The following is a 70548-nucleotide window of genomic DNA, read 5'->3' as shown; positions in this document are numbered from 1 at the left end:
AAGAGGAAGAAAAAGAGAGGAAGGAGGAAGGAAGGAGGGAAAGGAGGAAGAAAGAAAGAGAAAAGAAAGAAAGAAAGAGAAAAGAAAGAAAGAAAGAAAGAAAAAAGAAAGAAAGGAAGGAAGGAAGAAGGAAGGAAGGAAGGAGGGAGAGAGGAAAAACAGGATGTATGAAATATCACAATCCGCTCTTGAGAGGGCCAGCTTGGGGAGGGGTGGGGCTTTGTTAATTCCATTCACTGATGTCTCTCCAGAGCCTAGTACTGAGCTATGCAAAGCAGGGCCCACAGTAGATGCTACCTGTGTATTTACTGAATGATGGATGAATAAACGGAGGTCACTGCTCCTTAATCTTCAGAGGCTTCCTTTGGTCAACAAGTCCTGCAAACCTGGCCCTGCCACCACCCCGAGCTTCTCTGATTGCCCTCAGCTCCTGAACTTTCCATACTCCTTTCTGCCTCAGGACCTTTGTATGCCATTCTCTGCCTTTAACACCACTTCTCTGTTTTTCTCTTTTCTCCTTTAGTTAATTTCTATTTGTTCACCCCAGTGCCCTGGCTTTAGTCAGACTCTTTCATTGAAGGCACTTACTGTCTTTTTCCCTTTAAGGACCTTAGGGGCTTGATCGCTTTGTCATTTTATACTGATGGTGAGCATGTCACATTCATACCTGTCTCCCTCTGGACTGTGAGTCCATAGGAGGCTGAGACCATGCCTGCTTTAACGCATTATCATATTCCTGGTGCCTGGCACATAGTAGGTGCTCAGTTAAAGTCTGTTGAAATAAATTGTCATTTGCAGCAGTCCTAACCTTAGCTCTTCCCCTCTGGGAGCCTCAATTTCCCCAATGGCAAAGGCTTGCTAGAACCCAGTTTGCATGGTTCCTGGGAAGTCACTTCATGCTTAGCCCAGGGGTGGTCTGGATGTGTAGTTAGGGCTGTGTGAGACCCTCCCCTCCCAAGGGGAGGAAGGGCTGGAAGGGATCCTTCCGGTTCTTTCCTTCAGGGGGTGTTGTGAATGCAGGTACTGGGTTGTCTGGGGCCATGCAGGGCTGTGTGTTCCTGCCACCCCTCCAACTCCACTGGGTTTGCCGCCCTCCTCCAACCTGCACCCATCCCCCCCACCTGCCTCTTCTCTGCATCTTCCTGCCTCTTGGCCAGTGAGTGTATCTAGGTCATGTATGACCTTTTTCTTCCATGCAAACTAGAGTGAGGACCAGTTCTCCCATCCCAGCCTGCCAAACAGGAAACCAGGAGCCATCTGGGGCTCTTCCCTGTTGGCATGCTGTTCCACTGCCTAGAATGCCTTCCCTGCTTCTCCTGCAACACTCTACTGGGGTGTCACCTCCTCGAGGAAGCCGGCCCTGACTCCCTTCCTCTCCACGGTCTCCTCTCAGCTCCTGTAGGCCTAGAACTTCCCTCATGCAGGCTTTCAGCATCTGCCCCTGTGTTTATCGCCCCAGAGTGAGCAGGGCTGGCCTGGTGCACAGTAGGGCTCATGAAGCCTTTGTTGGGTGAGGAAGAACTTCACTCCTCTCAAGTCCTGGGTGCTGTGACCACACAGCCTCACAGGACAATGGGAGGCAGCGAAGAGGCCAGGCTCAGAGTCAGACAGAACTTTCTGGCCTCAGTCTTCTTGTCTATAAAATGGGTGCTGTGAGTATTCAAGAAGAGAAAGATCCGTAAAGATCAAGATACAGGGCCCATTGTCCTGCTCACCTTTGAATTTCCACGGGTTTCACTGTGCCTGGCACATAGTAGGTGCTCAGTAAATAGTTTTTATAATTGAGGCAACAATTTTATGAAAATTACTGCCTAGCACATAGTAGGTGCTCAAGACATTTATTGCATGAATTAGTCAATATCTATAAAGCACTTAGCCTGGCATATAGCCAGTGCTTAATAAATGACTATGGTTAATATTACTGCGTGTGTGTGTGTGTGTGTGTGTGTGTGTGTGTGTTTATTTTATTTTATTTTTTTCTGAGATAGAGTCTTCCTCTGTTGCCCAGGCTGGAGTGCAGTGGTACAATCTCAGCTCACTATAACCTCTGCCTCCTGGGTTCAAGCGATTCTTGTGCCTCAGCTTCCTGAGTAGCTGGGATTACAGGCACCTGCCACCACGCCTGGCTAATTTTTGTATTTTTAGCAGAGATAAGGTTTCACCATGTAGGCCAGGCTGGTCTTGAACTCCTGACCTCAAGTGATCTGCCCACCTTAGCCTCCCAAATAACTGGGATTACAGGCGTGCACCACGGCACTGTGCCAAATATTACTGTTATTATTATTATTATTATTATTTTGAGACAGAGTCTTGCTCTGTCGCCCAGGCTGGAGTGCAGTGGCACGATCTCGGCTCACTGTAACCTCCGCCTCCTGGGTTCACGCCATTCTCCTATCTCAGCCTCCCGAGTAGCTGGGACTACAGGCACCCACCACCATGCCCAGCTAATTTTTTATATTTTTAGTAGAGACAGGGTTTCACCGTGTTAGCCTGGCTGGTCTCAATCTCCTGATCTCGTGATCTACCCGCCTTGGCCTCACAAAGTGCTGGGATTACAGGCGCGAGCCACCACGCCTGGCCTACTGTTATTATTAAAGGAAATGGAGGCCCTGAGAGGAGAAGTGACCTGCCCAAGCTCACATAGCTGGGGCTTGAAATCAGGGTGAATCCAAATCTGGTACCACTGGACTCCATCTGCATCTTGATCATTTCTGGAAAATACTGAGTACTTACTATATGTCAGGCACTGAGCCTGGCACCTTGGGAGCACAAAGAAAAATGAGACACAGCCCCTGCCCCGGTGAGCTTGTAGTCCAGTTTTGGCGATAAACAGATAAGCATGAGGTTAGACTACAAGGAGAAGCTTGCAGCGCATTGTAAGTCAGCAGCACGAAGGGGCCTGGGTGCAGAGAGGAGAGGATGTCACCCTGCGCGAGGTCATCAGGCTTCTGAGGCTCCGTGACTCCTGAGCACAGTGTTTTTAAGAATTAGTGGGCCTTAGGCTGGGCGCGGTGGCTCATGCCTGTAATCCCAGCACTTTGGGAGGCCGAGGTGGGTGGATCACGAAGTCAGGAGTTCGAGACCAGCATGGCCAACATGGTGAAACCCTGTCTCTACTAAAGATACAAAAACTTAGCCGGGCATGGTGATGGACACCTGTAATCCCAGCTACTCGGGAAGCTGAGACAGGAGAATCGCGTGAACCCGGAAAGTGGAGGTTGCAGTGAGCCGAGATAGTGCCATTGCACTCCAGCCTGGGCGACAGGGTGAGGCTCCATCTCAAAAAAAAAAAAAAAAAAAGAAAAAAAAAAGAATTAGTGGATCTTGGGCGGTGTATAGTGGCTCACGCTTATAATCCCAGCACTTTGGGAGGCCAAGGCAGGCAGATCACTTGAGGTCAGGAGTTCGAGACCAGTGTGGTCAACATGGCAAAACCCCATCTCTACTAAAAATACAAAAATTAGCTCGATGTGGTGGCAGGTGCCTGTAATCCCAGCTACTCGGGAGGCTAAGGCGGGAGACTCACTTGAGCCCGGGCAGCAGAGGGTGCAGTGAGCCAAGATTGCACCAGTGCCCTCCAGCCTGGACAACAGAGCGAGACTCCATCTCAAAAAAAAAAAAAAAAAAAAATAGGGGGTCTTGATTCAAAGTTGGAAATATATTTTTCACAAATGCAGTAATTCACACACAATGAAACAAAAGTTTCACTAGATAATTCTTACTTGTAATATAAGGTGTACTTACTTGTATAGCTTAAGTTTTGTTTTTATTGTGGTATTATTATATACATAACATAAAATGTATCACTTTACCCATCTTTAAGTGCTCAGTACAGTAGCATTAAGTAAATCCACATTGTTGTGTAGCCATTACTGCTATTCATCCACAGAACTTTTTCATCATCCCAAACAGAAACTGCACCCATGAAACACTAACTCCCTATTCCGCGTTACCCCGTCCCCTGGTAAACTTTAATTCTACTTTCTGTGTCTACGAGTCTTCTTCTAGTTACTTCATGTTAGTGGAATCACCCACTGTCTTTTTGTGTCTGGATTCATTCTTTCTTTCTTTCTTTCTTTTTTTTTTGACAGAGTTTCACTCTTGTTGCCTAGGCTGGAGTGCAATGGTGCAATCTCGGCTCACCGCAACCTCTGCTTCCTGTGTTCAAGCGATTCTCCTGACTCAGCCTCCTGAGTAGCTGGGATTACAGGTGCGCACCACCACGCCCAGCTAATTTTGTATTTTTAGTAGAGACGGGGGTTTCTCCATGTTGGTCAGGCTGGTCTCGAACTCCTAACCTTAGGTGATCCACCCGCCTCAGCCTCCCAAAGTGCTAGGATTACAGGCATGAGCCACAGTGCCCAGCCTGGATTATTTCATTTGGCATAATGTCTTCAATGTTCATCCATATTGTAACATGAGTCAGAATTTCATTTCTTTCTTTTTTTCTTTTTTCTTTTTTTTTTTTTTTGAGACAGGGTATTGCTCTGTTACCCAGGCTGGAGTTCAGTGATATGATCATAGCTACTGCAGCCTCAACTCCCTGGGCTTGAGACATCCTCCCACCTCAGCCTCCTGAGTAGCTGGGACCGCAGGCATGTGCTACCATGTCTGGCTATATTTTTTAATTCTTTTGTAGAGATAGAGTCTCCCTATGTTGCCCAGGCTGCTCTCAAATATCTGGGCTTAAGCGATCCTCCTGCCTCAGCCTCCCAAAGTGCTGGGATTACAGGCATGAGCCAACTGTGCCTGTCTAGAATTTCATTTCCTTTTGTGGCTGATGAGTATTCCATTATAGGTATATACCACACTCCCTAAATGGGTTTTAAATCTATAAATTGGTCACAATCTGCAGTTTGAAAAGTACCAAGTAGGGCCTTGCAGGATGAATAGGAGTAATTAAGACTGGACTGCAAGGGCCCTTCACTCCTTCATTCGGAAAATGAATGAAATGCAAACAGAAGTGGCCAAAACCAGGAAGAACCCTGCTGGTTGGGTGCTCCTGATGGAGTGGGGTGGACTGAGATTCATTAAGGATCCCAGAAGATAACACTGGATGTTGCGATACCCAGACCTTGGGGGTAAGAGAGCATTCCAGTGCCGGGATTATCTGGTAGGAGTGGCCGGGGGCAGTGGGGGTCATTTCCCTGAGGATGTGGCAGCTGAGCTAAGGTATGGCTGTGCCTTCACTGAGCAAAAAGCCCTCCAGCCATGGGCACAACCCCTGCCAGGGCCTGTGATGGGAGAAGGTGAGAAGGGCACAGTAGGGGCCAGTGCAGCTCTGGTGGAGGGACTGGGGCAGGCATGGCAAGGTCACCCGGGCTGGGCATACAGGGCCTTGCACACTGCAGTGAGGAATTTGATCTTTATTCTCAAAAGATAGATCCACTGAATGTTCTAAGGAAATGAGTGAAGGGCTGTCTGTGACCTGACTTTATCAGGTTTGGAGCCCAGCTGCTGCCCAGGTTGGGAGAGTGGTGGCCAGGGCCAGGAAAGGAGGGATAAAATGGGGAGAGATTTCAACAGGACCTGGGAGTGGGCTGAGTCAGCGTGGACACTTTGTGCGTGTGTGTGCGCATGTGGACACGTGTGCATATGTGTGCACGTACGTGTGTGTGCACACCCAGCAAGCATTCAAGTTAGGGGAGCGTCCCCAGGCCTCCCTCTCTCCACCTGAGCCAAGAAGGGGCAGCGGACACGCTGATGACCAGAGTGACTCCACGCCTGGTGGTACTCCCCTCCTCCAGGCCTGACCTCTGGAGCATCATTGGGTCCCGGTGCCTCCTGCTCCTGCTCTCTCCCAGCTCCCTGTGATTTAAGAGGCATTTTCCTTTTGGGTGATATAGATTCCAAAATGCCGCATCCATCTCCTGGGCTTGGTGAGACCGGCCTGTCTGAGTTATAGCAGATTGCTTTCTGCGCAGGGAAGGGGGGCGGAGGGCACTGGTTTGCTCTTAATGCTCTCTGGGCTCGGAACATTTGAGCAAACATTCCTGGCCACTTCGGAAGTTTGGAAACCCAGATGAGCTCATTGGAGCCAGAGGTGGGGGCAGCTGGCGCCTGCAGCCTGCCTGGAGCTCACCAGGTGGCTGGGTGGCAAATGTCGGAGGCTGGCGGCTAAGCCTCAGATGGGGTGGAGGTGGCCAAGAGAGGGTGGGGCCTGCACAGCTGGGGCCTGGCCCAGAGAACCCGGGGTGAGTCCTCTCTCTACTCAGCGCTCCTCCTCCTTGCCGGCAGTGCCTCGGCGTGACAAGGCCTCCGGACCGGACCGGAGCCAGGAGTCTCAGGGCTGTGCAGCCAGGGTCTGAGGGGAGACGAAAGAGAGCAGGCACCTCATCAATTCAGGGCTGCCCCGCAGGGAGCCACCCGCCCTGCAGGGGCCTGGCTCCATGTAGTAGCTGCCGTTTATTGAGTGTTAACTACGTGCTAAGTGCTCTGTGCTTGTTCACCCCCCTGACAACTCTAGAGAAGATTATCCTCCTCATTTGACAAATGGGGAAACTGAGGCTCAAGGAGGTAAAGGGACTACATGCAGTCGAGCCTGAGGCTGACCCTGTTCACCTCCAGACTGCGCTGCCTTCCTGCTATGCACACAACAACGATTAAAGGAAGAGCTGGTAACACTGTCACAGGGTGAACGGTGATGATTTGTGAACGTTTCCAAGAATCTGATCAAATAAGCACATTACTCACTGCCTCTGGGCTCTGTTTCCTAGTTGGGTGGGAAGGGCCATTCAAAGCCCATCAGCCCCGTTGTGTTCCACTTTACAATCCCTTAGTGTGACTGATGGTGGGGGTGGGCGGTGGGGTGTCTGAGGGTTCCCTGGGGGTTCCGTTTGTTTCCTTCCTGAGCCCTTTGGGCAATAAATGTGGGATCTTGTTTTGGAGGAACTCTCCCCAAGCTCCTTCTCAAAGTGGTGTCCTGCCTCTAGTTTCCCGTCCATAAAATGGGCACACATCTATTCCTGCAGTACAATTGGTGTGAGAATTAGAAATAATCTATGGAAAGGAGTCCATCTTATGGTGAGCGCTCAGAGATGGGAGGCTGCTTTCCTCCTATCCTGGATCTCTGGAGGATGTCGGCAAGGCACTCCCCATTTCTTACACTGGAGCACACTTCCAGGGAGCCTTAGAGAGGAGGTGCCTCTACTCGCCTCCCAGGGATGGCGTGTGACTGCTGTGCTTAACCTACACCATTTCATTCCGTCCTCACATATGTCCTTTGCTGTAGGTACTGCTGGAAACGGATTTTACAGATGAGGAAACTGAGGCACAGAGAAGGGAATGGTCCACTCAAGGTCACAGATCTCAGATCTGTGTGATGCTCTAAGCCACCCCAGCACACCCCTCTGTAAGGAAAGTGAAGAGGAATGGAACACTGTAGAGCAAACAGGGACGCACCTGCCACATGCCAGCTGCTGCCGCTACTGACACATGGAGGATCTTGGCTTCAGACTCCAGCTGCACACAGGGCTCCTTCCTGGAAGATAAGCTCAGCCTGGGTCTTGGCATTGGGGGTGGTTCCTTCCAGCACTTGCTCCTTACCTCAGTGGAGATGGGGCGTGCAGCCATGGGTGTCCAAGAGGGTGGGGGACAGGAGACACAGGTGCCAATCGACAGTGTGATTTGAAAGGTGTCAGCTAATGACTGGTCCGTCCAAAGTTTTCCCATCATAGGTGCTTGTTTTGTTCTGTTTATGAGGCTGGCTCTCTGGCTAGGTTCTCGGTGGTAATGAGCCCACATTGCCGATGGCTGCAGGGAGGGAAAACGAAGAGGTGGGGAGGGAGAGGCTTGTGAGCATGCTAAATAGGTTTGTTGAATAATTATAAACCCTGCTGAACTTTTGCATTTTCTGACTAATTGTGTGGTATGTGATGCTTTATGCGTGATGGCTGTTTTTTTTTTTCCCCTCCTTTTTTGCTGAATAGGGACTTTTTCAAGGGGAGGCTAACTGGGCCCTGGAGTCGCTGGGGCCTCAGTTCCAGCCTGCGGGGCTGGTTGGAGTTATTTTGGGAGCAGGGCCTGGGTTCAGCATACTTTGCTTAGAGAATGGAAAATAGAAGCTCATAGCTGGATGCCGTCTGGGGAAGAGAAACCCACGTAGATGGAGACATTGGCAGGATGGCTCTAGGACCGTACGGATCTGAGTATGAAACCAGGCCCTGCCATGCAGTCACGATGTGGCTTTGAACACGTCGTTCTTGTACCAATCAGAGCGTCCATTCCAGAGGATAATGGAGATGCTTATTTCCTAGGGTTGCTTTCTGGATGCAGTGAGGTCTAAGAGAGTATCTGTGTTCAGAAAAAGGGAGGTTCATAGCACCATTGCAATTCATGCCTTCAAGCAAGGGTCTCATTTCTGATCCTCCATGTCACAAGCGAAGCGTGTTGCTGTGCGGTTGAGATACTGGCTCTGGCTCTGAGCTAGACTCATGAAAATGGAGCGTTCTCCGGGAAGGTTGGGTTGTCCAGGAGATCTGGAGGCTAGCGGCAAACTATGGAGCCTCAGCCCCATGCGTCTGGTACCTGGGAAGTTGAAATGCCCTATGGTGGCCACAGCTCTTCTCCTGTGCAGGTAGCCCTGCCAGGCCAAGTGCGCTGGGGATACTTCTTGTTTCAGGTATCTTTTGAGGGGAAATTCAGTGGCTCCCCTTACTGAAACCTTGTGATCAGACCCCAGAGACCTCAGGGGAGCAACGAAGTAAAACAATAGAGAAAGCAGGGACCCCTCTTTAGGGCTGGGACTCTCCAGGGGCTTAGACCCAGGGCCAAGCAGCAGAACTGTGGGCAAGGTGTCCTCTTTCCAAATGGTAGCCCTGGGTTTGAGAAAGGGAGAATCTTTGTGACTGATAGGTGGGCTAATGGTGAAGTTGTGCCGGGCCTGGTTTGAGTTCTGGCTCTGACTCTTACTTGCCATGTGACCTAGAGCAAGCTCCTTCACCTCTCTGTGCCTCAGTTTTCATCTTTATAAAGTGGGAAAAAGAATAGAACCTACCTCACAGGGTAGCTATGTAATATACTAACACTATAAAATATATTGTACATATGTAATTTATATAAGTTATATAGTGGGGACTGGGTGCTTTCTCACACTTTTGCCTCCCTCACACGTTTGGAGACAGGTCAGGAGGTGGTGATACTGGGCTTTGAACCTAGGAGATCTGACTCTTATTTAGAAATGCCCCTAAACCCACCCCAACTGAGAAATGGGCAGGAGGTCCTGCTCCGCAGAGACCAGCATCTGTAATCACTGAACCAAGAGGGGACTCTTGTCTGTGCACGGGCCTGAGATGGGAGAAGCAGCAGGCACGGTCCCGCTCTGTGCTGGCTGCTTGGGTAAAGACCTGAGACTTCCCCTCTCCCAAGCCTTGTTTCCAAGGAAACCAGATAAAGATGGCTCCTGGGGCCACATTGAAGGCAAAGAAAAGGGAGACCCTCAGGTCTCCACAGATCTTTTAAAACTCACCTTGGACAATGTCTCTTGGTCTTGCTTTAAACCTTTCCATAGCTCCTCAGAACAATGTCCAAACTTTCCTACCCGGCCTTGAGGTGCTCCTGATCCTGCCCCTTCCTCATCCTGCTCTAAACTCACTTCTGCTTGAACCTTCCTGCACCCCATCTAACATGATTACTCCTCTTGGAAAGTCCTGTGACCCTATTTGGTTGTCAAACTCCTATTCTACCTTCAAAACCCAACATTGGGAATCCTTCTCTATTTTCCCTCCTTCCTGTCGGTTATTTTATCCCTTACAGGTATGTAATGTAGTCCTTTCACATCAAATAGTAGGTTTCCTTTGATCTGGCTTGAAGGCTGGGACTGTGTCTTCTACATTTTTTCTTGAGTTCCTAGACCAAGCCCTGGCATATTATAAGCATTTTGTATGTACGTAATGAACAGATCGAGGAGAGACCCCAAAAGACAGACATTGTGTGTAGTAGCAAGATGGACGAGGTGCTGTTGCTTAGCAAACAGCAGACTATAGCTCCATGAGGGTCTCATGTCTTCTGACTCTAGTCATCTGCCCTCTCCTCTGTCCTGGTCATAGCTGGGGCTTCCTGGGATTGTGGTTCTGTTCTGCATCTCCCCGCATCCAAACACAGAAGAAATAATAATGGTCATAAGAGGGGCTGCCATTTAATGAATGTCTGTCCTGTGCCATACTCTGTTCCACTCTGAAAGCATTGTCTCCAATCCCTATGCTATATATCAACTGGCCTTGATGTCTCTTTCCAACAGGGGAAACTGAGGTTCAGAGAAAAAAGAATTTTGCTTAAGGTCTTCATAAGTGGTGAAGACAAGACTTGAATCTGGGTCTGTAATGCCCAAATCCTTGACCTTTCCACCACTGGCCCACTGGAGGGTCCTGTTCTGTCGACCCCAGGTGTCCGGAGAAGTAGCTTCCCCTCCAGTCCTTCTAGGAACACTGCCTGCAAGAAGGACTTGAGCTTCTGTGGCCCCGGTGAGTTTCCAAGCTCCAAAGGATATGGGGGTTAGAGGAAGAAGGCTAAGGATATTGCTCTGTGTGTGTGTGTGTGTGTGTGTGTGTGTGTTTGTACTAGTTTCTCATGTTTGTGTGGGCGAGGGAGACACTGAGAATAATATGAATCATAATTTTGACAACATTTGGTAATAATCACAGTGGTTGTAAAGGTTGCTAACACTTCTTGGCACTTACCATGTCCCCTGCACTGTGCTAAGTGTTTTACCTGACCTATCACATTCAGGTAGAGCAGGCCGTGTTAAGAGACAGGCTTCAGTGTCAGGGAGATCAGAATCTCAGCTCTGCCATTGTTTGACTTTGGGAAAATCCCTTGACTGGTGTGAGCCTCTGTCTCCTCATCTGTAGAATGGGTTCTGAGTCCCCACTTCATGGCGTTGCTGTGAGGATGACCATGGGTATAATGCACAAAGCACCAGCCTGACACGGAAGGAGCCTTCCATGTCCTGAAGCCAGTGGGCAGACTCATCCACTATGGGGAGGTGTGTGTGTGTGTGTGTGTGTGTGTGTGTGTGTGCTGACATCCCCACACTATGGAGGGGTGTGTGTGTGTGCTGACATAGCCACACGCTATGGAGGTGTATATGTGTGTGCGTGTGTGTGCTGACATCCGCACACTATGGAGGTGTATGTGTGTGAGTGTGTTGACATCTACACACTATGGAGGTGTATGTGTGAGTGTGTAAGTACATGGATGCTGACGTCCACACACTATGGAGAGGTGTGTGTGTGTGTGTGTGTGAGTACGTGTATTCTGATATTGCTTTGTGTGTGCATGTGAGTGCATGCGTTTGCTGACACAGCCACACACTATGGAGGTAAGTGTGTACATGTGTCTGTGCTGGTGTTGGGGGCCTACGGGGCAGGCACGAAGGCTATGTGCCTCCCGGGTGACGGGTATTGGGTGTGGGTTGCTTTGTGTTTCTATAGAGTGAGAGTTCACTGGTGGGCTGCAGGCTGAGGCTCCTGGGCTAGCTGAGCTGTGCCAGGCTCTCCATATCAGTGGTGAGTGTTCTGGGCAGCTCCCTGGGGGCCATCCCAGGCAGTTCCCCACTTGTCACCAGCTTAAAACATCCCTCTCCAGCTCTGGGGCCCCATCCAGCTGTGTCTCCTCCTTCCCTTGCCCAGAGGGCCTCCTCTGGCCGTTGCCAGCACACTCAGCGTCCCCGGAGAGGGACCTGGGGAGGGAGGATGGAGAAAGCCCTGGCGGGTGGAGGGCCCTGAGGCTCCTGCTGCTCCCGGCTCTGTGCCTGCGGGGACTTTGAATTCGTCTGAGCGCTAGGGGGCAATGTGTCTGTTCCAAAGAAACACTGCGGGACCTTGCGGGCGAAAGCACACACAGGCACACGCAGGGGCGCCCACACTGTGGAGGCGCACACGCCGGCGCATACACGGGCACAGATGGGCACAGGCTGTGAGGCACACGCCCTCACACTCGCAGAAAAAACAGATACACTAGAGCAGAGATACAGGCATGCAAAGGGTGAGGCAGCGGCACACACACAGGTACAAACGCAGTGGCTCACACACACAGAAATGCGGGTTAGGGGACAGACAGAGAACATGCACCAAGACCCCCAAAGATCCATGCACACACACCCACGCAGGCACGGACAGAAACACACGCAGATGCCCCGCCACCCGCATACAAGCAAAAGCACAAAATGCAGACGTGTGCCACACACCAGCACAACATTTGCAGTGTTAAAGAAAGGTGACCCAGACACACATCCTGAACAGAAACTCCACCAGGCCCAAACACTCCCCTTCTTTCAGCCACTCACACACCTTGTGGAGCTAACTCTTGGAAACAGCCCCAGAAAAATACTCCCACACACCCCCTCCCCGTCCCTGGAGCACACGGAATTATTCCACAGGAAACCTGCCCAGGTGTGCTGGAGACCCCCGCCCAGCCCTGTGTGAAGTCATGCCTCAGCTCTGCACATGCCCCCATCCAGGTCTCCCCAGACGACAGGCCTGTGAGCCATTCTTCCCACCCTCCTGGCCCACCCCCAGGCTCCAGACAGGTCCCCACTTTTCCTATTTCCTCCAGACACAGAAACACAGGCAGCTTTTAGGTGCTGCAGGAGACACCCATAGTCGAGAGCAGACTGAGTATGTGACCCAGTATCTTGGACTATGCCCAGGCCTTTGCCCATGTGGGGGCCTCTTCCTCACAACCAGGTTTTCCTATGGCCTCCCCCTTTTTGTCCAGGAGGTTCAAGATCCCCCCCGCTCTGTCTCGGGAGCCCCAGAGCCCCAGGGTCCTAGGCCCCGGGGGGAGGGTGTCACTGGAGGCCTACCTAAGCCTTTATTTCTTTGTGCCTAAATCAGCAAAGCCTCAGTCTTTTCTCTGGCTCTCAGTTCCCTGTCACTTTGCTAAGTAATAATTTCCATGTCCAATTCCATTTCTTTTCTAGTTCTGAAACCTCTAAGCTATCAGCAAGAGGATAGTTCACATGAAAACTAATTACACAAAATCAATATTTAATCACAGACCAACAACCTGATCCTGCAGAAAAATCCTTTAAAAACTCCACCGCCCTGTACAAATACTTCTTCCCCATGCTTATTTATGGACCCCATTTTTGATGGGGGTAATTTTCATTTTTAATTTCAAAAAAGAAAAAAAATATATGTCTGTAAACTTCCACAACAGGAAGGCCCCGGGAAAGGTCTTGGATCTGAGCTTGCTCTGGCTGAGTTTTAAAGTTGTTGGTTATTCCTGTTTGTTTATTTTTAATTAAAAAATTTTTTGGGTGGGCAATTTCTTAGAATTCTGCCGCTACCCCAAAGTTGAGCCCATTTCCGCCCACCCCCGGCATGTCGGTTCTGGGGTGGTTCTGGCATACTTAGCACTGCCTTCCTAGCCGCAACTCCGGGGAGCAATGAATCTGCGCGTACGACATGGTAACTTTTTAACTCCTGCCCGCGACGGTGGAGTGCTTAATCTAAGGTTTTTAAATAAAAAGGGCTCAGGGGTTGGTTTTATTATAACGTTTATTTCATTTCAGATTTCATGCGTAATTTAGCAAACGCTAGACAGACTCGGGCGATAAACACTTTCTTTTGTGGGGGGAAAAGGCATTTTTATACACCATGCTTAATTTTATTTAGATTTAATAGCGATATCAGGGGCACTTCAAAGAAAGTTCTTTTTTCGCCCTTCTCCTAAGAATGCGAATCTGCTAGCAAAATCGCCTCGTGATATTTTATGGCAAGGAAAATTAAAGGCCTTCTCCCCCCTCCTTCCCTACACACACGTTAGGGAAGAACACACACACACACACACGCATGCACACACACACACACACGCACGCAGGCGCGCGCACACGCACACGCACACAGGCGCACAGAATAAACACCTCTATCCTCCATCACCTCTAACTTCCAACTTCTAATTGCAAGATAGATTTCAGCCTCTGTGGGGATCAGGAAGATCTAAACATTTTAACTAAGATTATTGGGATAAATATTTCATAAAGAGCAGGGCAGATATTAAATTACTCCTATTGATTTTAGTATCACAGCCCAATTCCATTCCTCGGCCTCTTCAGTTTAATTGATCTCTTAAGGAGGCCAACTTCGCACCCGCAGAGGGCCTGGGCCTTGGACCGGGTGGCCCAGGGCAAGGTGTGCGGCCCGGCGGGTGCGCCCTCTTCGTGCGTGTCTTCTCGGGGTTCCCAGCCGCCTCGCAAGTCGCTCCGGTTACTGGGCTCAACCGATGTGCTCCCCTATAAAGTGGCTGAGTGACTGTGACTCCTTGGAGCCCACGCCAGCCGGTGAGAACCGGGAACCCCAGGCAGTGGGGAAGGGGAACAATTGTGAGCGCCCTAGTGACGGAGGAGTGAGCAAGCGCCCAGGTCTCTCGAGAAGAACCCTAACTTCGAGGTTCCCCGTCTGCTTTACCCTCCAAGAAAATCCCAGAGCCGGCTAACTTGGGCGCCGCTAGCGGAGAATGGAGTGTTCACCCCGGAGCCGAAGTGCAGTAGACACTTAGCGACTTTCCGTGGCGAGTCCAGGGTCTTTGCCTGGCGACCTCATTGTCTGAGCGCCCCGTACCGCTCACCGCCCACCTCCCCGCCCCCTGCCCACCCGGTGGGTCTCGCTCCAGTTGGGGGTGGGGAGTTGGGAACAGTGTGAATGGGAAGGGGGTGAACAAAGCCAAGCTCCCGCCATTCTCCTCCGCCTGCACCCTCTCCAGCTCGATGCTCCCGGAGGCCAGGGCGCGCCCCCAGCGCACTGATGCCGGACCCCGAGGAGAGGCGGGCGCGGGGGACCCCAGAGCTGGGGTAGTGCGGGTTCGTGGCGGGGGCCTCGGCGGCCAGGACCCCGGACCACCTTAAGAGCGAGCCCCGCCCCGGGCCCGGAGCTTGGGCGGCGCTGATTGGTGCAAATGTAATGGCTGAAATTGATTGCTGAAATGCAAAACTTGTTGCTGCTTCTCCCGGCGCTGGGCGAGAGGCAGACACAGAGAGGGGAGCCGAGACCCTCGGAACGCCCCACGCAGAGCCCCCCCGCTAGTCGGGAGAGGGGTGCGCAGACCCCCCAGAGCTGCCCCCGCGCCCCCCTCCCCCCATTCCAGGCTCTGAGAGCGCAGCGGGAACGCCTTAGCTTGCTCGCCCGGCTTGGCCCCCCGACCCGCGTACGCCCCCCTCCCTCAGGTCCGAGAGGGACTCGCGAAGCACCTCAGCACGGAGGCAGGGAACCGGAGGCTTGGAGCGACCCAACCCCTCGTCTCGCTGCCCTCCCGCGCCTGCAACGGTGCGCGGAGACTCCAGCGAACTCAGACACCCAACGGCGGAGGACAGAAGCGGCAGGCGGCGGACGTGGCCGCGAAGCTGCGCGCGGGGCGCAGCGCACCAGCTGCCGAGCAGAGGAGCCGCGCCTTTCCCCCGACCCTCGGCTCCAGCCCTTGGCGTCTGCCGCCTCCCAGCCCCTCTGCGTCCTCGGCTCGGGGCCGGCACCGGCGATGCCGAGCGGAGCCTCCAGTCCTCCGACCCGCTGAAGAAGCAGCAGCCGCTCGCCTGGAGCCTACTGGGATTGTGCGAGCGGATCGTGCTCGGTGGAGGCTCGGGCTGCAGGGCGCGGGGACTCCGGGGGGCGGGGGGAGGGACCGCTCTGTCGGTGCCCGGCGCTAGCCGCGGCTTTGAAGGGTCTCCCTCCCCTGCCCTTAGCAGCTCTGCCACGGACTCCGGGAGGCTGCGGGCGGCGTCCTGGGGGCTCCCCAACAGACCCAATCGGACTTGAGAAGGTGATCGCTCTGCTCTCCCAACCCCCTTCCCTCCCCATTCCCCCCACTTAACTTTTTGTCTCCGTTCATCCGCGGCTTCGTCCCCTCCCCGCAGACCCACCCGCGGCTGTGACAACCGCCCGGGGCATGGGCCCACCAACACGGCTCCTAGAGGCCCCGCGGCCTCGCAAGATGTGAGAGGCCCTCCCCGGGCAGAATCGGAGCTTCGGGAGAGGAGCTGATACCCCGCCCCTCCTCCCCCCCGTCCCTCACATCAGGCGGGGTGGAGGTGCGCGCTGAGCCCCCGCGGTGCTGAGCGTCCCGGAGCGCCCAATCCTGGGCTGGAACGAGTAACTGGCCGGAGGCGCGCCGCGGAGAGCAGGCTGTCATGCCCTATTGATCCCCCTCTGCCCCCCGCCAAGTATGTTTGGGCTGGACCAATTCGAGCCCCAGATCAACAGCAGGAACGCTGGCCAGGGCGAGAGGAACTTTAACGAGACCGGACTGAGCATGAACACCCACTTTAAGGCCCCGGCTTTCCACACTGGGGGGCCCCCTGGCCCTGTGGATCCTGCCATGAGCGCGCTGGGCGAGCCCCCGATCTTGGGCATGAACATGGAGCCCTACGGCTTCCACGCGCGCGGCCACTCGGAGTTGCACGCAGGGGGGCTGCAGGCGCAGCCTGTGCACGGCTTCTTTGGCGGCCAGCAGCCTCACCACGGCCACCCGGGAAGTCACCATCCCCACCAGCATCACCCCCACTTTGGGAGCAACTTCGGTGGCCCGGACCCCGGGGCCTCGTGCCTGCACGGGGGTCGCCTGCTCGGCTACGGCGGCGCAGCCGGAGGCCTGGGCAGCCAGCCGCCCTTCGCCGAGGGCTATGAGCACATGGCGGAGAGCCAGGGGCCTGAGAGCTTCGGCCCGCAGCGACCGGGGAACCTCCCGGACTTCCACAGTTCGGGTGCCTCCGGCCACGCCGTGCCGGCCCCATGCCTGCCGCTGGACCAGAGCCCTAACCGAGCCGCCTCCTTCCACGGCCTGCCGTCCTCCAGCGGCTCCGATTCCCACAGTCTGGAGCCCCGGAGGGTGACGAACCAAGGAGCCGTCGACTCGCTGGAATACAATTACCCGGGCGAGGCGCCCTCGGGACATTTTGACATGTTTTCGCCCTCTGACTCCGAAGGGCAGCTGCCTCATTATGCAGCGGGTCGCCAGGTTCCCGGGGGCGCTTTCCCGGGCGCCTCGGCCATGCCTAGAGCTGCGGGCATGGTGGGCTTGTCCAAAATGCACGCTCAGCCACCGCAGCAGCAGCCACAGCAGCAGCAGCAGCAGCAGCCGCCCCAGCAGCAGCAGCAACAGCATGGTGTGTTCTTTGAGAGGTTCGGTGGGGCCAGAAAGATGCCTGTAGGTCTGGAGCCCTCAGTGGGCTCCAGGCACCCGTTAATGCAGCCTCCCCAGCAGGCCCCGCCACCCCCTCAGCAGCAGCCCCCTCAGCAGCCGCCACAGCAGCAGCCGCCGCCGCCACCCGGGCTTCTAGTCCGACAAAATTCGTGCCCGCCTGCGCTCCCTCGGCCCCAGCAGGGCGAGGCGGGCACGCCCAGCGGCGGCCTGCAGGACGGAGGCCCCATGCTGCCCAGCCAGCACGCGCAATTCGAGTATCCCATCCACCGGCTGGAGAACCGGAGCATGCACCCTTATTCCGAGCCTGTTTTCAGCATGCAGCATCCTCCTCCGCAGCAGGCGCCCAACCAGCGGCTGCAGCATTTCGACGCGCCCCCCTACATGAACGTGGCCAAGAGGCCGCGCTTCGACTTCCCGGGCAGCGCGGGAGTGGACCGCTGCGCTTCGTGGAACGGCAGCATGCACAACGGCGCTCTGGATAACCACCTCTCCCCCTCCGCCTACCCAGGCCTACCCGGCGAGTTCACACCGCCTGTGCCCGACAGCTTCCCTTCGGGGCCGCCCCTGCAGCATCCGGCCCCGGACCACCAGTCCCTGCAGCAGCAGCAGCAGCAGCAGCAACAGCAGCAACAGCAGCAGCAGCAGCAACAGCAACAGCAACAGCAGCAGCAGCAGCGCCAAAACGCGGCCCTCATGATTAAGCAGATGGCGTCGCGGAATCAGCAGCAGCGGCTGCGCCAGCCCAACCTGGCTCAGCTAGGCCACCCCGGGGACGTGGGCCAGGGCGGCCTGGTGCATGGCGGCCCGGTGGGCGGCTTGGCTCAGCCCAACTTTGAGCGCGAAGGCGGCAGCACGGGCGCCGGGCGTCTGGGCACCTTCGAGCAGCAGGCGCCGCACTTGGCGCAAGAGAGCGCGTGGTTCTCAGGTCCGCACCCGCCGCCCGGAGACCTGCTGCCCCGTAGGATGGGCGGCTCGGGCCTGCCCGCTGACTGTGGCCCCCACGACCCCAGCCTGGCGCCCCCTCCTCCTCCCGGTGGCTCGGGGGTGCTGTTCCGGGGCCCTCTGCAGGAGCCGATGAGGATGCCCGGAGAGGGCCACGTGCCCGCGCTGCCCTCACCGGGCCTGCAGTTCGGGGGCAGTCTGGGCGGCCTGGGTCAGCTGCAGTCGCCCGGGGCGGGCGTGGGGCTCCCCAGCGCTGCTTCGGAGCGCCGGCCCCCGCCGCCGGACTTCGCTACGTCTGCGCTCGGGGGCCAGCCGGGCTTTCCGTTTGGTGCAGCGAGCCGGCAGGCCACGCCGCACAGCGGTCCAGGCGTGAACTCGCCCCCTAGCGCGGGAGGGGGCGGTGGCAGCTCCGCTGGCGGCGGTGGCGGGGGTGCCTACCCGCCGCAGCCTGATTTCCAGCCCAGCCAGCGCACCTCGGCCAGTAAACTGGGCGCACTCTCGCTGGGCTCCTTCAACAAGCCCAGCTCCAAGGACAACCTGTTCGGCCAGAGCTGCCTGGCTGCGCTCTCCACCGCTTGCCAGAACATGATCGCTAGCCTCGGGGCCCCCAACCTCAACGTGACCTTCAACAAGAAGAACCCGCCCGAGGGCAAGAGGAAACTGAGCCAGAACGAGACCGACGGCGCGGCAGTGGCCGGCAACCCGGGCTCGGATTACTTCCCAGGAGGGACTGCTCCTGGGGCCCCAGGACCCGGAGGCCCATCCGGGACCAGTAGCAGCGGCTCCAAAGCCTCGGGGCCGCCCAACCCGCCAGCCCAGGGGGACGGCACCAGCCTCTCCCCCAACTACACCCTGGAATCCACGTCGGGGAATGACGGCAAGCCGGTCCCCGGGGGCGGCGGCCGGGGACGGGGTCGCAGAAAAAGGGACAGTGGTCACGTGAGCCCTGGCACCTTCTTTGACAAGTACTCGGCGGCTCCGGATAGCGGGGGCGCACCTGGGGTGAGCCCAGGGCAGCAGCAAGCGTCAGGCGCAGCCGTCGGGGGAAGCTCCGCCGGCGAGACGCGCGGGGCACCGACGCCCCACGAAAAGGCGCTTACGTCGCCATCCTGGGGGAAGGGGGCTGAGTTGCTCCTGGGGGATCAGCCAGACCTCATTGGGTCCCTGGACGGCGGGGCCAAGTCGGACAGTAGTTCGCCACACGTGGGTGAGTTCGCCTCGGACGAGGTGAGCACGAGCTACGCCAATGAGGACGAGGTGTCGTCCAGCTCTGACAACCCCCAGGCACTAGTTAAAGCGAGCAGGAGTCCCCTGGTGACTGGCTCGCCCAAACTCCCTCCCCGTGGGGTAGGCGCCGGGGAACACGGACCGAAGGCGCCCCCGCCTGCCCTCGGCCTGGGCATCATGTCTAACTCTACCTCGACCCCTGACAGCTACGGCGGCGGTGGGGGCCCGGGCCATCCAGGCACGCCGGGCCTGGAGCAGGTCCGCACCCCGACGAGCAGCAGCGGCGCCCCGCCACCCGACGAGATCCACCCCCTGGAGATCCTTCAGGCGCAGATCCAGCTACAGAGGCAGCAGTTCAGCATCTCCGAGGACCAGCCTCTGGGGCTGAAGGGTGGCAAGAAGGGTGAGTGCGCCGTCGGGGCCTCAGGGGCTCAGAATGGCGACAGCGAGCTTGGCAGCTGCTGCTCCGAGGCGGTCAAGAGCGCCATGAGCACCATTGACCTGGACTCGCTGATGGCAGAGCACAGCGCTGCCTGGTACATGCCCGCTGACAAGGCCCTGGTGGACAGCGCGGACGACGACAAGACGTTGGCGCCCTGGGAGAAGGCCAAACCCCAGAACCCCAACAGCAAAGAAGGTATATGCGCACCCGTTTTCCTCTCACTTCCCGGGTGACCCGCCCCATCCCCAGGGCAGGACTTAGCCTTCGCCCCTTGGGGTCCTTCGAGGTTTGGAGGGCACAGACCCTCCTAATCCCCAACTAGGAGCTGGTTATCCCACCTTTGCTTACACCAACGGCTGTGAGGACAGACCCCCCCCCCCCCCACACACTGCCCCCCAGCCCCCCACATGCTGCCAGGTAGATTCTAGTGCCACAGGGTGACAAAAACTTAGATGGCAGCCCTTTGGGAATCTTGTAGAGTACCCCGCCCAGCCTCCCCCACACCCCGGGTTTTAGCTGAGTTGCCCCTTCCCTTTCACACTAAGACCCCTCCCCACACTCAGCACTGAGGCTGGTTCCACTTTTTAGCAGCTGTGTGCCGCCTTCCCTGGCAGGACACCTGGGAAGTTGTGTTAGTGCCTCCCACCTTTTCCTAGTTAGTCAGCCTCTAGCTCTAGTTCTGTTAGGTGCCAGCATCTTTAGAAAAAAAAAGTTACCAGCCCTGGTGTCGGCAGCATCACTCAGAGGCAACGCCTAATTTGACATTTGTTCCTAATGAATAGCTATTTTATCTCTTCTTAGCTATCAGTTTCATTGAAAAACTGGAGACCTGTGGGGGTTGCAGGAGGCAGGGAACCTTTTCAGGGTGCATCTCCTTGACATTTGGTGGGGCTGGGGAGGGGGAATGCTGGGGTGGGGTCAGCTTGGACATCATTTGTGTATGGGGATACGGATATATACTCTTAAGACACAAAGGATCCGTGTTTGTCAATATCTTGCTTGGCTTTGGTGACAGATGTCCTGTCCCAGCTTTCGTTTGCATTCTAAGCACCCCCTCCCCACCAGGCCTGGAGGCCTTTAAGGTGGGAGGGGTGGGGTTAGTAAATGGGCTGCCATTCCAGTTAAAGTAATAACAGTTCTTTTTAACCTAAGGATGACTGGGTTGCTGTAGATATTTATTTTATCTGAATGGAGCTTTAAAATGTCTGTATATAAAGTGTGTGTGTGTATATATATATAGGTGTATATATAGATATGTGTGTCTCTATATGTATCTATCTATATCTAATGGCTTCTTAAAATCAGGTAACATCATTTTTTTCTTTCTATCTCTTTCTTTTAAACTATAGTTGAATTCCCTTGGTTTCCCTATCACCATGGAACCAGTGGCTGGCATTTTAACCTTGTTTTTAGAAATGTGTCCCCCCTCAATGCGATTCTTGCCCTCTTTTACAGTTCTTTCCTCCTCTGCCTTCGTTTCCCTCATCCTCCCCACATCCTGCCATGTCTTGACCCTGGATTTAAGGTGAGGGTAGGTTTTAGGAGAATGGCATGGGGGCTGGGGGAGGCAAGAGGAGAGGAAGCGGGAGTGGGCTGGGAGTTGGGTGGTTCAGAACTTGGGGCTTTCAAGGCGCTCATCCCGGGTAGCTTTCCCGCTTAGGTTTTCTAATTCATGAATGCAGCCTCTCTGCTTTTTCTCTTTGTTCCACGGTTACTGCCCAGCCCAGGACGCCCGGGACGCACTCTCTCATTTGAAGCTGGGTGTTTAGCATGCACAGCAGATGCTGCGGCCAGCATCAGCATTCTCCAGGCTTCTCCCAGGCAAGGCCATAAATTGGTTAGTTTGGGACCCTCAGCTTCTTCTCCCTTTTTTTCCCCCCTTTTTAAAATCGAGTTGGACACAACATCCTGCTTGCTCCCCTGACCCCTTTATTTTCTTGTACACAACATCTCGATCTGGCCCGATCGATAGCTGGTTAGCACAAATCTCAGGCCCTGTCACTTCTACCTGGCCTGGCCTGGCCACCCCTCCCCCTTCCCCTTCTCATCCTCCCCCCTACTCCTAGTAATTAAGAACATATTGGCCAAAATGAGGTGAGAAAAGTTAAAAAAAACCAAAAACCCTGATTTAAAGAATCCATTTAAACAAAAACAGTAGCACTTCATCTTCAAGTCTTTTAAAGGGCCTTCATAGACTAGGTGGACAGGTATAGGGTCATTTTAATGAGATTTTTAGAAGATGTCTCTCCCCATCCCCTTTCCAGTCCTTCCTTTAGAGATGAAGATGCAGGCTGTGAATGAAGAAATGTCACCAAAGAAATGTTTTGTTTGTGTCATCATCACAGTCAGATGAATGAAAATATTTTTTAGAAACAGATGCTAGTCACTTTAGGGTTGATTTCTCCTGTAAGCTAAAGGAAGCCCTCCCCTGCACGTGGGACAACAGGGACTTCCATTAGGGACCAGCAGGGCTGACTGTCTTATAAGCACCAGCAGGGACACCCACTTGACCTCCTTTGTTTTCTACTCTGTGGTGTGGGAAGGACAGTTTCCTCGATAAAGCAGCGAATTGAGGTCAGTCGAAGCTTCTGTAGCCTCGGGGTTGCTAGTTAAGGCTTTATAAGGTATCTGCATCTGAATCCTGCTCCCTCACTGGTAGTAAATAAGGATGATTAAACTTTTCATTATGATAACACCCTGTAGTTCCATCTGCACACATTGTATAAATAGGTACACAGAGCTTTCTACAGGCCCCTGAGTCCCCTGGCTGAAAATCAGAGTGAAGTGTGCCACTTCGAAATAGAGACAGAAAAAAAAATCATAGCAAAATGTTCTGCTTTTCCTTTAAAAACATGCTCATGGTCCCGTTAGCCTTGAGCAGTGGTGTCCAATGGCTTTGAATAGACCTTCTCTAGGTACCAGCCCCAGCATTTTTTTTTTCTACCCCCCTTGCAGGCAAAGCCCATTTTTGTAATGATATTTTATTTTGTCACGCTGTAAAACATGCCAGTACTAATGTGATTAAATATTAACACCGTTTCTGAAGTTCTTCACTCCAATGACAAAATACTAGTCGGTATTTAACAAAATGATCCGTGCTCGGATTGGAGGGAACGAATAAGTCTTCAGAACTGCACAAGGCGTGTAGCCACTGAGACGTGCCCAGATTGTCTTATGGGTTTGAGATGTCCTTTGGAGGGGAGGGAACTTGACTGGCAAGTTGTCGTTCTTGCAAAGTCTAGGCCAACATCACATGGGATGATGAGTTTTTAAACCAGGAAATCTAGCTGGTCTCTCCAAATCATGCTTCTCTTGACTTCTTAATCAACCCACCCAACAACTTTTATATAATGCAACTTCACCTCTGAGCATGAGGCTCTATTTGTACAGTTGTGGTGGGGAAAGGGTGAGATTGTGGAAAGGGAAAAAAAAAACAAAAAAACCCAGCCTGAGTTTGGGCCTATTCAAACATCAATTAAATTGGTGAGAATTGTATGAATTTAAAAAGAGTTTGCAAAATCATCCGCCTATCTTTGTAATAGGTGTGTGGCTACGGAAGAATTTCAACACAGAGAGAAGGAGAGATAATGATAGACTATAGATAATGTGTATTAAGTTGGAAAAAGTATGTTTTCTCCCCTCCTGCCCCTTACAATTTTCAAAAGTTGAATTAACCGTATTCTGTAATACGTTTATCCTTGCCAAACCTCCTTTCTCCTGCTAGCTCTATCTTGAAACCCAGGGCAGTCTTGAAGTACTCTTTCACATACATTGAAATGGGAGCAGTCTCGGTACACGTTCTGCAAGCAATCCTGCCCTTTTTGGAAGTATGATATTTTTACAGTGATGCCAGAGAAATTTTTGGAATTTCATGCTTCTCCCAGTGTTGCAGTCAGAACACAGTAACAGCACTGAGCAATCCTAGGCAGGCAAGATTTGAACATGGAATTTCTTTAGACATGGGGCAGACTTGGGGCAGGGGGTAGGTAGGTCCTAGCCTCAGAGCAAAGCACTGTTTTCCTGAGAGAATTTTTAAGGCTCATTCGAACTTGTTTGGGGGAAGGCAAAGAGCTTTGCAATCCTGTTTCCCTGTGAAATTACCCAGCATGAGTTGTATGCCTTCATGTGACTTTTGCGCCTCCGGAAGATGTAACCCAAAACTTCGCAGGTGTTAATAAGGGATAATGTAAACAGATAGGGCCCCCTTTGTGCAGCTGACGTTGGGGCCTGCCTGCTCCCTGGATATCCCAGGACATCAAACTACTGTTCTTTGGTGCTTGTTTAATATTTCATGGCTGTAATAAACCTGTCTACGTTGCCCGCCTCCCAACATAAAACCCCAACCTAACACACATCTGCAATCATACATTTCTACTAAATATTAATAAAGGACAAGGATGTTTTAAGGGGCTGAAGGCTGGGAGTGTTGAACTTGTCATGGTTTTCTACCACTGGGTTTTCTGGCTGTTTTGATTTTAAATAGCCATTGCTTTCTAATATGCAAAATATATTTATATATTCTCATATATGTATATGCAATTTTTATAGATTGAAGGGCTTTCCTCAAGTATAGCTTTCTTTAATATAAATTTATTTAGATTTCTTGTGAGGTCCCTTCAGACCGGAAATAAGGAACTGTTGAAATGTACTTCTAGTTTATTGAGGTTTCTAGGAAAGGAGTGAGAGTTAGTTAATCTAATTTCTCTTTCTAGCAATGAAATTCTATGATTCCTGATATGATTTTGTTTGCCTGACAGAGGTATTTAAATTTCCACAAAGAATCTTAATAGGTTTGGAAAATGCGGCTACTCTTGCCAAGAAGTTACTTGATACCCTGTGCTGATATAAAATATACATTTTTAATAAATAGTCCTCCAGGACCAGGTGAAATTAGAGGAGGAAAATTCTTCCCACTGTGGAAGGGCCAACTTGAGTGGGTCACTGGGATTTCACAGGATCTTCTAAACTCACTCCATGCTGGAAAATGTAGCAGAATCACTTGTGACCCGTTTCTCTCCACTTGAATGACAATGACGTCGGATTGTGTTCTTTGCCCAGGGAGTGATCAGCTTTGCCGAAAGCATTTAGGAGAGATAAACACTCTTGGTAAGGAATACTGTATTTACCTCTGTTTGGTTATTTTTAGAGATTAAAAGGCTGTAGCTTTATATAATAGGATCAAATGTCTGGGGAGTGTGTGGGAGCAAGCAGGCCTCCCAAGCACACCGCAACATAAAAACACCAAATCCTCTCATGCCAGAGGGGTCCTCTGTTTGTCGGAGGGGGTGGGGGGCTGCAACCAGTGAGTTCACCTTCTGTCCTTTTCTCATTACCCGCTGCTTGTTCCACCCAGTTCTCTGGTCTGGAGGGGCCAGGATCGCCCAACCTCATCATTTTGACTCAAGTCAGGATTTTGACTTGCCGGCGATGTGTTTGTTTTAGGATGGTGTCTATATTTAGGCGCGTCTTGGGTGGACAGATTTGAGTGTGGGATTTGATCGCTCTTGGTGGAGATGTTGATGTATACATGAGTGCGTGATTGAGAAGAGGGACATTTGGAGGAAATTTTTCAAGCCTCCTCGCCTTCTCACACACACTGGAGCCAAATGAAGTGGTCTGGGGGCCAGCTTGAAAGAGCACAGCTGAGGTGGGTGGAAGCTCTGGGTCTGTATCTCAGGGGAGCAAAGCAGGGCCCCATGCAGTTCAGTGTGTGAAGAAGCCCCCCCTCTCCCCCTCGCCCCATCCCAGCATCCGCATATATACATATGCATGGCCGAGTGTATTTCCATCCAATCTGGAGTCACTCCTCCAGTTTACCCTTAATCTGCTTTCTGAAGGCGAGCAGGGAAAGCAGCTCACCCTTCAGTCTCAATGGCCTTAGCTGACAGGTTCTGATTCTGTAAAGGACTGAATGAGCATGAGTCCTAAAAATAGAGGGAGGATTTTGAAGATCCTAATTACGAAATCTCAGCCTCCCAGGCCTCCTGGGCTGTGGGTGACTTTGATCTGGAGTATTTCAGTAGCAGACGCACGTCGCCCCTCGCTGGGTTTTGTGCGTGAGCGTGCGTGGAGGTGTCTCTCTGGCTGAGTTCAGCTAACACCAGTTTCCTGCCAGGAGAGGAATCTTTGAATCAGTGCTCCCTCCCCTTCTTTACTCGCCCCCCCACCTACCCCCACCAGTTGTGGGAAGCGGACGCTGCTTCTCATTTATGGAAATTCCTAGCCTTTATTGTAATCTTTTTGTACCAACGACGTGGCAGAGACGACACTGGGCTTTCAAATTAGTCATGGTCCTGCCTGCAGGGACCCTCTGTGTCCTGATGCAGAACAGCTCAGCCACAGTCCCCAGCTCAGAGCCACCCAGGGCCCCGAGAAACTGTGAACAGGACTCAAAAGGAGAGATGGTTCTGGGATCCTGGCACGTTATGCCTGATGGGTCACCCCACACAAAGTGGCCCTGGTCATTTCCTGCCATCTTCCGATGACAGAACAGCACGCAGCCTCACCTGGGTGATCAGCTGCTTTGCAGAGCATGGGTGAGATGATTGATACCCCGCAAGTATGCACTTCAGGGGGCAAAACCTCCAAACTTATTTTGTGACCAGGATTGAGAAGCAGAATTAAGTTTCATTTACTTGCGTGGGGAGGGACTTTTGAAAGGCATCATGTTCTCGGGATGTAATTATTATAGGATGCTGAGACCCGCTTTGTGTGCCGGCCTGCATTTTAATCAGCAGCCTCTGAGGTTTGAGCAGCCAGTAAAGTGTCTGCTCCCAACCCGGTGTTTGCCCAAAAGGGCATGGAGGGGAGAAACGGCCATGGGTTTCTCACAGTCTTGAAATCCAAGGGGTTGAAACTGGGTTCCCAATAGCTTCCAGTTTGGGCCTGACAAGACCATATTGGACTGGCACCCTAGGTACCTCCTGAGTGAGGACTTGTCATAGCCATAGCATCCCAAATTGTCATTCTCTCTCGGCTGAGAAAGCTGGTGGGATTTCATAATCACCACTTCCTTGTGAAGCCGGAGCAGAGAGAACTTTACAGTGATTGCATGCGTATCTTTTCACGATTTACGCATCATCGTAGGGACCCAAATGCCCTTTAAACATAAGGCAATTGAATCTAGCAGTTTGGAGGTCTTAGAGCATTCATAATAACATGCTGGGTCTCTGTGAATGTCCCAGAAGGAACATCTTCCATGGAATGGACTTGTCCAAAAAGGGAGAAAAAATTCCCCAAGAAACATTCCCATATAAACTCACATTGTTGAGGGAAATCACGTTTTTGTGTTCTCATCTTGAAAGCTCAAGTCCGGCGAACTCACCTTGCCCTACTTCCCCTGGAGTTTGTAGGATCAACTATGTGACCAGAAGCTTCCATCTTATTCCCATCTTTGATCTCTCTGTTGAAAATCTTGGATTCCCCCAAAATGTTTGCTCCTAGGATTCTGCTCCTTCCGTCTATCTCGGTTTCTTGGGCTGCAGTCTGACTTACCTATGCTGGTATTTGGTTTGGGAGACGCAAGGTGTGTTGGGAAATAGTTTAGGGAAACAGGGAGACCCCTTGGCGAAGGCATATTTGGGACCCATTGCTATAGAAGATCTTTGGAAAGTTGGGAACTTCAAAGATACCCACAAGAGAACCAGGTCTTGTTTTTATCTTGCATGCCTCAAAAACAGTCTCCATAGTTACTCAGAAGTATATGGCCATGGTCATGTCTTTGGAGGAAATGTGGACTAACTTTGGTGCTGAGGCACCCTTGCAGCTTTGTTTTTCCTGCTCGCTCTTCCAGCAGCCTGACTCATGAGAACTAAATGGCCCGTTGATGCATTCAATTGTGAGGATTTAAAAGTAGTTTTTTTCTTCTCAGTGCTGAGAAGAATTTAAAGAGTTTTGGGCATGATGGTTTTGTTTGATCTCAACACTTGGGATAAAAATTTCCCTGGAGTGACACCGTCTTGTGGGGGGGGTCTTTCTGATGCCACTCGTTTTGCGTGGTATGACTAGGAGAAATCTCTCTGCGTCAAAGTTGAGGGCCCCAGTGTGCCTGGTCTGGTTTTCTTGGTCGTATTTGGGAACTCCTGGAATGTGAGATGATAGTTAATAAGTGAACCCCTCCACGCATGCGCATGTGCGTACACACGCGCACGCACACACACACGTGCGCGCGCGCGCACACACACACACACATAGCTTCTTGCTCATCCAGTCATTCAGGGCAGGATGAGGTGTCAAAAAAAAAAAAAAAAGATATGACCCTTTTCAGTTACTGTGAAGCAGTGTTTTCAGATGCCCTTGGATCTTGGAACACAAGCATTGTTGAGTGATTGGCAGCGACCACCAGGAGTAAAATACTTCTGAGGGACCATCTTATGATCAGAGAAGGGGTGGGGAAGTCGGCAGAAAACCTAGCCTGCTTTGAAATCCCCAAAGCTCAGTCTTCCAGAGAAAGCAGGGGTTGGTTGAGAATTTGCTGAGAAGTTAGTGGGTTCTTCCTGGTCCCTGTGTGCTGTTTGAAAAACGTCTTTGCAAGTTTTAGGGCCCTGATCCTGATGTGGACACTGTAGGTCCTCATTTCCGAACAAATCAGAAGGCAGAGAGAGAAGCACCTCCAGTGAGGAAGACTAGATGGAAATTGGGGTGCGATGTATTTTCTCAGGATAGGGGCATGGCAAAGAGATGGATGGGGCAGGGAGAAATGCATCGACATGAGTTGAAGTGTCATTTACTGACTCTTGGGGTTCGCGAGTGGAAAATAATTTATAAATGTGGAAGTCATTTATAACAACATCACCTGGGCTAGGCTGAGGGTGTATAAATTACTTGGCGGCTGGTGTCGGCCGTCACAAAGGACAGAAGGTTCTTGCCCAAGCTTTCCCTGTGGGGCCCAGGGCTCCCACATCGCTGCACATGCGTGGGGGAAATAGATCCGGAGGACCCAGCCTGAGACTGGATGACCGCATTGTGGGTCTGTTAGCAGTCAGGACCCGTTTCTGTTGAGTTAGTGGCCGAGGCAGGCTCGAGGGGGCTGAAGACCCACATGGGCCCTGGGTAGGTCAAGACCCAGACGTGCCTGTGGCCAATTCCTGCAGAGGAGCTGGTCCCTTGAGGCCCAGATCTTTCCATAAAAGAGGGATGATGGGGGTGGGAAAAGGGAGTGACCTTTCCCCTGGTGATCCTGTAAGGTGGCCACTAAGGCTTCCCTCCTAGCAAGATCCTCAGGGATGATGTTGGCTTTCATAGACCTTGTAGGCAGGTCCCAATGCCTTGAAATGCAAGCGTGCCCCGTGATGCCCTCCCACACAATATATATATTTTTCCTTTCTCTGAATGGTAGGCAAAAAGGGGACCAAAGTAAGTGACAAATCCAGCAAGAAGAAGATTTCCCTGACTTGAGATAAGCCAAGTGTGGAAAGGAGCTGGAGAAATTGAGTCTCCTCTTTCCTCCCTCCAGGAGACCCCAGGTCCAGCCTTCAGAAGCCCTTAATGCTTTTGCAGCGAGACCTAATTGACCAAAAACAAATTGGCCATTTTCATCCCCTGCAATGTAACCTTTGGCGATTGTTTAGTATTTGAGGGAAGGGAGGCTGCGGATCAAAATTTGGCTTTTTAGAACAGGAGCAATTTCACGATCCTTATGCCATGACTATTTCTAAATTGTCTGGGCAGAAAGCTTTGAATGCCTTTTGCCGGGCTTTGCTTGCATGCACACACGCACGTGCACACGCACACATACCACACAGGCCTGAGAAGTCTTAATAAGAAATGAAAAAATAATTTTTTCCCCCTAGAAGAAGCTCTAAACAAAGTTTTGGCCTCGTTCAGTTTGAAGTAGATGCGTATTGATCTCCGTGCGGTCAATTTTTGCCGAATTTTTAATCTTGTTAGGCCTCCGGGAAAGGCATGATTAATTTACTTGTACATTTCACTATTTTGGGTCAGTTTAGTTAATAAGCATTTATTTTGTGCTCAGCGCCTGTGAAGCATTTTGCTGGGATTAGAAGTGTGTGTGTATGTGTGTGTGTGCGCGCGCGCGCGCGTGCACACACATTAATGGGGCCCTGATTGCCTGGCATAGAATAATGGCCACCAGTAGTCTAGGTTCCCACCACCTCCTCAGGACAGGAAGAGGAGGTGAGTGGCGCCTTTCACCATCACTCGTCCAGGAGGAGGGAGAAAAAGCCCAGTCGTTAAGCAAACCCAGCCTCCCCAGAGCCTTGGAGACAGCCAAAGAACACGGGCCTCCTTCTGGTGCCTTGGTTCTCGGACCTTGAGCGTTTCTGAGCATTAATTCTTAATTTACTGGGAGTTGAGCACTCGTGTGGGCCAGAGGTCTCTGCACATGGGTGGACAGTTGGGAATCTTCAGCCTCTTTGCAGCACCATTTATGCTGCTTCCTTGACACGTGGTGGTGGTGGTGGTAGGAGGATGTGTGTCTGTGTGTTTAACTTTTAAGAAATGCATCGTTTGACTTCCAAAGAAGGAAGAAAAAGTATGCATAAGTCTCGGAAGCTGAGAAAAGGAAAAACAAAGCAAAACAGCCCTCAGCTTTGGCCTTTCCTAACACTGAGTCTCTAAAGGGGAGCATGTGTCATTTTGATGGTGTGAGCACTTCAGCCCCGCTTCTTTGGGGGCCCCCCTCTTCCTCTCTGGGCTCCCCACAGCCTTCCTGTCTCTCTGCCTTCAGATGATGGGCTAAAATTCCACTCAAAAAACAACCGTCAAAACGCCAGGGTTCGGCCATAACAGTTTTTGAGAAATGGTGTTTTCGGCACCCCCCACCATTTGCTTAATTCCTTGCTCATCTCGTCGGTTCTCACCAAGGCCTTGCCTTTGCAGAGTGAGGGCCAGACGGAGTCTTTTCGGCCCTGAGCCAGCCTGAAATGAACCGAAGGCGCTGAGGAAACAGGCATTTGGAGAGATGAGGATACAATTTCTTTTTTTATGTGGGCCCGTTAAAGTCTAATGGACATTGGTGTCTGGCCTTAAATTTGGAGAGGGTCTTTATCTAACCCTTAAAACCAGAGTCATTTCCGGTAATTACGACACCCCAGGCAAGACCACTAAATCTTCCAGAGGCTTGTCTGGATGGCCGTGGTGGGGCTGGGAGGGGCCATGGGGGGCACACCTGTTACCTGTATCAGCTATAATTATGACATTTCTAGACTCCTGGTTTTAAAGGAAGGATTTATGAGCTAGGTAACGCCGGAAGAGAGCAGCCAGAGGCGTTCTGGCTCATGGCAGCGAAATTGCAAGAGCCCCCACGCTCGGTGCCCATCACGGCCCCTGCATTTCCTTAATGAACTAATTTAGTTCCCCAACATTTGGTATTAAGTAAGTAGTTATTTTGGGAATCGAAGAGAGAAAGAGCTGGAGGACTTTAAAGAAACTTTTTGGAAAAAAGAAAAAGTATTGCATTTTGAAGTTTGAGACGTCTTGGCGTCCAGGCGTAAGATGTGGGGGAGGACTCCTTTGGTGCGACGTGGCCGGACGTGGAGAAGCGGCCGGCCCCATCGCTGCCTGTGTTTTTGCTTCTCGACAGAGGGGGTTTTTCCGTTGTTAGGAACGGGGGAGGCCACAACACCCAGACTCCGAGCAGTTTGTTTGGAAGTATTGTTTAGATTATTCTCGCTTTTCAAATTGAGAGAAACTTGGTTTAATGGGAAAATAGCAGTATTACTATCTTGGTGTATTTGCTTTAGCGTTTAAAAATAGTTTGTTTTCATATCCCAGATTTCATCCTTTCCTTGTTTGCTTGTTTGATGGAAACCCGTGTGTGTGTGTGTGTGTGTGTGTGTGTGTGTGTGTGTGTGTGTGTGTGTAACAGATGCCAGCACACACATCTATATAGATGCAGGCGGTCAAATAGTTGCAATCGTCCAACCACAAAACGATTGCAATTTTACATCTGGCTAAAGGGACTCAGACCATTTGTTTTTAACTTAAACCATCTTGTCCCTTCCTCCGGCATCAGCACACCACTCCCCAACTCCCCAACTCCCCCCGACCCACAACCCAGCAATATTTATTTCTTCCTTAAAAAAAGGAATGCCGGCCTGTTCGCTAAGGTCCCTGTTGGAATAGATTTTCAGAGGTTATGTATTAAATGTGTTTGAGGGCGATTTCAGCCCTCAGCCTGGTTGTCCCAGTACTAATGGTAGCAGGGCCTATTACAGAGAGGCAAAGAATATTGTAAATGGCTTATGCAGAAACACCATTTAGATAAAAATGCAATTTTCCCCTCTGCATAGAGTGCTAAGAATTAATAGCACATTCTTTCTAAATGGGTATTTTTATATTATATTTTCCCCCTAATGAAATTCTTTTCCCAAACAAGAGCATGTTTCATTTTAAACTTTAGAGTAAAATTGATCTGTTTTTAAGCCTGCAAAAACTGGTGTCCTAGTTCTCAGCAGGCCCCTACCTTCCCTCCTCTGCGTCTGAGATTTTTGACATTAGATTGTGCAGCGAACGGTAATGGCGGTTGTGTTTTTTGACAGTCCATCCACATTGAGGCCGAAATAGAGAGAAAAGCTGGGTTTGCCCACAGTTTGGGTGGATATGGGGGTGTTTGGCGGTTTCAACAAACAGAGAAACTGGTCCTGAAATCTGAGCTGTGTGCACTCAGCCCTGGCCTGGCCTGGGAGGGGGCTCAGTTCCCTGCTCCCTGGGAATGCCTGTGATCCCTTAGGTGCATCCCCTGCTCCTGGCTTCTGTATGACTGCAGGGGAGACCCAGGGGCCCCAGTCCTGCTCCCCTTTATGACTTCTGGGAAAGGGGCTGCTTCCAGCTCCCGAGTACCCTCTGAGGGGCAGTTCTCAGGGGCCGGCTCTCTGCCAAGGCCTCTGTGGCCATTTTGGGAGCAATGGAAATTCAGAACTTCTTAGAAGGCTGACTTCAGGCAGACCAGCAGGAGCCTGCGGCGGCATCATCGTGGAAAGTCTTTGAGAGCTTGTTGCACTGGCCGCCATGGGCCAGTGTCTGCTGACCCAGTTTTCCCTGCCTGGGTGTGTGTATGTGGAGATATTCGGGCTCGCCTTGGCAGCTAAGGCGTCCAGACTTGACAGTGGTAGACCCTGTGACATTGTAGTAGGTGAACATCTAAAACACATGCTTGTGGTTTCTCACTATCAATATGGCACTAACGTGAAAGTTTAGGTATAATTCTAGAATGGGAAAGACCTTCTCCTGTTTTTTGTGCCCCTCCCCTACAACATTTTCCAGTTGAGGTAACGAAAGCCCAGAGAGGGCAGGCAACTTGGCCAAGGTCACACAGCACAGGCACAGAACCAGGACAGGACTATAGTTGACCGTTGGCCTTGGGCTTCCCTTCCTGCCCCTCAATGCCCTCACCTGAGAGCTAGGATTTGATTTTATCTGGCTAAGCCTTGTGCAGACCAGAACTGGGTCTTCTTAAACTAGAGGTTTCCAAGACTTTTTAAAAAGCACCACAACAGGTCCGGGCACGGTGTCTCAGGCCTGTAATCCCAGCACTTTGGGAAGCTGAGGCGAGTGGATCACCTGAGGTCAGGAGCTCGAGACCAGCCTGGCCAACATGGTGAAACCCCGTCTCTACTAAAAATACAAAAATGGGTGGGGTGTGGTGGGTGTCTGTAATCCCAGCTACTCAGGAGGCTGAGGCAGGAGAATTGCTTGAACCCGGGAGGTGGAGGTTGCAGTGAGCCAAGATCACACCACTGCACTCCAGCCTGGGCAACAGAGCAAGACTCTGTCTCAAGAAAAAAAAAAAAAAAGCACCACGACGTACATCCCCTGGTTAGTGGTTGGTGATGGCAGCCCTTGTTCCCTTCCTCTTGTGGAGGTGGACATTGTGCAGGAGAGAATTCTTGACCTTGGGGAAGCCACAGTAGCACCATAGCCTGTCAGATGGTTGCTGTGGGTTTCAGGCCTGGCGTTTTGATTCTTCTGAGCTGGGCCACCTCAGACAAGCCACTTCACTGCTCCCAGCTTTCTTTCCTCATAGATAAAATTGAAAAAAGGAAAAAAAAAAGTGTGTACCTCACAGAAATATTGTGAGGACCAAATAGTATGTTTTAGCTGGCATTATAATTATGCGACTAAGGGCACAGGCTTTGAAGCCAGACAACCTGGGTTCAAACCCCAGCAATTCCAGTTCCTAGCTGTGTGTCCTTGGGCAGGTTACTTAATCTTTCTGTTCCTTCATTTCCTTATCGGTGAAAGAGAATAATAGTAGTTCCCACCTCATGGAGCTAGAAGGATTCAGCGAGTTAATATATATATGAGTTGATACTCAGAAGCCTGCTTAACACAGAGAAAGTACTATATGCCAGCATCAGATTTTACTGAGCACCGACTATATACCAGGTGGTTCATATATAGGGCGTCAGTCAGTGAACCTAGGAAGTGCATGGTGGCATTGTCGCTATTGTTTGTCTCATCTTAGGGATGAGGAAATGAAAGGCACAGATTGGCTAGCAAGTGGTGCAGGCTGGAGGGGAAACGATGCCAGGCTGTACTTCAGGCACTTAGCCCTGGGCCTGGCACTGGGGACTTGCTCAATAAATGTCACAATGTCATAGGGTGGGGCCAGGCTGGAACCCACTGCCCCTGCATCAGCAATTTCAGGCCTCACTACTGGGCCGGTGTGGGGCCGGGGAAAGGAGGGGAGGGGAGAATTATATGTGCAGACCTTCTTCTTGTTCGGGGCAATCAGACCCTGTGGTCTGGTCACAGCCTGCCACCATCAGGCACGGGTTCCTAGCAGTGGGATGGTAGCTCCAAGGTATTTTTTTTTTACCACCTGACAGCTCTCCCTGTGTCCCCCAAGGAACAGTTCCCTGATATGTGTGAGTAATGGTCAGCCTTCTTGTGGAGGGAATCCATGAGATGAGCCAGTCCCCGGCTCCTGATCATTTTGCCAGGAGCCCGAGTCAACCATAAACAGTCTGGGAGCCAGCGATAGAAAAATTAAACCCCTGCGTCTGGCACCTCAGGTGGGGCCTCAGGAACCTGGCAGGCTCGGGCTAAACAGAGACAGCAAGAGCAAGAGAGAGAGAGAAAGAGAGCTCGAGAGTGAATGAGCGTCCCTGCCCCAGGAGACAGCGGGAGGGTTTAGGAGGCAGACAAGCCTGGGTTTGAATCCTGGCCCTGCCACTTGTGTGCTGTGTGACTCTAGGCAGGGGATTCACCTCTCTGAGCCGCAGTTTCCTCACCTGTTACACGGGTATAGTTCTTGGGACCCTCTCAGGAGATTGCTGTGGGGCCTGAGCATCTGGACAGGTTGGTGAGAGCATGGGCTTTGGTGTCAGCCAGAAGGTAGCTATTCTCTGTTCCCACGTGGGACTGTTGGACATGTCCAGTTCCTTTCTGGGCCTCAGTGTCCCTGGCTACAAACTGGGAAGAGTAACACCCTTCCCACAGGGTAGTGGGAATGCTCTTCACCCAGGGGCAATGTTGCCCCCCAGGGCATACTTGGCAATGTCTAGAGACATCTTTGGTTGTCATGGCTGCAGGGAGGAAGAATGCTATGGGTCCCTGATGGGTGGAGGCCAGGGATGCTGCTCAATATCCTACAATGCGCAGGACAGGCCTCACTACTCTCCTTTCCAGGCCCAAATGTGAATAGTGCCAAGATTGAGAAACTGAACTACAGTGAGTGATTGAGGTTAGGTTCAAAATAATACTCAGGGCTGGGCATGGTAGCTCATGCTTGTAATCCCAGCATTTTGGGAGGCCAAGGCTGGTGGATCACTTGAGCCCAGGAGTTCAAGACCAGCCTGGGCAACAGAGTGAGACCCTGTCTCTACAAAAACCACAAAAAATTAGCTGGCCATGGTGGCGCACACCTGTAGTTCCAGCTACCTGGGAGGCTGAGGTGGGAGGATCATCTGAGCTGTGATCATGCCACTGCACTCCTGCCTGGGCGACAAAGTGAGACCTTGTCTCAAAGAAAAAAAATACTCAAAACTTGCTAGGCAGTATAGTCTATATTCAAGAGGGCTGGCATAGTTATTCATTCAACAAACACTCCCAAGCACTTAACCACATGGCGATGCTGTTCTAGGTGGTGGGATGCAGTGGGGAGAAAGACAACTGCCTTGCCCTCATGGAGCTTACATTCTAGGGGAGGGGCCAGAATGACAGACAACAAAGAAGAATGCAGAGAATTAGAAGAGGGGATGTGCGTGAGAGTTCCTAGTCTGGGCCACCAGGAAGGTCTCTGAGAGGCAGTGACGGTGAAGCAGAATCCCTGAGTGATGACGAGGAGCCAGCCACTAGTGTTCTGGTGACTCTACTTTTAAACACCTGGCTCTCTGGGGTAGGGGGAGAGAAAAATAAATGCTCTGATATGCAGCATCTGCTGATTCCCGTGGTGTAAATACTCCTAATTTCAAGCCACCAAAGTGATGTCAGCTGTCAGCCGGATTGCAAAATTCCTGAATATTTAACAATGGGCTCCGGCACCCTGGAGCCAGCTGTATCAAGCTCTGCAGGAAGTGGGTTGGGCAAGGGGACAGTGAGGTCCTAAGGCAGGACGGAGTGGGCCTATTTTAGGAACAAGGCATTGCTGGTGAGAGGGGAGAGACAGTTCAGGCAGGCAGGGGCCCGACTGCTCAGGGCTTGTAGGCACGGTCAGATCAGCAGTTTGGAGTCCATTCTAAAGTGCGGCTGGGAGCCAGGGGAGGGTGTGGAGCACAGACAGGCTGGGATCTGATGGCACGTAGTAGATGTGCATTTAACGGTGCTTCATCTGACCCCAAGGTATCCGAGAAAATGTCTGTTTCCCTTCCCTATGTTCTGGCCCTTTCTGAGATGGCAGAAAGTTTTCTTCTGGTTTGGAGCCCCCCGGCCATAGGCTAGGGCAAGTTAGGCTGTCCCCTAGGACAGGGTGCTGGGGTCCTAAGGTAAGGGTTCAGCCTGCCACAGGTGGGAGGGCATGGGGCATGTCAGTGGCTCCCTGAGCTGGGCAGGCCACGATTTATGTCCTGGTCCAGGGAGACTCTGTTTCCTCCTTCCCCCAGGCATTGTTCTCCAGGCCTTGCAGAGGTCACCCTGACAGGAAGGCACAGGCCCAGCTGGGGCCAGCCCGAGGAGGCGTGGAGGCCTGGGCCCCTGGGTGACCCAGGCCTGACATTCAGTTTCTGGCAGCTTTTCTTTTGCATTCCTCCCCAACTCCCTGAGTGGCAAAGGAATCCTAACAAGCTACAATTATTAAACACCCATCATGCCAAGCCCCATTTTACAGATGAGAAAACTGAGTCCCAGAGAGGCCAAGTGACCTGCCCAGGGGTGCAGTGTGGATTCATAGCCAGGCCTTTCTGAGCCCGTGCTCAGAACCACTTATGGGCACGGAGATGAGGAGCTGTATTTCCTACCAACAGATGCTGGAGATAAAAACCAACTCTGGGTCTTGCCTTCTCACGGCCATCACCAGGTCATGCCGTTGGCTGTTTAGGTCTTCCCGTTTGTTCCCCACAGGTAACGGGACAGTGGTTCGAACCCCTAGCCTGGGGGCCAGGATGTGACTGGGGCAAGGCCGTGCTGCCTCACTGATCCTCAGTCAGCTATTCTATCCAGTGGCTCAATTCTGGCATCGCCTGGGACCCCAGTGAGGAGGAAGCGCCTGCCGGTATAGCTGGTACCTGCTGAGTGCCAGGGAGCACAGGCGCTTTTTTGCAGGAGTGCATCCTGTCCTGGTCCCAGGCCTAGGGGGTGAGGGCCCCATCCAGAGACAGCATTCATCAAGGTCACCCTGGCACCCTGCTGCCTTTGGCCCCTGAGGTGTAGGAGGGGTGATGAGGATTTCCTGCAGAGGGACCGGGATGGACCCGGATGGGGCTGGTTCAGGGTCAGGGATCTTCACCCCCATCTCTGCAGGGGTGGGTAGGGAAGGAAGGGATCCCTCTGTATGGGAATTCCTTGTCCCAGCCCCGCCCACCTCATTTCTTCCTCCCCGACCCTTGGGAACACTGGTCTTAGCCAGCTTCTGCTTTCGTAGGTTGCATTTGCCTGGGCCGCTGTGGTCTGGGCCTCAGCCACTGTCCTACCCGAGTGAGGCTTGTTACAGACGTCAGGGCCCACCTGACTGTGGTGGGCTACACGAGGATGCTCCCATTTCCTCCATTAGTCACCTGACGGCTTGGCATTGGAGTCAGATTTTACATCCCAGACCTCGGGGAGAAGGACAGTACAGGAAGCCAGGCCTGTGGCCTTCCACTGGACTGATCTCCTTACTGCCCCAGGCCTCAGTTTCCTCATCTGTCTTTTGGGTTAAATGGGGTCGTGGTGAGGATTAAGACAGATAATGAAAAGCACTCCGCCCAGCGTCTGGCACATCGCAGACGTCACTAAGCCTTGGCATAAATACAGATGCTTCTCCTCCTGCACAGGAAGCATCGGGAACCTGTGAGTGGAGGGGGATGACACGTTGCATGAAGTGGAGAGGAGTGGGCGTCCCTCTGTAGGATGGCTCATTCTCCAGTGGGCAGTGAGAGATTTGCCTGCAGAATTTAGGAGGGTGGTCTTGGGTGCCGTTCAGGAAAGAGAAAGTGGCCGCGGCAGCTGGCAGAAATTCCCTCAACGGCTAGATGTGTTACAACGCCAACCAGTGAGAAAATGAATCTGAGACAAAAATTGTGCATTTTCTGGAACTCCTTAGAGTTTTAAATACCCTGGCCCCATATACCCACTTCTTAGATTCCCTGTTTGTGTAGGGCTGGAAAAATCAGTCCCTTGTTAGTGTTGGGAAACTTTCCTCAAAATCACGGCAACAATGCTAATAATATTTAAGAGCACATTAATCACACCTTCTACTCTGCATATATATGGTGACGAGTTCTCCACGGGCAGTTACCAGACAAACCATGTGTAGCCCTTAAAAGCTGTGCCTGGTGGGTAGGAATCCCTGGTAGCTGTTCCCACTGCTTTGTCATCAGCCTGGGTCACTGACTCAGGATAAAAAAGATGTACCCTATAGAATTTTTCTTTTCTTTTTTTTTTTGGAGATGCAGTCTCACTTGTGTTGCCCAGGCTGGAGTGCAGTGGCACGATCTCGGCTCATTGCATCCTCCGCCTTCTGGGTTCAAGAGGTTCTCTTGCCTCAGCCTCCCTGGTGGCTAGGATTACAGGCATGCGCCACCACACCCGGCTAATTTTTTTTCGTGTGTGTGTATTTTTAGTAGAGACACGGTTTCACCATGTTGGCCAGGCTGGTCTTGAACTCCTGACCTCAAGTGATCTGCCTGCCTTGGCCTTCCAAAGTGCTGGGATTACAGGCATGAGCCACAGTGCCGGGCTGGATTTTTATTTTCTCTCTCTCTCTCTTTTTTTTTTTTTTTTTTTTTTTTTTAGAAACAAGGTCTAGCTCTGTCACTTAGTCACTTAGGCTGGAGTGCAGTGGCACCATCATAGCTCACTGCAGCCTCCAACTCCTGGGCTCAAGTGATCCTCCCACCTCAGCCTCCAGAGTATCTAGGACTACAGGTGTGTGCCACCATACCTGGCTAATGTTTTATGTTTTCATAGAGACGGGGTCTTGCTGTGTTGCCCAGGCTGCTCTTGAACTCCTGGTCTCAAACGATCCTCCCTCCTCAGCCTCCCAAAGTGCTGGGATTACAGACGTGAGCTGCTGTGCCCAGCCGGAACTTTTCTTCTTGCTTGCGTTTCTCTCCAAATCCACGCTATGGTGAGCAAGGCCATTTGACCAGAGGTTTCATCTCGATTTTGACTTCGGAAGAAATCTCTTGTGATTGTCTGCCTCAAGTGTTCATTTACGGTTTAATCAAACAAAGGTGGGGCGGTAAAGGGATTGTAGGGAGCAAAATCCTATTTGTAGAGAGTGGGGAATACCCATGCCCTCCCTTGCGTTTTAAGGACCAAGGCAAAAACTTTTTGCCTGCTAGTTCCTGGGGGACAGAAAAATCTCTCAGGCTTTGGTTCCCCAGGTGTTTGCTCTGTCTCCCTTTCCCCCACCGGCTCCCCCTCCTCTCCTTTTTCTTCTCTCCCTTTCATTTCTGGAACAATCGTCCTGGCCAGTTCCTTTGGGCTCTTCCACATTCTTTGCCAAAAACAAAAACCATTCTTAACCCCAGATGACCAGGCCTGCAGTCGTTTTGTCTGGTATGTGGCGTCCGCCCGAGTTGGGGCGGGTGAGGGGGGGCATGTATGCTTCCAATTTATATTCCAGCATGCCAGCTTCAAGGCGAGATGGGGCTAGGGGAGGAAAAAAAAAAACCTCAAAAAGTGGGGAGGCCAGAACCACTGAATTTCAAGAGAGGAGAAAGAGGGAGAGGGTGGGGGAAAGACAGCCAAGCCGAGGTGACTGGCAGATTCTAGGTCAGGCCAGGCCCGCCCTTTCAGAGCCACCCCCTAGCCTCTACCCTTCTTAGCCCTGTGGTAGACTTTGGATTGTACTCTGTATTCTATTTGATTATTATTATTTTTTAATGAGGTCAGACTGAAAATCCATCTGCCTGGGCCTGCCTGCCTAGGTTTGAAGGCAATTAAACTGGAGACTAACCTCTTAATTAGGGTTTCCCTGTGTAAATCTCATTTGATAAATTCCTTATCAGCCTTGGCTTTAACTACAGGACGTCCTCAGGACGGGATTGAGCTCCCCCTGGGACCTCTAAGTGAATCCCCCCAGAGAGCCTGCCCCACTGCAAACTCTTCCAGCCGGAGCCTCCCCCAGGAAGAGCCAGGAGAGAGGCCCCTTTCAGGGTTAATTAATCAGAAAATTTAGTGGTGCCCGGTGATTCCGGAGAACTTGTCTGCCACCTTTGAATTCTCCCATCTCCCCTTCTGCCTCCCTTCTAGGTCTTAAAAAATTTTTTTTGGGTGAACTGAACTCAGCTAAAGGAAATCTGCAGCCCCCACTCCTTCCTCATGGCTCCCCCTCCCTTCTGCCCAACTTGTTTGTCTGTGTGGATGGTTAGATTTTTTTTTCCTTCCCTTTTTTAAATGCAAGTGCGGCTGGGAGTAGAAATGTCAGGGGTCAGGCTTCAGGCGGCAGGGAGCAGAGGGGCAGCCTCAGCTGCTGTCGGTGCCATTCGGGGAGAGAGCGGAGCTGAGCTTAACCCTTTGGGGCCCAGACCCTGCCTGTGGGTTCAAGGATACTGGGCACCTCTTTCCTGTCTCTTCACTAGAGTTGGAGGGGACTCTGGCACCTGGACTCCTTTTTCAGGATTTTAAGCTACAAATCACATTGGGGGCGGGGACAGGGCAGTCATAGCGGCATCACCTAAGAGAGTGCGAAGCGGGAGTTTTGATTCCATCAGCACGTCCTGAGCACCTGTGGGTGTGTTCCGGACCAGGAGCAAGATGCCACTCATATGGATGTGGTTGCACAGGGCAGGCTGGGCCACGGCTGTATGCACTGCTGTAACCTCGTCAGCATCCCAGGAGATAGCCCCATTTACAGATGGGGAAAACGAGGCCTTGAAGGGGTGGTGATGTGCTGAGTTCCCCAGCTGCTAATAGGTTGGAGTGGACGTGAGGCCCATCTTTCCCAGTTCTGAACCCTCGATTCCTGCGTACCAAGTACCCCCGGCCACTCCCACCCTCTGGAGTCCAGTCAGAGGAGAAGCCTGACTCACATACAGTGTTTGGATTCCTTCCATCATTCTGTAGCCATCGAAAGGGCGGGGGGCCAGTTTGTAGGGTGGAGCATGTGCCATGTCAGCCATAGCACCCTCCAGCCGCTGTGAAGCAGCTACCGCTGTGGACCCATTTTACAGATGAGGAGGGTGAGGTACAGAGAAAGAAGGGACCTGCCTGAGAGCACAGCCGACATGTGGCAAAGCCTGATGTATCCCCCATTCTTTCTGCCCACTGGGCCTGACTGCTCCTCCGCAGAAGACATCACCAGTCCCTGGAAGCAGGAACAAGAGCACAGAACTGGTGCCTCCCAGCCACCGGGTCCCCATCACCTGTGGAGTTGCCCAGGGGCTATGCAAGCTGGATGGTCTGTGATATGGGGAGCTCAGGAGGGGGTACAGCTGGCCTGCGTATTGTCAGGGTGACGGGGTCTAGTCTGCCAGTGGCTTAGGTTGGTACCTGGCAGAGCTGCCCCTGGCACACAGGGCCCTTATGGAATTGTCACAACTGTTGTTATGTCTAAGCCTCAGTTTCCTCATCTGTGAAATGAGGACGATGGCAGTGTCAACCCCCTGGGGTTCTGCGGGCACAAAACCCATTCATGCACAGAAAGGCTCACCAGCAACGACCTGCACCTGGGAAGCTTCAGTGCACATTAATTGGCATTATTATCATTTATTCCTAATATTGGAGGAAAAAAATGTAGGTACCAACAAAGTCTCTGAGGGAAGAAACCCCATGTGATAATCAACACCTCCGTGGATAGCCAGGAGGGTGGGGGTTCCCAGTGGGAGCTGAAAGCAGGAGGCCCTGCCCTAGTCTGACCCGTGGGGTGGACCTCCGACCTGGGGCTGTGTGGCCCTGGGCAAGTTGCTTCACCTCTCTGTGCTCCCGCTGGTGGGGAGGAAATGCCAGCTTCTTCGGTTGGTGGTATGATGAGCCTCGACCTCAAGCCTTCAGGGCAAGGGGAGGGAGATTTGCTTCATGGCTCTGCCTTTAACTGGGCAGTGGCCTTAGAATCTATCTTGCTAGCCAGGCCTCTGTTGCCCCGTCTGGAATATCCCCATTCACGATGGTGAAGTGTAGAGGAAACGATCTGCCCAGATGTGTTTTGCAGCCTCCCAGAGAGCTCTTTAGACCTCAGGGATTATTATTAGAATAATAGAAAGTGGGATCATTTCTCTACAGAGTTGGGGGGAATCTGGTCACATGGGAGGTGAAGCATTTGGCAGCTGCAGGTTTGTCCAGGGGTTTATTTGCTCTGTGTCTGCCCCTGAGCCCCTGCCACTGAGAGGGCACCGTGCGGGTGGCGAGAGATACTCATGTACATCAAGGGATCAAGGCTGGGCGCGGTGGCTCATGCCTGTAATCCCAACACTTTGGGAGGCAAGGCAGGTGGATCACCTGAGTTCAGGAGTTTGAGACCAGCCTGGCCAACATGGTGAAACTCAGTCTCTACTAAAAATACAAAAATTAGCTAGGCATGGTGGCGTGTGTCTGTGCCTCAGTATTTGGGAGGCTGAGGCAGGAGAACTGCTTGAACCTAGGAGGCAGAGGTTGCAGTGAGCTGAGATCGTGCCACTGCACTCCAGCCTGGGCAACAGAGTGATACTCTATCATTCATAAATAAATAAATGAATGAATGAATGAATGAATGAATGAATGGACCAAGATGATGTTTGGGGGCTAGGGTTTGGGTCCTAGCGTCCTCTCTTGTTGTACGGCCTTGAGTGAGTCACAATGCTATGCTATGTCTCAGTTTCCTCGGCCCCAGCCTGGGCTCTGCACCATGCACCCCCACGACTCGGGCCCAGCTGAGCCTTGAAAGGTTTGGAGTTTCCTGAAGCAGAGCTTGAATTCTCCCCTCGCTGCCTTGCGGCCTCCCTCTCTCCCTCACTCTGAAACCAAAGCCCAGCATCTGCTTCCCCAGGAGCTGTTTAATATTCTGCCGTGGTAAAATGAACTCATTGGAGCCACCCGAAAACAGCTGAATGAACCCCCTGGCGCCCGGTGGCCTTTCAGAGTGGCTCCAGACCCCCCTTGGGCCTCAGGGAGGCTGGCAACGGTAGCAGCTGTGGGAGAGGGGCCCCCTTTTCTTCTTGGTGTCTCGGGGGAGCCTCTGACCTGCAAATGGGGCTCCTCGGGGGCTGGGTAGGGGATGGGAGTCTGGGGAGGGGCAGCCTGGGCTTCCTGGCCTGTTTGGGGCCTTGTTTGTGCTTCTTGGCTCAGAGGTTCTGTGTATGGGGCCTCCTTGGGGAGGCTGAGAAAGCTAGGCCTTCCCCAAATTCTTCTCCTGATTCTCCCCCACCCCAGCCTCAAACTAGGCCTAGTGCAGGCACTAGGCTGCTAGCCCCTAGCTGCCAGCCACACTGCTTGATGATGATGATGATGATGATGATGATGATGATGGCAATGGTGATAGTGACAGCAGCATCCATGGAGCAGTTGGTAAGTACCAAACCCTGATGAGTGTGTTGTCTTGCTAGCTTATTGGCTGCTGGAAACCACTGCCAACAGTTTACTGTTCTTATTCCCATTTGACAGATGAGGAAACTGAGGCCCAAAGGGGAGCAGCTGTGTGAGAGTTCATGGAGCTAGGAAGTAGCCTAGCAGGGCTTCACCCAGGCTCTTGCCAGCACACTACTGTCCTGGTGCCCCACACACGTCTGCACCTGCAGGGTTGTCTTGGGGTTGGTTAAGTGATGTCAAGCCGTGGAGCACTGCCCACAGGCATACAGTTGGCACTACTTAAATGCTAGCCTCTATCATGACTTGATGACTGTACTCTGTCACACTTGTTGCCTGTTAAGTCCAAGTTTCATGACTGTCTCCCTTCTCCCCACACCCTAACTGCTCTATTTCCACCCCAACTCCCTCGAAAGGCAAATGGTAACAAAGTGCTTCCAGGTAGAAGCCGGATTGATTTCATGTAATTATCCCTGATAAAATTAAATATTACTTGCAATTAGTCTTGGGCAATTTCTCTGCTGAGACACAGTGAGGCAGTGGGGTGAAAAAGGGCTGAGTTGGCCCAGCCCCTGCTGGGCTGAGGGCTGAGTCTGTTGGCAGTTGTGTGTGTGCTCTGCCCGAGAATGCCCTGTCGCCAGGACTTAAACCCACAGCAGTGATTTCTCCCCAAGACAGAGAGAACTAGGGAGGGCTGGGAAGGAGGACACACACAACAGCCCCTTTCGTCCATCCTTATTTTATATCCGAGAAGCCTCAGCAAATAGTACTGGGATTGATTTTTCCAGCAGGTGAGTGGCCTGACATGTGTCGGGTCCAACAACCTCTCTGGAAGATTCCAATAATTGATATCCGGCGGTGGAACCCAAGGTGTAGGATTTCCTTCCCAGGAGTTCAAGCCCCAGCAACACTTTCCCCCAGCTGTGGGATCTTGGGCAAATTACCTCCTTTCTCTGAGCCTCAGTTTTTCCAGTCTTTAAAATGGGGGTAACTTTGACTATTGAATGAGTTAACGTAGGAGTTGGCAAACTTTTTCTGTAAAGGGTCAGATAGTAAATATTTTGGACTCTGCATGCCATGAAGTCTCTACTTAACTACCTATCCCTTTCCCTATCATGCAAAAGCAGTCACAGACAGTGTGCCAATGGATGGGAGTGGCTGTATTCTGATAAAACTTTATTTATGGACACTGAAATTTGGATTTCATATAATTTTCATTTGTTATGAAGTATCTTCTTTTGACTTTTTTTCAACCATTAAAAAATGAAAAAAGGCCAGGTGTGGCGGCTCACGCTTATAATCCTAGCACTTTGGGAGGCTGAGGTAGGAGGATTGCCTGAGGACGGGAGTTTGAGGCCAACCTGGGCAACGTAGTAAGACCCCCTACCAACCTCTATAAAAAGTTAGCCAAGCATGGTGGCATGTGCCTGTAGTCCCGGCTACTTGGAAGACTGAGGTGGGAGGATTGCTTGAGCCCAGGAGACAGAGGTTGCAGTGAGCTATGATCATGCCACTGCCTTCCAGCCTGGATGACAGAGTGAGACTCTATCTCTAAAAGGAGAAAAAAAAAAAAGATTAGGGAAAAAACCCCACCAAAACATTCTTAGCTCATGAGGTTGTAGAGTTTTTTTTAACCCTCCAAGACCCAAAAGTCAGATGGTGGGCCAGATTTGGCCACTGGGCTGTAGTTTGCCGCCCCCAAGTTGACAGATGAAGTGTGCTTAATCTAGTGCTCAGCACAGGCAAACTGCTCAATTAATGGACACGACGACTATTATTATTTTCTGGACTCAAAATACCTTTTATGGGCATATTTAAGAGTAAGTTAAAAACAGGGGCTGGATGTGGTGGCTCATGCCTGTAATCCCAGCACTTTGGGAGGCTGAGGTGGGAAGAATTGCTCGAGGCCAGAAGTTCAAGACCAGCCTAGGCAACATAGCCAGACCTCATCTCTACTTAAAAAAAAAAAAAAAAAAGTAGCCGGGCATGGTGGCTCATGCCTATAGTCTCAGCTACTGGGAAGGTTGAGGTGGGGGATTGCTTGGGTCAGGAAGGTTGAGACTAGAGTAAGCTGTGATTGTGCCACTGCTCTCCAGCCAGGGTGACAAGGTGAGACCCTGTCTCTAAAAATAAAATAAAATAAATAAAATAAAATAAAATAAAATAATAAAATAAAATAGCCAGGTTTGTACTGTGAAGTTCAGGTGATAATCATTCCTTTTTCAGTTTATGCTTGTATCTGTAAACTTTTCGTGTGTTCTTTGATCAAGTCAGGACTATTACTTCCATTGCCGGGAGACTGAGGCCCAGAGAGGGAAAGTGCCTTGTCCAAAGTCACACAGCTGGGACGAGGCGGAGGTGGATCCTGAATCCACATGATTCTCTGCCTGGGAGGGCCTCAGAGTCCTCTCCAGAAATTTATGTGTTGGAAAATGCACTGGACTGGGAGCCACCTCAGTCCTCTCTTCCCTGAGCCTCAGTTTTTCAACCTGGAAATGGCTGCCTTTCAAACCCCCAACTGTCTATGGACTGTGACTCTGGGGTGACAAGAATCTCTCTCCATCATCCTTTCAGTGGTTCTAAACTCCAGGTTACACCTGACCAGCATTTGCCCTGCCTCGTGGCTGAGGCTTATGGGAGCTATCTGCTGTGCTGGTCAGAAAGGATTTGGGAGGGAAGGTTGTAAGATGAAGCTTGGACTGTGTTCTCTAGGTTAGGATGAGGACTGTGAAATTGTGCGTGGTCAGTGCCGAACACCCTGGATACTCATTGTCAATATTGGATTATGATTGCCAATTAGTGACTATGTGGCCTTGGGCGAGTCTTACTGAGCCATCGACTCTCCTTTTCCTCATGATCTGGGGGATAGTAATGCATACATTATAGATTGGCATGAGAATAAAGGAAGGTACCAGTGAACACTGAGACTTGGGGCTGGCCACATAGCAGATGATTAAAAAAAAATTGGCATCCTTGCCAGGCACAGTTGCTCATGCCTGTAATCCCAGCACTTTGGGAGGCTGAGGCTGGCAAATCACGAGGTCAGGAGATCAAGACCATCCTGGCTAACGCGGTGAAACCCCGTCTCTACTAAAAATACCAAAAAAAAATTAGCAGGGCGTGGTGGGCGCCTATAGTCCCAGCTACTCAGGAGGCTGAGGCAAGGAGAATGGCGTGAACCCAGGAGGCGGAGCTTGCTGTGAGCTGAGATTGCGCCACTGCACTCCAGCCTGGGTGACAGAGCGAGACTCCATCTCAAAAAAAAAAAAAAAAAAAAATTGGCATCCTTGATATTATTGCTTCGTTATTATCATCATTCTACTTCATCCTCAGTCACTGCATTTCCAAGCCTCATTTCTGAGGATTGTGAATTTCCACCATCCAGAGTTTTAATGGGGGAAGCATGCTGGGAGAGAACAGGATGCCGGGGGTGTGAATTTTAATCCTGTCCTGGCCTTGACTCATCATCTGACCTCAGGCAATTCACTTTATTTCACTGGGCCTCAGTTTCCCCCTCTTTGTGATTGCAATAGGTCAGATTACAGATTCAGGATCAAGTGCTAATCTGGATTAGTTTTGGCTACCTGCAGCATTGTGTCAAGAAAGACTCTGAAGGTTCCCTAGGAGGGAGTGCTGCAGTTGATTAGCAATGTCTGCCATGGATTTAAGGTGAAATATGTTTTGGTGGGAGCCCCGCGTGGTTGATCATCCTAGAAAAGGTGACCAGCTCCTTTCAGCCCCAAATTTACATCAGTCTATGGAACCTGCCTACTTGAAACTGATAGGGCTTGCCTTTTGTAAGAAAACTAGTTGTCATGGCAGCCACTGATGCAGACTGGGAAAGACTTTGTAGATTATTTTTCTAGATCAGTATTGTCCCATAGAACTTTCTGGAATGATGGGAATGTCCTCCATAGGCCCTGTCCTGTACAGTATCCACTGGCCACACACAGCTGTCAAACACTTGAAATATTGCTAGTCATGAATGAGGAATTTATTTTTAATTAATTAATTAATTAATTAATTTTTTTAGAGAAAGACTCGCACCGTGTGGCCCAGGCTGGAGTGCACTGGCATGTTCATAGCCTACTGCAGCCTCAAACTCCTGGGCTCAAGTGATCCTCCTGCCTTGGCCTCCCAAAGTGCTGGGATTACAGGCGTGCACCACCATGCCTGGCCAATTTTCAAATTTTATTTAAAAAATGTGAAAGCTGCACATGGCTAGTGGCTACCATGTTGGGACAACCCAACTCTAGACTCATAGAGCTCCTGAGCTTGTAGGAGCTCCCAGGGCATCTACTTGTTTTACCCTAGTGTGCATAAAGTCTGGGTGGGTCCTTGGGTGAAAGCCTGTTGCTTGGCAACCGACACCAAGCAGCACTCTCTGTAGCTCCACCCACAGGCAGCTGGAAACCACCTCTGCAGGAGTTTTGCTTAGGTGGGTGAGCTCTGCATAGGAAGGTAAATGCTTTTCTCTTTTGCATTGCATGCCTCCCTGGGGGCCTGGTTCTCCAGCGCTCAGACCCTGTAAGTGGGTGAGACCTGGCTTGAATCAGGCCCCCTCCCTAACCCCTGGATGAGTATGCCCATCTCTTACCCTCTGTGACAATCCAGGAAACAGGAAGGTGTTTCTAGATGCAGAGTCGGTGGGCCAAAGGGGAAGGCAGGATGATGGGTGTTTGGGAGAGTGGGAGACATGTTTTATTTTTCCCTTCCCTCCTTCTCTCCCTTCTTCCCTCCTCCTCTCCTTGTCTCTCTTTCTGGTGTGGGGAAAAAGTAGAAGATGCTTTGGAAACTGATGTGGCTTCATCCTGAGTTGGCTGCTCCCTCGCTGTGTGGTGTTGGGCAAGTGACCCCACGTCTCTGAACCTGTTTCTGCATCCTTTAAAAAGGAATAACAGTCCCTGCCTTTGAAGGGAGGACCCGATGAAGTAATATACATGAAATGCTTAGAATAGTGCCTGGCATGTGGTTCTCTTCCCTGGGAAAAAAATTACCCTCCAATGTGCTGATACTGTCTCTCTCTTTCTCTCTTTTTTTCCTTTTTGCTAAACCCCCCAAAACCCTTAACCAACACCTCCACCCACCCCACCCTGCCTGCCCAGAGATGATGTTGGAGGGGTGGAGGGTAATTTCACCAATTTCCATGCTTGGAATAGACTTAAATCTCATCTCAGAGATTATCCCTGTAGGTCCAGTCTCAGGGCTGGGTGGCGTGTTGGTTGGGAAAGTGGCCTTTCTGGATGATCGCCCTGCGCAGGAGGAGATTGCTGGCACTTGTCAGCTCATGCCAGGGGACTCGTGCATTTTTGTCTTTATTACAGGCACCTCCATTTCGGGGTTTTTGCACACAGCAGTAGGGTCTAAAATAAACAAGAAGTCTAACCTTCAAACTTTGAAGGAAGTCTGTTGGCTGGGCTGGGGTTGTGGGGAGTGAGTGGATATAATTCCTCAATCTCTACCTGGTTTGTGAGAGGGTGTCGCTCCTCTCAGTAAATTTGGCAAGGCTTCCTTCCAATTAAGTCTTGTATTATTGGCACCCAGGAAGCCTTGAAAAGCTCCTTTTCAGATCTGTCTGGAGGCTCAGGTGATGTGGTTTGAGTCTTTCTCATTTTAGGGACTCTTTAGGGTTTGTTCCAGTTTCCAGGAATTGACGTAGTCAGCACATTGAGGGCCTGCTATATGCCAGGTGCTAGGGTCAGAGTGGGAAGTAAATAGGTGATACAAGGCCCCCAGTTTCATGGAACTCATACTCTTGGGGCCATGGCAGAGAGCAGGGCAAATAGGAAAAGTTTAGCACAATTAGGGTTGGCCTGAGATGTCACAGTATGAGGGGCACTGGAGCCCACTGAGGGACTTGAAGAGACCTCCTTGATAAAGGAAGATGGAGAAGAGTTAGTCAGGTGAAGAGAGAAAGGAAAGTGGTGGTCCAAGAAGAGGGGAGAAATGACAGGAATAGTGTTGCCTCCCCTTGGTGACAGCGTACTACAAACTCCACGGTCAAGCCTTCGGGATGAGGAGGGGGTCTGGTGCTGGCTTTCGCAGTAGGGCTGAAATCCTCTGATCTAGTCACACTTCTGCCCTTGACTTACCCCTCTGTGGCCTTGGTTTCCCTAATAAATAGCACTTGTCAGCCCAGTCTTCCTAGGTCTGGTTCTGCCATCCTCAGAAGACCACAGGGACAAGGGGCTGTGACTTCTGCCCTTGGAGGAAGAGGCACTGGGTCTTAATCCTGCTTCTCTATACCAGAGACATAGGCCAAATCTGGAAAATCCTTCTGAGAGGTGGGGTATAGGTGTTGCAAAATTTGTCTTGTCCAGAGAAAATTTGACAGAAGGTGAGGCCAGGGTTGACTCAGTCACTTACCCCACTCCCCTGCACCCGCCTCTTCCCACACCTCCTGCTGGAAGGAGTGTGGTGGCCCCCACTTTCCCCTTAGAGACCACACACCACCCTCCTAGGTCAACGCCAGAGATGACACTGGGCGTTGCCGGCCCAGCGAGAGCACGGAGAGCCAAGCCAGTCAGCATCGCTCAATCCTCTCTCCCACACCCAAGGTGGAGACCAGCGAATATTTTCCAGCAGTCCACAGGATAATTTGAGGTGGAGAACACCCACTTGGGTGGCATCTTTAGGTCACGGAGTCCCGGTCCTGGCAGCTGACACTCTTGCCACTTTCAAAGGGGATGTCAGTTCAGAGAAGGCAAGCGATGCACCTGAAATCACACAGCCAGCTTCCGGCAGAGCCCAGCTTCGGCTCCCTGAGTTGGGGAGGAGAGCCCAGTCCAGAGGGAAAGCAAGTTGGGGGTTGTTTGCGGCAGGTGGGCTTCTTCCTGGAAAGCCAAAGGCTGGATCTGCCGGAACCCTAGGGTGGTTGCCACTGAGGATGGGTGTGCCGGGCACAGGCACCCCGGGGGCTTTGTTCTCCATTGTTTTAATGGAAATAATTAACCAGCTCCTTCTAAGCCCAGACCACCTCCTGCTGCTCCCCCTGTCTCTCTCTACCCCCTTCACCAGGCACACACCAGGGAGCGGGTAAGAAGACACAGCCTCTAGATTCACGTAGACATGGGTTCAAATCCAAGCTCTGCCATTTTCGCTGCGTGGCCTTGGTTCTCATAGTGCTGTGGAGAGAATCTGGGCCAGCCCCGGGTCAGTGCTCTGCCCACTACTGTCCACTCAGTTCCCGCTTGCCTGGCCGGTCACTGTCTGCTTTGCTCATCACTGTGTCCTTTCAGAGTTGAAACTGAGCTGCTGTTTGCTGGGCAGGCCATGCAGCCCACACGGGGGTCCTCAGAGGCCTTTCAGGGGTAAGTGGTGGGAGCCCCCGTTCGAGTCTCCCTCCTGCTTGACATGGCTGACTAATTCAGCCTCAGAAAACCCACCTTTCTCCTTTTTTGTGGATGTGTTCTGAAATGATTTTTTTTTTTTTTTAATAGCAACCCTCTGCTCCTAATAATATTCTATTGATTTTTAAGTAGAAACACAGAGAGGTCTCTGCTGTAGCCCAAGAAGGAAGATGAGGGCCATAGCAAATGACGAGGACATTTCTGATTCCCTAAAAGTGACAGCACGATCTTCATAGATCAGGAGCATGGACTGAGCACCTACTGGGTGCCTGGCTTGCAACCTCCTCTTATGCGAACTTGGACAAGTGACATCACCTCTCTGAGCCTCAGGTTCAAGGGTCAGCATACTTGCTCTGCAAAGGGCCCTGTCTATAGCAAATATTTTAGGTTTGTGGGTTATATACTGTGATGGTTAATTTTTTGTTTTACCTTGACTGGGTCATGAGGTGCCCAGATATTTGTTTAACCATTTCTCTGGAGAACTCTGCCCAGTGCTTACAATCTGATGCACCTCTAGGAAAATAGCCATAAACAAAATGTAAACAAATGAGCAGGGCCGTGTTCCAATAAAACTTTATTTACAAAAACAGGGAGTGGGCCAGTTTTGACTTGTGTGCTGTAGTGGGCTGACCCTAGCAGAGTCTTTGTCTGAGAAATGGGACTAGGAGAATAGATGCTTCCTCCAGGGTTACATGAGGAATTATTGAGTTTAAAAGAATGAATATGTGATAGGTACTAGCTGTAATTATGTTATTGGTAATATCATATGTCATTCTCCTGGCAGCCCTGCCCGGTAGGTCTAAGATCTCATTTCACAGATGGGGAAACCAAGACACAGACAGATGAAGTGACTTTCCCTCAGCCCTTCTGCTCACTGTTGGATGACTTGGCATGGGTCCCCATTCCTCTCAGGCTTCTGATTCCCTACCTGTAGCCTCAGAGAGGACTTGGTGATGTAATGCACAGAGCATCAGTGCAGAGGGGAAGTGGAGGCACAGGGAGGTGGAGGCACAGGGAGGTGGAGCCGCTTGTAGAGGTCACCGTCTGAGATGTGGCAGGGCTGGAATGAGAAACTAAGCTGAATTTCTTGGGGCCCCAAGTTAGAGGCATCTGACTTAGAAGTTGCCTTGGGCGCCTGGCCAGCCCAGAGACCCAAGCTCTCTTAAGGTACCGTTCCCATGGGAGTGGGACTCTTTTCCTTCGCCTTGCTCAGAGTTGGAGAATACAAGGGACTTGGTTCTCAATAAGGGACTATGTTTCTAAGTCAGGTGTTCTACGGCAAGGTTATATGGATGAGGTGCAAGCCTCTTTATTAATTTTGTGGATTCTCGATGCTCCTTCTCTGCTCAGAAGCCTTCCTTGGCTCCTCATTGCTGGCAGGAACATGGTCTAACTTCTTCCAGGGGTCTCTGTGACTGACCTCACTTGAATTTTGCAGCCTCCTCTTCCCTCGTTTCACACCCATCCCTAAATCAGGGTCCCTGGGCCAGTCTCTTGCTTTGGAAGGAGTCACGCCTGGGTTTGGTGTGCTCCTCTCTCCTCCTTCTCCCGCAAAGCTTGCTTAACCCCCAACTTGCACATCCCCTCCTCTGTGAAGTCTTCCAGGATCCCCAGTTCTCCCCTCAGATCTCACAACATGGGCCTGCCTTTTGCTGTGGTGGAGCTCCTGCTCTATTTTGCAGGTTCATGTTTACCGGAATATCTCTCCCATATGGTGGGAGCTCTGGGGGGTGGGACCTGTGTTGGGTTCACCTCTCTGCGCTCAGTGCCCAGCACATGGCTGGAGGCACATGTGTGGCTGTGATCAGCTTATTGCCACGTTGTTAGTGGCCTCACGAGGACTCCCTTCCTCCAGGCTGCCCTAGGCCCAGGCTTAGGGAATTGATAATGGTAGCAGGACTTTGAGTGTCGGCTGGGTACCAATTCATCCCCTTCTTTGCAAGGAAGGAATGACCAAACCCATTTTTCAGAGGAGGCAGTGGAGGCATCAAAGTGGCTGATCCAGGGTCACACAACCCAGCAGTGGCAGGGATGGATTTCAAACTCAGGCCTCTATCTCCAAAGTGCGTGACTGTGCACAACTGACCCCTATGCACATCCCTTCCCCGGCGATGAAGCAGTGCGTGGGAACTTATGTGGGTAAGCCGGCCCCTTGCCAGCTGTGCTGACCCGACACAGGAAAACACCCCAGAGCTCCTGGCAGACCCACGGATGGGGGGGATGAGGCAGGACCTCCACCCAAAGTATCAGCACTTTGAAAATGTGTTTTTTTAAAATCCAGACTTGCACTGAACCTCATGTTTCCTCCAATGGGCTGGAAACAGTGAGGCTCTAATTCCAAATAAACGTGAATGTATATTTGTTTTGTTTTGTTTTGTTTTTTTGAGATAAGGTCTTGCTCTGTCACCCAGACCAGAGTGCAATGGCACCATCACAGCTCACTGCAGCCTCGAAATCCCAGTTTCAAGTGATCCTCCCAAGTAGCTAAGACCATAGGCACACACCACACCACTTGGCTAATATTTTATTTATTTATTTATTTTTGAGACAGCGTCCTGCTCTGTTGCCTAGGATGGTCTTGAACTCCTGGGCTCAATCCTCCTGCCTCGGCTTCCCAAAGTGTTAGAATTACAGTCGTGAGCCACCGCACTCGGCCTCTATTTGTTTACTTTTTTTTATTATAAATAAAAATCATTATTTGTTGAATGACTTACCACTTGCCAGGCAGAATGCTAGGAGCTCAGCGAGGTGTCAGCCCTGGTGTTTAGTTGCTCCAGTTTCTATGTGAGCATGCTGGGGCTCAGAGGTACAGCATCCTGCCCAGGCCACTCAGTATGGGGTCTAACACTATGTGGGTGAATCTTGGGCAAGAAGGTAAGAAAACAGAGAGCGGGAGGGCTGTGCTGGAGACACGGCTGGAGAGACTCTCAAATATAATAATAGTACTTAATGGTAACATTATTACCAGCATTACTGGTATTACCAGCAAATACTCTTATTATATTTAAGAGTCTCTCCAGAATGGCAGCTACTATTTATGGGGTGTAGTCAGTCCCTGGCACTGTGCTAAGCACTTTGCTTGCATTGCCCCCAGGCCTTCCCTCCTATGAGAATGATACTGTCTCCATCCCCATTTCGTAGATGAGGAGATTGAGGCTCAGAGGAGTGAATTTCCCCAGAACCAACGGGCTGTGCTCTTGCATGAGCACCCTGGCAACACCACCGTCAGGAGGAAGGTGCAGGCTGAGCGGCCGGCCCTCAGCCCCCCGGGGCCTGTCACATCTTAGCAGCATACAGGTCAGGAGTGGCCCAGGGGTGTGCAGGGCTGCATCTGTCACAGGTCACTGGCTATGTGGCCGGAGGTGCCAGGCAGGACGGGGAGCCCAATCAGAGACGCCCAGGCCTGGTGCGAGGAGCCGGCTCTGGCCATCCTGCCGTCTGCGGCTGTCGCGCACTACCTCATCCCCTCCTTCAGGGCCAGGGACGGTCCCCAGGACTCAGCCTCCCCCCGCATTCCCCGGTCCTGCCCCCAGCTCCTGGCAGCCTGGTTCCAATGATGCCCTTGCAGCCTCTCCTCCGTGGAGCCCTCGGCCAGTTCTCAATCTAAATGACAGCTGCCCTCAGCCAAGTCAACTCAAATTAATTTCCGAAGGCTTCCAGGGGCCTGGCCCAGCCTCTCACCAGACTGCACTGCTGCAGCGGCCGGCGCGAGGCCTGTGCTTCACCCTCGTGGGGCCTGGAAAGGGGGGGCCTTGCAGGGCCCTCCCGCCCATCATGAGTTGGGGGGCTACCTTCGCACCTGGCTCTGTGCCCAGGGCAGAAGGGGAATGCAGGCCCTCCCTGCCCCCAGGAGCCCCCGTCCCCGCCATGTGCTGCCTCCTGTAAGATGGGGGAAGGTTGCAGCTGAAACTTTGGTAACATCAGTGGTGAGGGAAGAAGCGTTGAAGGGGCGGGGGGCTGTCTGGTTTTGTCCTCAGCTTCTGTGTCACCCTGGGAAGTTCTCATCCCATCTGTGAGCCTTGGGTTTTTGTTTTTGTTTTCTCCCAAAAAGTGTGTTTGTGAGAGAGAGAGAGAGAGAGAGAGAGAGAAAGAGAGAGAGAAATACGAAAAATTAGAGAATAAAAGGAAGGGGAAAAGGAGAGAGGGAGGGGGAGAAGGAGATGGGGGGGAGATACAGATGGAGGGGCAGAAAGAGGAAGAATAAGTGAGAGGGAGAGAGAGAGAGGATGGATAATGGACAGAGGCAGGGTGAATAAGAGCAGGACATGAGGGAGAGAGAGAGAGAGAGCGAGAATGAGACAGATTGAGAAGAGGAGAATGCTTGCAAGAGAGAAATTGGGGGTGGTGGTGGGGTGGGAGAGGTCGTGCCAGTCACTTTGGCCAATGATGTTTCCCTTTTTCATGCAACTTTGATAAAAACCACACACTGTGACATCAGACGTCTCTGGGCATGACCTTGGCTCTGCGGGTGGCTGGCTGTGTGACCCTGTGCCTGTGGCATCACCTCCTTGAGGCTCAGTGTCCTCTGCTATAAAATGGGCTAGTGTGTCGGGCCGTCTCTCCCTCTGGGTGTTGGAGTCATTCACAGTGACCGACTGAGCCTGCAGGCCATGTTCACGGTCACACCCTGGAGCCGACTGGCATAGAGACATGGTCTGCTTTCCTTTTTCCTTTTCTCAATTGCCGTGGTGACATTATTGCTGGAAGTTGTCATTGATGGGAGGGCAGAGAAGAAGCAGGGGACACAGGCATAGGGCTGGGCCGAGGAGTGGCTAGTCCCCTGGGCCTGCCTCGGGCTCTGTGTGGCCCTGGTGGGATGCCTAGAGTGTCATGCAGGCTGTTGGCCACTATCTCTCGGTCCCCATCCTTGGGGTTGTGGGTGTGGTTCCCTGAGCTCAGGTCAAGATGTCTCAGTGGCCTGTGCTTAGGCTCCTGCCCCGGCCTCTTGCCTATATCAAATGTAAAATCTTTCTTTCTTTATTTTTTTTAGAGACAGGGTCTTGCTCTGTCACTCTGGCTGGAGTGCAGTGGCATGATCCCAGCTCACTGCAGCCTCAATCTCCTAGGCTCAATAGATCCTCCTGCCCCAGCCTCCCAAGCAGCTGGGACTACCAGCATGTACCACCATGTCTGGTTAATTTTTTTTTTTTTTCTTTGAGATGGAGTCTTGCTCTGTGGCCCAGGCTGGAGTGCAGTGGTGTGATCTTGGCTCACTGCAAGCTCTGCCTTCTGGGTTCAAGCGATTCTCCTGCCTTGAGATTACAGGCATGTGCCACCACTCCCGGCTAATTTTTGTATTTTTAGTAGAGATGGGACCATGTTGGCCAGGCTGGTCATGAACTCCTGACCTCAAGTGATCCGCCTGCCTTGGTCTCACAAAGTTCTGGGATTACAGGTGTGAGCCACCATGCCCAGCCAATGTCCGGTTAATTTAAAAAAAATTTTATAGAGACAGTATCAGGCTGGTCTTGAACTCCTGGTCTTAAGCAATCCTCCCACCTGCACCTCCCAAATTGCTGGGATTACACATGTAAGCAACCTCGCCCAGCTCAAATGTGAAATCTGATTGCCTCAGAGGGTTAGAAGGGATTTGAGGGGAGGGTTGTACATCTACCCAAACCACTAGTCGTTTTAGAGAGGGCCAGTTAGGCCCAGAGAGGGGGAGTGACTCGCCCAGGATCACACAGCAAGCAAGGTGACAGAGCTGAGATGAAAATGTGAGCCATTCACTAAAACACGTAACGAATATTTATCAGGTGCCTACTGTGTGCCAGGAAGCAGGTGGGAGCCACAAGGGCATGTTTGCCTTCAGGGTCTCCAGGCCATTGTCACTGGAGGGATTGTTATCCCCTTCTGCAGATAGGGAAACTGAGGCTCAGCAAGTTGACCCACCCAAGATCACAGAGCTAGTGAGGGGCAGAGTTGAGATTCAGACCATGGCGGGCTTTGAACTCAGGCCTCCAAGCTCAGCGTTGGGACAACCTCTAAGCTGATGCGTGTCCGGGAGGGTTGGGGTGGGAGCCAACCGTGAAGGTTCAGGTTTGCTGTTTTCCTGCTTGATTGGTGGCCATGTAGACCTTCTTTCTGATCCCTGATATCTGGCTGAGATTTGCTGTTCCTGCCCCTGAGCCCAGAGTCTTTGAGTTTCCCAGGCCCCATCTATCTTTCTATAGAAGGGGATGTGGCCCAGGGATCAAGTGTGCACAGGCAGCCAAGGCAGGGTTGTTCTTGGGGTTGTGGGGCCCCACAGACGGGTTCTAGTTGGGCTGTGGGGGTCAATTCCACAGGGGTCAAATCCTCCACATTTCTCAGTGGTAGGTTCTTGGAGACAGGTCTTAGCAGTGCAGTCAAAAGCCTGTGACCACTGAGCACGGTGGCTCATGCGTACAATCCCAACACTTTGGGAGGCTGAGGCAGGTGGATTGCTTGAGCTCACGAGTTCAAGACCAGCTTGGGCAACATGGTGAACTCCCATCTCTATAAAAAAAATACAAGAATTAGCCGGGCGTGGTGGCGCATGCCTCTAGTCCCAGCTACTTGGGAGGCTGGGGTGAGAGTATTGCTTGAGCCTGGGAGGCAGAGGTTGTAGTGAGCTGTGATCATGCCACTGCAGTCCAACCTGGGTAATAGAGCTAGATCTTGTCTCAAAACAAAAAAACAAAAACCTGTGACTGTACTTTCTACTGGGCAAGGCTCTCTACTCCTGTGACTTCTGTCTGCCCTGATAGCTGGTAGCATTTTCCTGGGCACCTGCCATATGCCAGGCACAATAGAACCTTTTCTTCCCATTTCACAGAGAAGAAAGGTGAGGCTCAGAGAGAGAAAGTGACTTGCCCAAGCTTGAGCTGCTGGGAAAAATGCCAGGGACCAGGATACAGACCTTGGTCATCTGACTCCAAAGTCCCCCGTGATGTTTTCTGTGTTTGGTGGCCTGTTGGTGAGGGGCCCTGACCTCAGAACACCCCTCTGCCAGAGCAAGATGTGTGAGCACGTCCCTGAAGCCAGCAAGGCTGCAGCTAGCGGTGTCATTACCATCATGGTAGCCGGGGCCAGGGGTGCCATCTGCCAGCAGGGAGAGAAGTATGCACATCTCAGAGTAGGGGTGTTGGAGAAACATCGCCACGGGGCTGACAGCCAGGTAGGATGGCAGGAGTCACCTGGGGTGAGGAGGTGCAGGTGCTCTAGGCAGAAAAAACCGCAGCAGCAAAGGTGTGGAGGTGGAACGATCAGGGCTCTGCTGAGGGAATGCATAGCTGGGGCTTGCAGTGCAGGAGAGAGCACTGAGAGATGAGGTCAGAGGCCCGAGAGGGAGTCAACCTGGGGCATGCAAAGCTGCAAGGCACTGGGGAGCCATGGAAGGTTCAAGGAAGAGAGAGGCCTGCTCTGGTTGGTGCTTCAGGAAACTCCCCCAGCTCACAGGTTTGGAGGGCAGTGTGTAAGCAGAGAGTGAGGCAAGGTGGCAGCTGCAGAGAGTGAGGCAAGGTGGCAGCTGCAGACAGGAGATGGTGAGTGTGTGGGCCAGGGTAGGGCAGTGGGGCAGGAGAAAAGTGGGCAGACTTTGGAGGCAGCCTCTTCCCTCCTTGGCCTGGGCTGACTGTGGGGGATGGGGAAGAGGGAAGAGTGACCTGGAATGTCCGGGGCTGGCTTGGATGCAATGGCCCTGCCCTTCTAAGGAGGTGGGGAACAGAAAAGCTACCAAGGTCTGGGGGTCACAGATAAGTGTGTGGGGGGCCTAAGGGACTCCCAGGCTGTAGCACGAAGGCTCCAAGAGGTGGTGGCTCAGCCCTGTGGCCACCAGACCTGCCTCAGCTTCCAGGCCCAGTCGCCCAGCCCCCCAGTTGAGTGGCAGCTGTCACAGAACCCAATGTCTCCCCGCACCAGGTCCAAATAAAGGAAAAACCAAAATACATTTCCCTTTGTCAGAATCCAGCGAGGGTGAGTTGGGCGAGAGTCATCCGCTATTGTGTGCTGGGGCCCACACTGCTTCTTACATAAGCCCCGAGTTAAAAATACGCCCGGAATTCTCATTCTCCAGCTCTGCCTGGGATTGCACCCTGACCCCCAGCCTCGGCAGCTTCCATTACCCACAGGGATGAAGAAACTGCCCCATGGCACAAAGCTAGCACGTGGCACTTCTAGCTCTGGCTGCCTCCAGTGCCAAGAACAGTAAGAGTGGGCTGGGTGCGGTGGCTCACGCCTGTAATCCCAGCACTTTGGGAGGCCAAGGTGGGCAGATCACTTGAGCCCAGGAGTTTGAGACCAGCCTGGGCAACACAGCAAGGCCCCATCTCTACAAAAAACAAAACAAAAACTAGGGGCTGAATTGCAGGCCTGGCTCTGCCTCTGACTTCTTGTGACTTTGATCAGGCTCTGACTCTCTGGACTGTCTTTCAGTTCATCTGTAAAGAGCAACAGTAGTACCAGGTTAGGGAATTAGAAGGAAAAATGTGGCCAGGCATGGTGGCTCACCCCTGTAATCCAGCACTTCGGGAGGCTGAGATGGGAGGATTGCTTGAACCCAGGAATACAAGACTAGCCTTGGCAACGTAGTGAGACCCTCATCTCTACAAAATAAATTTTAAAAAATTAGCCGGGTGTGGTAGTGAGCACCCATAGTCCCAGCTACTTGGGAGGATGAGGTGGGAGGATTGCTTGAGCCCAGGAGGTTGAGGTTGCAGTGAGCTATGATTGTGCCACTGCACTCCAGCCTGGGTGACAAAGCGAGACTCTATCTCTAAAAGAAAAAGAAAAACAACAACAACAAAATAATGATTAAGTATCAGAGCAGCTACTCTTTTTTGACAAAGCGCTCACCTTATGCTGAAGGCTTTCCAGCTGTCATCTAACTTAATCCTCCTAGCAGCCCGCAAGGTAGGTTCTCTTACTCTTCCCGTATTAGAGAAGAGGTTAGCACCTAGCCCGGGCCATGCTCTGGGGGAGTACCCAGGGAGCCCTTGATATGGGCAGTTGTTGGGCTCTGTCCTTCCCCCCGAATACCCCTGGCTTTCCCTCAGGTAGGCAGCGGGGCAGGAGGTGGCTGGGTCAGAAGTCTCCTTCCCTGGGGCTCAGCGGTGGAACCGTGGCTGGGAGAACCACCGAGGCAGCCCTTTGCCTGGCGTGGGAGGTGGCAGCCACCTCCGCCCGGCTCACGACGCCTGAGCACGTGGCTCACCCACATTGGAACCTGGTCCGGGGATTTTACTGCAGAGCAGGGTGATGACGAGGCCTGTTTTGCTGACTTTAAAGAAAAAAAGAAAACTCGGCCCCCTCTATGGGTGGGCGGCATCTCTAGAAGCAAAATTTAAAATGCAACATCCCCAGGTAAACGTCCCCTCTTTTCCATGCTCCCTTCACCCCAGGCACAGCCTGCAGAAGGGTCACTCAGCTCTCCCGGGGCCCAGCCCTGCAGGTCCCCACTGTCACCCGCAGGCTGGCCAACAATGTTGATGGGCTGTACTCACAGCCACCGTTGGCAGGAGCGCCCCACGTGCTAAGCATTTTGCATGGATCATTTCACTTAATTCTCCTAACTGCCTCCATGACGGCCGGTCCTGTTATTTCCCCCATTTCCTAGAACCGAGGTTCTGAGAGCTGAAGTGATGTACAAAAGTTCCTTGCTCCACGAATGGTGGCCACTATCATTGTTGAACCCTGTAAGAGAAACGGAGTGAGTTGAGTTATTCACGCAATTGCTTTTTTTGGCACCTGCTCCTGGTTTTCTCCTTCCCTTAATGGAACTGACTGTCTCCATTGTGGACGGAGAAGTTTGGAAGACAGAATCCGACACGGGTCTTGTGATGGCAGTGGGGTGAGCAGGGGGCAGCCTGAACCTCTGCAGCATGATGACCAAATGAAGTGCTGTGGTGTTCAGGGCAGGGGTGACGGGGTAATAGGAGGAGGCCAGAAGATCAGCGAGGATTTGTGCCGTGAAGAAAAGCTGAGAAGTGCTTTTGGGAGGAGAAACAGCAGGGGTGTCTGTCTCAGCTCTGGGCCTTGACCCTGGGCATGGGGCGTGAGGTGGTTCTTTCTGGCCATAGCTATCCTTAAAAACCGTCCTGCAGTCTTTCCTTGCCGGGCAGGCATGCCCATCAGTCCCCAAGAACCAGAGGCCCCTGCCCTCGGCCCCCCTGTGCTGCCTGAATGGGGTAAGGCACACACAGGGTTATCTGTTTTGAGACGATGATGCCCCAGCTTCTGGGACTGACCCCCCAACATGCACATGGTATTGCCAGTCTCTTGTGAGGTCTCCCACGCTGCTCTTAGCCGGGCTCAGCAGGAATCACTACGTCCAAGTTGCAGATGAGGAAACTGTGGCTCTGCAGACAGGAGCTGCCCAGGTACGGGGCATTTGGGATTCTACCCTGGCCTGAGCAGCTGGGGATCCTGGGCTGAGAGGAGAGAGCCACGCCTCCAGAGCTGGTGACTTGGCCCTGGGTGACCCCTGGGTAGCTCCTGCCCCTTAGAGCCTCAGTCTTCTCGTCTGTCAAATGGGGATGAAGGGTGCTTCACAGTCAGTGCACTGGACCCAACTGAGGGCCTGGCGTGTGCAGGGTCCGGGGGTGAGCAGGCCAAACCTGCCCCTCTCCACATGGCCACAGTCTGATGGGGGAGGCTGACAATCAAGTGGAAAACACAACAGCACTCACTGGGTCCCGTGGTGTCTGCCAGTGCCGGGCGCCGAGTGACTCCAGGGTCTCCCCCAACCCTGGGAGCTTGGCAAGGGGGTGGTTTTATCTCCGGGTCCTGGCGTGGGGGCTGGCGTGCTTGCCGCCTCCAGGAGCAGAGACTGAGGGCCTCTCTTGAGCTGGGGCAGGCCATGACTTGAGGCGGCTTCCGTGGGGCTGATTTATCGGCAGCGACTCGGCAGCCCTGGGGAGCCGCGGTCTAAGGGCGTGTTAGGTCCCCCTAGCTGGAATGAATCCGGCGGGAGGATGAGTTTGGTCATGCTTGGGTTGTCAAGAACTGAAGAATAATATTCTCTCTTAAAAATATTCCCTGTGGATACCAGACTGGTTGGCTCTCTTGCTCATTCTAGGCGGAGGCTGGAGGGAATCCCGCACCCGTGCTCTGTGACATCTGGCAAGGCTCTCACCCTCTCTGAGCCCAGGGTGGCCCTGCTGGGGTGGGGAGAAGGGGCGCCCCCACTGATGGGCTTGCTGGGGATTGGGATTAGATAATACACAGAAGTGTTCAGTTGTGTGCCTGGGACGCCCTCATTAAATCCACCCCTAATAAGAACAGCAATGGTTTCTGGCATTAGTGCACGGCACACTTAATGTCTGTAACTTGGGGATGAAAGCATCTTTAGAAAATTTGGCCATTTGGGTCTGTCTTACCCATCACTTGGCAGACTCAGCTTCCTCTACCCGGTAGGTTGCTCAGGAATTTTCTTTCACCTTCTGGGTGCTTGCAGCCCCAGAGCAAAGAGTTTCTCTCTCCTTTGGCAAGGAGCTTCATCCCTCGGAGTTTGTTTCCTCATCTGTAAAGTGGGCTCAAGCATTGCTACGTTCATTCCTTGAGATAATTTGTGCAAAGTGGGGGAAATAACCCCCTTTCAGATTTTCTCTCTTTCTCTCTCTCTGTGGCAGACACTACCCTCACCCCACCCCCAATCCAGATCTTGCAGTGCTTGGAATAAAATTCCTTTGGAGATATTAAGCAGGGTAGGGTGGAGGGGTCACGGGGAACAAGGCAAGCGTGGGTTCAAGAGCAAAGGTTGGAGCACTGTGCCTCAGTATTGCCAGAATCCAGGGCCTGCCATGTTCCTAGAAACCCTGCATCTGATGCCTTAAGCTTCCTGGGGTACCTTCTCCCCAGGAAGCCCTGGGTGGGGAGTTAACAACACCCAGATTTCACCACTACTAACTAGCTTTGAAACCTTGGATTCAGAACCTCAGTTTCTCCTGTGAAATGGGGCAAAGGCTCCTGTTTCATGGGCAGGAACACGCCCACCTGGCTGGGCCCCAGGAAGTAGTGGGGCTTTAGGGGATTCTAAGTGGCTGCAAATCCCCTCTCACCCCTGACCCTCCCAGATATGAATGACAGTCCCAGCAGCACTGTTTGGGGGACTCCCTGTGTGCCAGGCCTTACAAGGCCCCAGGGGAGATGACATCATCCCCATTTTACCAATGGGGAAACTGAGGTCCAGAGAGGGAACATGGTAGAGCCTTGGCCACACAGTAGTGGGGCTGTGACTCCAAAGTGACCGTGCTTTGGTCACAAAGAGACACTGTTTCCTGGCCTCACCCTCAGCTCCAGGAGGAGGGTGGGGATAGTGTCCATCCTGTTCCATGCTAGATCCACAGGGCTTGTACCATGCCTGGCATATAGAAGGTCCTCAATAAAGGCATGTTAATTGCATGAATGAGGGAAGGGGCCAAGGAAGTCTCCTTCCTGCCCAGCTCCGGCTCCTCCCAGCATGCAGGTCCCAAAGCTGAGTGTCTCTGGGGCTCCAGGGTAGGGGCCCCAAGCCCAGTTAGTCATGGCCTGTCCTCAGCTGCCTGGGCCCATCCCTCTGGGAGGATTTTCTCTGCAGGCTGTGGCTCAGCTCCTGGGGGAGGCCTCCTGCTTAATCCCAGAGGGCAGGGCGGGCCGGTAACTCCTGCCTGGCACAGGGCCCATGGCTGGGCTTGCACAGAGGATTGAGGGCAGGCCAGTCGTGGAGTTCAGTATCTGGGTGTGCTCCCTCAGCTGGAGCAGAGCCCCCCACCCCCAACTTCAGCTTTTCTCACTACTACTGAGGCAGAAATTCAACATCAGCCCATATTCAAACCCAGCTTTCTGTCCCTTCCAAGCTGTGTGACCTTGGGCATACTCTAAAGTCAGACTCTAGGAAATGAGAATAATGAGACTCTTCATTGACATATGGCAGGTCTCAGGACAGAGCCAGTGGTCATGTGGTAGCCGTAAATGAGAAGTCCTGCAAATTCCCTGCTTTGGTCTAATTTATACTAAGATGTGAATGGTTGTCAGGCTCCTTTCTCCTCAAGCGTGTCTAACATAGACATCCCTGTGATCTGTGGTGCTTTCTGTGACTCAATGAGAAGGGGGTTCAGGGGATTTTCACTAAGGGTATGGGAGAGGAATAGACTCCCCCATCCCAGGCACCCAGAGTCCTTTCATGTAGTAGCTGAGAATGGTGCTTTTGTGCTGGTCTCATTGGGGAGCTCAGATTCTCTGTCTTTCCTGCTCTGAACACTTCACCCTCGGTCCTTGTGAGGACAACACTTTACAGTTTATACAAACACCTTGTACATATCAACAGCCTGGTTGACTAGCCATCGTAAGGAGGTGCATGAGCCGGGCGGACACTCCCCTCTTCAGAGGAGGGGACTGGCCTGGGGTCCCTTTGTGGAGCTACAACTGGATTCTCTCAGCTGTTAGGTTGGAGCTGTGTGACCCCAGGAAAGTTTCCGTGCCTGTCTGGGGCTCAGACTTCTCATCTGTAAAATGGAGTATGAGAAAGCTAAGGCCAGAGCGTAGGAGGGAATGAAAGACACAGGCAGGTGTCCCGAAGGGCTCCTCCTCTCCCATGCCCCCACTCTCAAAGCCACTTCTATGGATCCTCAGCCCCTGCACACCAATGAGGGGCAGAACCTTCAGAGGTGGGAGAGGGGCTGAAAAGGGAGCGATTGGGAAGCACTGGGGAGTGCTTGTGGATTGGGGAGCACGTGGGGCTTGGGGAGCTGTGGGCGTCTAGTCTGTGGCTAAGCTGTGCCAAGCTAGGTATCCACAGGCACCTTCTCCATCCTTCCTGCTCCTCTGGGAGGGGTGCTGTGACTCCACACTTTCTCCTATGTGACTCGGGGCAAGTCATTTTCCCTCTCTGAGTCTCAGTTTTCTTAGCTGTAAAGTAGAGGTGATCATCCTTCCCCCCTGGAGTTGGTATGCAGTCTGGCACATTTTAAGAAAGTTCCCAGCTCATGGTAGGCCCTGAGCAAATGTTTCTCCAGAGGATCACACACAAACAGGCTGTGTTCTGGACCCAGACAATCCTCCCCTCCATCCTTTCACTGCGTGCGGCGAACTCCTACACATCCTTTGATGCCCAGTTTAGATGCCCCTCCTCCAGGAAGCATTCCTGACTTAGATCATATCCAGTTAATCTTTTGGGAACTCTGGTGCATCAGAGATGGGCAAACTCTGAGTTTATCCTGCCTCACTTTCCTATTTCCCAGTGGGGAAACTGAGGCCCAACAGGGAGGTCTTCCCTTGGCTGAGATCTCACAGATGAATCAGAGGTAACAGCAAGAAGATTCGAAACAACATCTCTAGATCCTCTGGGACCACCTTTAGCCATGGAAAGAGGGCGTGGACGGTGCCTGTCTTATATGCCTCTGCCACTTTGGCCCCCATTATGGCGTCCCTCAGAGACGAGCGTGCCACTAATGTCCTCTCTTGCTTCTCTCTCCACAGCCCACGACCTCCCCGCAAACAAGGCCTCAGCAACCCAGCCTGGCAGCCACTTGCAGTGCCTGTCTGTTCACTGCACAGACGACGTGGGTGACGCCAAGGCTCGAGCCTCCGTGCCCACCTGGCGGTCCCTGCATTCTGACATCTCCAACAGATTTGGGACATTCGTGGCTGCCCTAACTTGAATGACAAGAAAGACCCCCTCCTCTACCAGGCCCTTCCCCTCCCCCTCTCTGCCTCCTTCCCCCTCAACCTGACCCCACCCCTCTGTTAATTTGAAAGGGCCACTATTGCTGAGTGGATGATTTTTTTTTTTTTTCTCTAGGTTGGTACCTGCTTAGTGGCATATGGACTGGAAAGGGTTAATTTAAAGGTGGGGGGGAGCCTCAAAAGTTTTTTTAAAAAAGAAACTTGTCTGCCACAGTATGTTACCAGTGTTAACCCTTCTGCAGTTAGCAAACTTTTGCTTAAGCCTTTTTCCTCTAGATACTCCCCATGTCTCGGTAATCTTGGCATACGTTTTTTAGATGACCTCTTTCCTTGTTTTATTTTCATGCTGCTGTATGTCCAAGTATTGTTATTTCATAATAAGACAAGAGTTGCTTTCTTTTTTATTCTTTTTCCTTTTCTTACCCCCTCCCCTTTTATTTTCTTTTTGCTTTGTTCACTGCTTATTAAAATGGAAATCCTGGAGAATAGTAGTTCTGGAATATTGCCGGGTGAAAGTCAAATTGTCATCACAATATTATATATTGACACTCCAGTGTCATCAGTCAGGCAGGAGCCAAACAATGAATGCCCCCCTTAGGTATTCCGCCTGGGATTTTGTTTTGTCTGTTCCCTAAGAAAATATATTTTCGTTCCTGCAAACACAGTGCTCAGCCTTCGGTTCCCTTCCACTTGGGTTCTCTCTTCTCCTGCTGGAAGCCGCCCCTCTCTGCGATGGACGTGTCCAGCTCTGCTCTGTGGGAAGGAGTTGGAATGTTCGACAGTAGTGTTTTCTCTCCTTTTCTGGGCCTCCTCGCAAATGCCCAGACCCCGCATTTTCACGCTGTGCTAAGCAGCCTTTGGTCTGTATGGGGGATGGTGTGCTCCCAGCCTGCAGTCTTTGGAGCAAGGCTGCTGCCCTTGCTGCAGCCAGGCCGGCTGTGCCTCGGGCGCTGGAGTTGGAGGAGGCTGAGTTCTCAGCCCTTTCCCTTTTCTGAAAGCTGTTCCTGGCTGGGCATCCCAGGGAAGAAAGGAGGGGACTGCGTGTATCTCCTCCACCTCTCCCATTCCATCCCCAGTCCAACCTGGGCAACCCCACCCCTGGGAGGGATGAGGCACCCTCTTGCTCAGCCTGCTCAGCCTTCTCTGAGCCTTTGCAGGGATCTGCAGACTCCTGAGGGCTAGAGGACAGAGAAAGAGAATATAAGGAAATGACTTTGATTCCTGAGCCTTTTAGTTTTGAACTCTGGAATTCCTCTGCCCCCTCCCCAACTTTTGATGGAATCTCACCCTGTTGCAAAACTAGAGCCATGTCCCAAGCCTCTCACAAAGGAATAACTGCTCTGAGCAGAGATGAGTGGTGGTTGGCAGGGACAGGCAACTTTGGGTGCTGTTGATGCCTGCAAAAGCCATTTATGGCTTGTGGTGGGGAGCACATAGATTCCTGGGTGGGTTAGACAAGTGACTGATATCACTTCACCCAAATCGGTGATGGTTATATTTAATTTCAGTTTTTGTTAACGAGCATGTCTTACTAAAACGCTCCACTTTGAGCTCCCCCACCCCCTCTAGGTCCTCAGAGTTTGCAGATCCGGGCTTTTTTTAGCAAGTGACCTGAAGGCTCTGGGCTCACCATACAACACCCACATTGTTTATTTCAAAGAACTTTTCAGCAAAGGGAGAGGAGCTTTCAGAAAAACCTCACTCTTTCCCCTCCCTTCTCCCCTCTTTCCTTCTGCCGGTCCTTTTGGCTGGGGTCTGAGTCTGCGGTTCTCGCCTGGGCAGTCTTGACCAGGGGCAAACCCCGCCTTCAGAGGGCAGACAAAGCAGGTGGCATGAACTGATCAGCGAGAAAGGTGTGAGCTGAGGCAGTTCCTGCGTTCTGCTACAAAAGGAATGGAAAGGGAAGGGAATTTCCCCCCACCATGGGCTGTGGGAGAATTGACCATATTCTGGGCAAGACTCCATGACCCCTCTGATTCTGCAGTGTACAGCTGTTTGAGAGCCTCATCATTTTACTTTTGAAACAGGAATGATTTCTCCTTAATTGCTTAAGGCCGGGGAGCAAAGTGTCTTAACTTCTGTCTTTGACTTTCCCAGCATTGAGTCATCAACACTTTGCCAATTAGCTCATGGTCCTGGCAACCTCGGAAACCCCTGAAGTTTTAAAAACTTTCTCGCTCCCCACGACCCCAGAATGAAACAGCTTTAAAAATAGCCTTAAGCAAAAGGATGTTATTTCATTAAATTTGGTTTAATGGAAAGAATAAAAGTAAATGAAAAACACACCCTACACGCTAGACTCCGAACACTGGTAATCAGTACTGCATAGCAAACTCTTTGGGAAAGAAAACGAAAATGTTATTGCACATGTAAAATATGAAAACTTAACTCTGCTGTGTGTTAGGCAATCCTGTAATCTTTTTTGACTCTTAAAAGAAATTCATTTCTGAAATGCTTGGTTGGAAGACTGTGACAATAGCTCATGAAATTGAGTGTTATTTTTTCTTTCTTTTTTAAAAAAATATGTAAAGTGCAGTCTTCTGTATTCCTGCATATTGTATATACCTGTATATGTTTTCCTGAGCAGTTAAATAACAATAAATATGACGTTAATGGTGGCTGTGGTATATTTGTGGGTGGGGCTTGCTTTCTTTGTTTCCTCCCAGCTCTATCCCCTTTTTACATCAATCTCTTCAGATTCTATGGGATGTAGGGGTGTAGGTTTGGATGCTGTAGTGTGTGTGTCTGTGTGTGTGTCTGTGTCTGTGTCTGTGTCTCTCTGTGTGTGTTGATGTTGTTTTAAGTTGGGTTATTTCAGTATTTCTCAACCTTGGCACTATTGACATTTTGGGCCTGTTAATTCTTTGCTGGAGTGTAAGGGGGGCAACTAGGCATTTGAGAAGGTTGAATGGCATTCCTGGCCTCCACCCACTAAATGCCAAAAAAAAAAAAAACAAACTTGTGGCAACCAAAAAAAAAAAAAAACAGAAAAACAAAACTCTCTAAACATTGCCCAATGTCTCCTTCGGGGAAAGATCCTTTGGGGGCCAAGAACCCTGTATCTGACTCATGTAGGAGGGAGGGGGCAAGGGAAGTGCCCCCCAAGTGGCTGTGTAGGATGATGCTTATGCTTCTGGGTTCTAGTGTTCAGTTTCAGATCCTACTAAGCCTGGGAATCTCCTGCAAGTTATGCAGCTTCTCAGCTCCACCTTTCCCTCATCTTTGAAAGGGGTCTAGCTCGTGGGGTTGTTATTGGAGACAATGCATTGGACACAACACGTAGGAAGGGCTTCATATGCATAAAGCATCAGCATCAGCACCATGGTCTGACCACAGGGCATCCGATGGTGGTCTGGAGTCGCGCTGTCCTGGGGCGCATGCTGCTTCCTCCCCTTACAGCCATGGACCTTGGGCAAGCGGCTTAACTACAGCCCCCAGTTTTTCGTTTCTAAAGTGGAGCAAGTAACATCTAGCTGGAGCTCTCACTGTGAGCACCAGCCCTGTGAAAGGATCGGTTTGCCTGTGGGCCACTCTTTGGGCAGTGGCTTCACTCCGGCATCTGCAGCCTCAGACCTGAGGCCACTGCAGACCCTTCCTGTCCTTCTCTTTTGCACCTTTACCTCTCAGTGTTTCTCAAAGCATGGTCCACAGAACCCTGGCCGCAGAAACACCTAAGGGCTCTTGTTAACTCCAGATTTCTGGCCTTGTGCTAGACTACTGAATCAGAACATCTGAACTCTTATTTTACACCTAATCATAACAGGTGCAGTTACCTTCTTTCACAGCCCACAGCAGATCAGAGGGCTAATGTAGGTGGGCCTGATGCCAGGTTGGAGCGGGAAGATGAGTCAGAAATGATGGCGGCAGATTGAGAGCTGCAGTGCGGCCATTCAGTGTGGAGGCAAACAGCTTACATGTGTCTCCAATGACTCTACCCTGGAAAACATCACACTAACGCAGCGTGTGAACAGAAGCTCCCCAGACTGGCATTAAGCTGGTAAAATGTTTAATTACATCCAGGAAATTCCCCATCTCACGAGCAAAGAACACATTTAGGAAGATTACCCGCCATAGTTGGCTTTGTCACTGGGGCTGGAATCCTGAGTGGAAAAACCTCTGCAGTCACTGGGTCTCCAGGAGGTAGGCAGTGCACTCTCTCTGAGCCTCAGTTTTCTTGGCTGTAGAGTGGACAGAAAGAGTGTTATGACCCCACAGAGCTGTCTATGGGAAGACTCCTGAGCACAGTGCCAGGCACGGAGGGGGAACAGGCAGTGCCAGCCCCTTTCTGACACCTGGTGACACCTTTCCATTGGCATTTGGTAGGACACATCTTCCAGACCCTCCAGAGTTAGACATGCTGCTTCCACTTCCTGTGACCCATCTACAGGATAGAATGACCATGGAGGAAATTTGCTTCCCTGGGACTGACTCAGAGACCTGGGTTCCCACCCCTCACTGGTAACCAAAGGACACCATATAGGTGCAGGCAATTCAAACCATTTCATTCCAACTCAACAAATTTATTCAGCTCCTATTACGTGGCAGAAATGGAGGATCCAGGTAATAAAACTGCCATGAATCAAGAGCCACACACTCAGTACTAGGCACTTTACAGACTAATATTATCTCATTTAATCCTCACGGCAACCTCATGCTGGGGCAAATTCATCCCATGTCACAGATGAGGCAATAGGCTCAGGGAGATGAAGTGGACAAGGATGAGCAGTCAAAAAGTGACTTTGAGTCCAGCTGTGATGGAGATCATGAATCATCCTGCCGGAAATACAGTAT

The 70548-nt window shown here is 51.8% G+C and overlaps 1 protein-coding gene across 1 annotated transcript; it reads left to right on the top strand.

The window, feature by feature from the left end:
* The first annotated feature begins 16003 nt into the window (after positions 1–16003).
* On the top strand, positions 16004–68384 carry MN1 (MN1 proto-oncogene, transcriptional regulator). Its single transcript, XM_032138805.2, has 2 exons — positions 16004–19939; positions 65551–68384. Exons 1-2 carry the CDS (start codon positions 16156–16158, stop codon positions 65730–65732), a joined length of 3966 nt encoding a protein of 1321 aa, XP_031994696.1. The 5' UTR covers positions 16004–16155; the 3' UTR covers positions 65733–68384.
* The last annotated feature ends 2164 nt before the right edge of the window (positions 68385–70548 follow it).

The sequence above is a fragment of the Hylobates moloch genome, unplaced genomic scaffold (assembly GCF_009828535.3).
Source record: "Hylobates moloch isolate HMO894 unplaced genomic scaffold, HMol_V3 SCAFFOLD_19, whole genome shotgun sequence".
Taxonomy (NCBI): Eukaryota; Metazoa; Chordata; class Mammalia; order Primates; family Hylobatidae; genus Hylobates; species Hylobates moloch.
This window is presented reverse-complemented; position numbering and strand designations above follow the sequence as displayed.

Excerpts from the sequence above, each read along its gene's own strand:
- MN1 (XM_032138805.2), top strand. The coding sequence starts at position 16,156 with ATGTTTGGGCTGGACCAATTCGAGCCCCAGATCAACAGCAGGAACGCT. Across the intron at positions 19,940-65,550 it reads GAACCCCAACAGCAAAGAAG|CCCACGACCTCCCCGCAAAC; the intron begins GTATATGCGCAC and ends CTCTCTCCACAG.